This window comes from Lathyrus oleraceus, chromosome 4 (genome assembly GCF_024323335.1).
Source record: "Lathyrus oleraceus cultivar Zhongwan6 chromosome 4, CAAS_Psat_ZW6_1.0, whole genome shotgun sequence".
Classification (NCBI taxonomy): Eukaryota; Viridiplantae; Streptophyta; class Magnoliopsida; order Fabales; family Fabaceae; genus Lathyrus; species Lathyrus oleraceus.
In genome coordinates, this window is record NC_066582.1 from 151,410,533 (window position 1) to 151,482,621 (window position 72,089).

Consider the following 72,089-nt stretch of genomic DNA (forward strand, 5'->3'; position numbering starts at 1 on the left):
TCCTTCTTCAAGTCTTCTTCCTCTACTTCCCACGGTTGTAGGTCGTCTAAACTATCAAGTTCCTTTAAGCATTCCTCAAGAGCTAGCTCTTCTTCAACGGTGAAAACCTCCAATGAGTCGTCAAGAGCTAACTCCATAGGAGATATCTCATGAATATGCTTTGAAACTTCCAAAATAGCGTCTTCGGTCACATCGATGCGAAAGCTATCATTTCTATCTTTTGAGTGCTTCATTGCTTCGAATAGATCGAATGTTACTTCCTCATTTTGGACTCTGACCTTCATTAAACCGTCATCAACATCTATCATCATTCGCGCAGTCTTCATGAATGGTCGGCCCAAGATGAGCGGAGCATCATCATCTTCCTCCATATCAATAACAATAAAATCGATCGGGAAAAAGAATTTGTCGACTTTAACCAAAACATCTTGGGCTACCCCATGAGGATGGGTTGTCGACTTATCCGCCAATTGCAACGTCATTCGGATGGACTTAATTTCGATGTTGCCAAGCCTCTTTATAATAGACAAAGGTATAAGATTAATGCTCGACCCCAAGTCAATTAGTCCCTTCCCGACATAGATATCTCCAATTTTAACTGGCAAAGTAACTCTTCCCGGATCAACCTCTTTTTTGGAAGCGTCCTTTGAATAATGGCACTACAGCTCGCATCAAGGACGATGGTCTCCGGTTTCGTATACCTCCGTTTTTTTGTAAGTATGTCTTTCATGAACTTGGCATACTTGGGCATTTGCTCCAAGGCTTCGGCAAACGGAATGTTTATTTGTAATTGTTTAAAAATATCCATGAACCGGGCGTAATGCCGTTCATTCTCTCTTTTGGACGGGGCATGAGGATAAGGTAGGTTTTGGATTGGAGTAGTGCTCACTACCTCCTTTCCCTTTGCAACTCTAGCACTCCTCCATCTAGGCTTTTCCACTTCCTCCCCCCTTACTTCATCAATCGTATTTTTCTCAATCTCCACACTTTTTTTCTTTTCAACTTCACCATTCTTTTCTTTATTTTCAACTTCTTCCTTTTCACTCCACTCCCCCACTTCACCATCAACATTTTCCTCCAATATTTCCTCCTCATTTTCTTTCTTTTTCTCTCTTTGTTCACTCTCAACTCTTTTGTTATTCTCACTCATCAACTCCTTCCCACTTCTCGTTGTGACCGCCTTACAATGCTCCTTAGGATTTGTTTGCGTATTTGCCGAAAAGGAAGGACCGGTTTGTTGTTCCGCGAGTTGCTTAGCAAGTTGCCCAACTTGAGTCTCGAGATTTTTTATGGCCGCGTCGTTGCTTTTTTGATTTGCCATTGACATTTGCATGAATTGCGTCAATGTGTCTTCCAACTTAGAAGTTACGACCGACTGTTGTTGAGGTATATAAGGATTTTGGGGAGGGTTTTGACGGCTAGAAGAACCACCTCCATAACCTTGGTTATGGTAATAGTTACTCCTAGGTTGGAACCCTTGGTTCCCTTGGTAATGTTGTTGTTGATTTTGAGGGTGCGGTTGATAAGGTTGTTGTTGTTGTTGTTGTCTCGGTTGGTAGTCCCTTTGGTTTGCCATGTAGTTTACATCTTCGAATCCCGGAGGTGGACAGAATCCGGTGTCATGCTCACCTTTACAAAGCTCACAACAAGCTATTTGTTTAGCTTTAGACGGTTCTCTCAACTCTTTAATTTGTTGCGTTAAGAGTTCCACTTGTTGTGAGATGAGCTTGTTTTGGGCAAGGATGGCATCGTTCGTCCCTAGCTCAAGCACTCCCGACTTCTTCAAAGAGTTGCCTCGACTTTGACTCTGAAGATCATTTAGAGCCATTCGATTTATAATGTTTGTAGCTTCTTCGGCACTTTTTGACAATAAAGAGCCACCCGAGGTAGCATTCAACAACGTCTTGCAATTTGGTTGAAGTCCATTTTTGAAGATATGGATTTGAGTCAATTCATCAAATCCATGCCCTTTACATTTCCTAAGCATGGACTTGAATCTTTCCCACGCTTCATTTAAGGATTCATTGATTCCTTGTGCAAACACCGAGATGGCCGTCTTTGATTCCATGAACCGGTTATGGGAGAAGAATCTTTCCATAAACTTTTCTTCTAACACGTTCCAGTATGTCATTACGGCTGGTGTTTGGTCTAAGTACCAATCTTTTGCTTTACCGAGCAAAGCATGGGGAAATAATCTTCGGAACAACGGGAGCTCCTGAGCCTGATCCACTCCGGCCGCCAATGCTATCTCATAAAATTTTGTGAGAAAAGCAAAGGGATCTTCATGGTCCATTCCGGTGAATGGACTTCCATATAATAAATTGAGAGTTCCCGTTTTCATCTCAGCTTGCCTTCCCGTGTGGTTGGCAAACTGAGCGGTGTTTCTTGGACTGTTTATGCATGGAGTAGAAATAGGTGGTGGTGGTGGCTCCATGTTAGGTATGAATGGTGGTGGATTTGTGGTAGAAGAACTTTCTCCTTGCTCTTGACGTTGTCTAGCGTGTTGCCTCCTACGTCTCGTTTTGCTATTGTTCCTCCTTGCGGTTCTTTCGATCTCGGGATCAAAAAGAAGTTCGTCCACAGGGATTTGCCCTCGCATAAAACGTAAGCTGCACACTAAACCAAACAGATTACAAGCACAAGTCAAAAATTCGAAAGCTAAAAATTAAGCAACCATTGCGATGCTCGCAATATCAATTTACAATCCCCGGCAACGGCGCCATTTTGTTAGTTGTAATTTTAAGTGTCGGGTTTTTGTTATCGTATCCACAGGGATTGTAAGATATCACCGCCGTTCGATGGTTGTATTAATTCTAACTTTAGGTAACAATAGGGTTTTGGTTGTTGTCACGTTATCTTGCATAAAAATGTAATAAAATGCGGTAAAAGTTATGGTTTGAATATTTGAGAAATATTGCCAAAGTTAGGGTTCAACGATCACTTTGCATGTATTTGTTCGGTCAACAATCTTATAAACTCCTTTAGATGATAAATTATTTCACAAAGTCCTCCCAATGTGTTTCTCTCGAACACACATTGTGAGTTTTCCCATTTTGATCGATTGTTTATCTCTAACACAACCTATCAAAATGACAACTTTTTGGTTCAACCTTATGGTGAACAAAATCATTCATTACTATCTCTAGCTAACAAACAAGATTGGATGAAAACCTAGGTTAAGAGTTGGTAAACATCTCTTGATCATAAACCAACACAAAGAGTTTTGAATAAGAACAAAGTTTTCATCATATATTCACCATTAAAGAGTTTACACATGAAGATCCTTACATTTACACACAAAGCTAGTGATCATCTACATCTAACCTTGACAAATGGAGGACTTAGCTACTCATTTTCATGGTAGCTTGGTCGGCAAGTTTCGGAACAAGGTTGATTAACATCCGAGTCGAATAATCGAGATTGGATGGGAATCCACCTTCTTTTTGTAAAACATGGTTAAGAGATGAAGAGAAATGAAATTTAGGGCACAAAAGCTTCTAAGAACAATGCTGTAAAAATATCTAGAAAAAGTGCAAAAGTATGGAAAACTAGGTATGGCTCCAAAAAGTGGCCCTTGCTACTTATAGAGTTGTACTGGGTTGTCATGCTCGCTAGGCGAGCAGAATGGCTCGCCTAGCGAGGGTCTAATTGAGGCACATGAGGCACCTGCGCCCAGAGAAACAGCCTATCTCAGACTGTCATGTTCGCCTAGCGAACAAAACCTTCGCCTAGCGAAGGACACGCTTCAACCTTCGCCCTAGCGAGGTTGAGAGGTTTTGCTACTGGAATGCTCGCTGGGAACTCGCTAGAGCCTCGCCTGGCGAGTGAGTGCTGGCTGCGCTTTTCACCAAGTCTGGAAGCGTTCGCTGCAGCGTTCGCTGGAAGCTCGCCTAGCGAGTTTGGTCATGTTTGTCACTGTAAAATCCTGGAGCATTTCGCTGGACCCTCGCTAGACGCTCGCCTAGCGAGTGCTTCGCCACAGACCTCGCCTAGCGAGCAAGCTGATGAATGCTTGTTTTATTTGGTTCCTTTGCCAACTTTCTTGTGTCTTCATTTTCAATTATCACTACGCCAAAAACTGGAATAGACAGCGCCCCTTAGAGGGCGCTTTATTACAAAAGCGCACTCTAAAGTAAAGAGAAAAAATAAGGAGCATACTATTGGAATAGACAGCGCACTTTAGAGGGCGCTTTTGTAACAAAGCGCACTCTAAAGTGAAGCGAAAAAATAATGAGGAAATGGAGGGACACCAATAGAGGACGCTTTATTGAAAGCGCCCTCTAAGGGTAACCTTAGAGGGCGCTTCTAAAAAAGCGCTCTCTATGTCCATGTACATTTCCAGTTTATAAGGCGCTTTTGGAAAGCCTTATAGAGCGCTTTTAGAAGCGCCCTCTTAGGCCCCCTTTAGAGGGCGCTTTTGTAACTAAGCGCCCTCTAAAGTGAAGCCAAAAAAAAAAATGGAGGGACAACAATAGAGGGCGCTTTTGTGAAAGCGCCCTCTAAGGTTACCCTTAGAGGGCGCTTTTGAAAAAGCGCTCTCTAAGTCCATGTACATTTCCAGTTTAGAAGGCGCTTTTGGAAAGCCTTAGAGAGCGCTTTCAGAAGCGCCCTCTTAGGCCCCCTTTAGAGGGCGCTTTTTTTAAAAAAGCGCCCTCTAAGGTCCCCTTTAGTAAACATTAAAATTATAACATATACTGCATGTCTCTTTATTTTCCCTCTCTATAAGCTATTTCGTTTACGTAACTGGGTTTTCTCTCAACTGCGATTACTCTCTACTGCGATTACTCTCGTCCTCCGTTCGTTCTCCCTCCCTCACCGTCATCGTCGCCGTTCGTTCTCCCTCCCTCACCGTTCACGTTCACTGCGTTAACCTCTTCCACCGTCACTGTTCACTTTCTTCTCCATCGTTACCGTCACCTTTAAGGTATTTCTCTTCTCCATCGTTACCGTTCACTTTCTTCATGTGTTTGATTAGGGCATTTTCTAAACTTAGTTTTTCATTTTGTGCATTATGTTGATTAATGTTGTTTAAGGCAAACTGAGTTTTTTATTTCTGATTGAAAACTGATATATTTGAAGTGTGTTTGAGCTTGTGCTTGGAAGTTTGATGATTATGGATGCAAGTTTGTTCATGTTCCAAACACCATAAGTTTGCATTGGTCTTTTGCATGCAGTAGGTGTGTGTGAGTAAATGTGTATGCAGTAAGTTTGTGCATGCAGTAAATGTGTTCACGTATTGAATCATTGTCTTACTTGGGTCTTATTGAATCATTTCTATATTACAGATAAAATGGCTAACCAAGACGATACCCATGCCGCGAATGAATCACGTAATAATGTTGAAAAAGAAATCAAACGAGGATTGACTGTTATGAAGTCAATCATTCGTGCAAGAGACAAGGGTGTAAAATTTGAAGTACATTGGAGTGCTGAAGACCAACTAATTGAGCCTAACGGTTCAATGTTGGCAAGTTACATTGGTTTCCTTGTTCGCCAACATATTCCGATTACATGTGATAATTGGAGAAGTCCGGACTTGAAGGTTGGCAAGGAAAAAATATGGTCGGAGATACAGGTACTTACCATATATTGTTATATGTTTTTTTTGTTGACTATTTGTTAACCATATATTGTTATAATATTACTTTATAATAACACACTCCATTTGTATGTTTTTTAGAGATCCTTTCACATCGATGAAAGCCGGCAAAAATATTGTATTCAATTGGCCGGAAAAAGACTCCGAGGATTTCGATCCTTTTTGTGCAACAAATTTCTCAAGGATGAGGAAGGAAAATTTGTTGAAGGAGAACGGCCAATGAAGTATGCCGAGATTATTTCAGCCGATGAATGGGATAACTTTGTCGCCAAACGAAGAAACGAAAAATTCCATGTAATGTCTATTAATTATGGTATTATACAATTGTTAAGTTACTTGGTTCTAATATGCCTTAAACTTTTTTATCCAGGAAGTAAGCGACATAAATAGGAAAAGGGCATCAAAACCCGCGTATCCGTACAAAAAAGGGCGTACGGGTTATGCACGGTTACAACAAAGAATTGTGAGTATATTCAAATGCTATGAGCTTATACATTGTCACAATATGTTATAATTGATGATCTTATAATCTAATTCAATGTGTAGCTAGCCGAGGAGAAAAGTGACGCAACATCTCTTCCGGACCACGTATTATGGAAGGCTGCTCGGGTTGGGAAGGATGGGGCTGTCGTTGAAGCGGTCCAAAATGTTTATGACGAATGTGTAAGTATATGTAACATTATTTCTTTAATTATATCGAAAATTTTGTTAGACATATAATTCATTTTTAATCTCCTCTAATAATATTTCAGGAGACTTTATCCCAAACCGTACCTTCAACCGAGGTCCAGGATTGCAGGAGCGTACTTAGTCGAGTACTAAATGTTCCTGAGTATTCCGGTCGTGTGAGGGGTAAGAGTTTTGGTGTGACTCCGTCGTCATTTTATAAAAAAACAAAAACAAAAAATCCTACCAACAAAGAGGTGATGGAGACCTTGGCGGAGTTAAGGGCACAAGTACTCCAACTGCAAAACGAGAATGCAAGGTATAGAGAGGAAAGGTGCGCTTCCGAGGCAAAAGATACTAGTGACCGAGCTAGTATCAATCATCAACCGAAATTTCCCGAGGTAATTATATATGTTATTATGAAATTAAAATAGCACTTTTTTACTTGACACATATACAAGTTAACAATAACATTTATTATTGGTTTAGGGCATTTCACCTTGTCAGCTGTATCTATCGTCACCAACTTATCGCATGGTTGGCAAGGGAAAAGTGCACAATACTTCGGGTGAATTACTTCACCATAATCCCCTCCCGGTGGGATTTATGAAAGTTTCGGTTGACCTCGTATTAGATACGGACGCCCGTCTACCATTACCCGACGTTGTTTCAGAGACAACGTTGATGCGAGATGCAGTCGGATCCTTTGTTGGTTGGCCGTCAGATCTAATTTTCCCTGATGCCGAGGTATATATGTTCTAAATGATTATGAATATTTAGAATTCACATTTCAATTCAGCTACAATTATGATATTTAATCAATCCTTATTACATGGTAATGTTAGACTCCTACAAGACCCACCCCTAAAGCTGGTAAAGGGGTTTCAAGACGCATCGAGTCGGTTGCATCTCAAAAAGAGGTACAAATATATATACCCATTGAATTATATACACAACGATTCTTTTGCATCACAAAAAGTAATGATTTATTTTATATGAATTTTTAGGTTCCCGGTCGAAAGTTGAAAAGCGATGGTAAGGATATTCCAACGAAGGATATTCCAACGAAGGATATTCCAACGAAGGATATTCCAACGACGGCCGGGACAAAATCTCAAATTATGATGCGTCTTGAGAAAATGGTGGAAGAGTCCGATATTATGGACGGGTCCATTCGTAGTATAGATTTTGATGAAGGTGTTTTCGGAAAAGCTCATTTCGAAATAATTGGAAAGGAGGACATGCAACAACTTTTTGAGCACGACGAATTGGGCATCGCTATCATTCATACATACATATGGTACTCCGATCAATCTATAATTTACTTAGTTGAACAATTTATTTACACATTTCAAAGAGTAGTCTAATATTTATTATGTTTCTATTTAAGGTATATGTATGACAAATTGATGCGGGGAACTGAATTGTGTAACCGTTTCAATTTTATTGCTGCTTCCCGTGTCAACGCAACGTTAATATCGAAAAATCCAACATCCGTAAAGAATGATCTAGTCGATAGATTCATGGCGGCCGGCGATAATACTACACGCAGTTTGTATTTTTTACCGTTTAATTCTGGCAACGGGTTAGATTTTCTTTCTAATAATTTCATTCTAATCTATGTATATCTTTTACGTAGAAAATTTTCATTCATCTAAATTTTTGTTTTATTTTACAGTGGCCACTGGGTGTTGGTTGCTATGGATCTTTCGAGACTAATAGTGTATTATCTCGATTCGTTATCGGGTGATTGGAGTAAATATCCGGGTTTGAAGAAGACGGTTGACACGTAAGTGAAATTCCCCTAAATATTCGTGTGTATTTCTATATTTAATTATGTCTGTCAAATTGATCTCAATATACGTTTTTATTTTGTTAGGGCAATAATAAAATTTAGATCGAAAAAGAATTACCGCATTAGGAAGGACATTACCTGGGTCAGAGTTCAGGTATATATTAAGTATCTTATTTTTGCTTATAATAGTGTTTGTTTTTTTGCTTATAATAGTGTTTGTAAGAAATTAACTATATATATATTGTTTGTTTTTCTGTGTAGTGTCCTCAGCAAAATAATTCGGTCGATTGCGGATTTTTTGTATTGAGATTTATGAGAGATATCATTGCATTGAATCGTATAGACATCCCAAAAATGGTATGGAATAATAACTTAGGGTTTATTTTAATATTATCGGATAACTAATCTAATTTGTTACTAAATCATGAATATGTTTTATTCTCTTAATTGTAGTACTTTGAGGAATACAAATCTTACTCAAGAGCTCATTTGGATGAAATGAAGGATGAATTGTGTCAATTCATTGTTGATCAAAGAATCATATAGCTAGGTTGTATATTGTTGTACATATATGTATGAAATGTTGTTGTTGTATGCTGTTGTTGTATATATGTTGTATATTGTTGTTGTACTTTTACTAAATCATGAATATGTTGTTGTATATTGTTGATCAAAGAATCATATATTAATGTTGTATATATGGAGGATTAATGTTGTATATAAATGGATTCATGTTGTATATATCAATGGATTAATGGTGTATAACATTGGATTAAAGGATGAAATCAATATGAATTTTACACTTTTGCAGCATGCGAACAGGTTACCAATTAAATATCCACTGTTTTTCAAACAAATTTTTTTAAAATAACTAACACTTTAGAGGGCGCTTTCTGTAGGAAGCGCCCTCTAAACACTTTACATTGAGAACTTTAGAGGGCGCTTTGTCCAGAAAGCGCCCTCTAAACACTTTACATTGACAACTTTAGAGGGCGCTTTCTGCAGAAAGCGCCCTCTAAAGTGTTAGTTATTTTAAAAAAATAAGCGCCCTCTAAACACTTTACATTGACAACTTTAGAGGGCGCTTTTTCCAGAAAGCGCCCTCTAAACACTTTACATTGACAACTTTAGAGGGCGCTTTTTCCAGAAAGCGCCCTCTAAGGTGTCCCTTTATGGACCACTCCAGAGGGCGCTTTTTTCATAAAGCGCACTATAATGTGGGCCTTTAGACAGCGCTTTCTCCAGGAAAACAAAGCGCTGTCTTTACCTATGCCAGCGCCAGATTAGAGGGCGCTTAAAAGCGCTGTTATAGGCCAAAATAAGCGCCCTCTTTTCCCTTATTTGGCGTAGTGTATTTCATGCCTTCTTCCTGCACAATAACACACAAATCAAAGGTACCAAGATCGTTTATCAATGTATTGCATTTCATCTAAAACAAAGGTGGTTTTGACAATTTAGCAAGGAAATGGAGTGAAAGATACCCATATTTGATAGCTCAAATAAGCACTTTTGGGTATCTAACAGCGGGAGGAACAAGAGATGAAAGTTCTGCCGACAGAGAAAATGCAACTGTGCATCCGTGCAAAGAAGCTAGTACAGCTCTACAGGGAGTTGAGGTAGGCCTTGCCTGTGATATGAAAGCTTTCATGAAGCAGGTAACAGAAAATAATTACCTATCATTTTGTAATAATGGACATCGTATTGTGCATCCGTGCAAAGAAACTGGTGCAGAATTGCAGGATATTGATGTAGCCCTTAGAGTTGTTGGAGCTGCAGCGGTTAAATCACTAGACGACATCGCATTTGACAGCAAAATTAACAACGACAGCAAGGTATTCTTTCTCAATTCTCAATGCTTCAACGGTTGTCCACAAGAGATCGCCGACAGTGCAAGCTTTGAAGACTTTCTACTGTGAGAGCTAAAGGTTCTTCAAGGCTAAATTCAAACGACCCATCACTTAAAACAAAAGGTAATCCTTCTCTTCTTGTAACAAAACCCGAGTGCCAACTTCTTTGTATATACGGTATGCTTGGGATGAACTTATGATTTGCTCACTTAATAGTGCTTGCGTATGGTATTGTTATTTTATTAATCCTGTGTTGATGCAACTTAGTTTCTTTTGTTTCATGACATATTCTTGTTTGGAATTCCTTATTGCTTGGTTTGATGTTTGTTCTTGCACTGCATTTTTAGCTTTGTTTAAACAGCATGTGCGTATGGAAAGCTTGACATATTCTGACCTCATTCATGCTTTGTTAGGCTTCTTGGTCATGAGCACATGAAAGATGATGTTGGAACAAAAGGCTTGCAACGTGACATTGAAAGCGGAAGCAACTTGTCTTGTGGAATTGGATTGAAATTGGGATTAGATGTGAATTATGGTTATATCTTGGTTGTGATTTTTTTTTGATGAAATTTGGAAATTGGTTGTAATGTAGAAGTTAGTTGTAGGATATGGATGTGATGCATTGTTATGCCTGAATATTAAATGAAAATGTATGTATGAAAATGAGTTTGGAAATGTTTGAAAGTTAAATATTATTGAATGTTATGAAATGAGTGTATGTACTATTTTGATTTGAAATGAACTATGGATGGAAAATGGATCATGTTTGGTTATAAAATGGATATGGATTTTTAGGAATAATCCAAAACTAATCTAAATGTCAATTAAGAATAAAAAAAAAACCAATTAAAATCAAATTAATCTATAATTTGTTAAAACTACTTTGATGTCAAATTCTAACATTTTATTTGGAAGTTAAAAATCAATTAGAGTTTGAATCATTAGTAAAAACACAATTAAGATTAAATTGAAATTTGGAATTAGACTTAATTTGAAATTAAAATCAAATTTGAAAATTAAAAAGTCAAATAGTTAGAATCCATTTTATAATCAAAAAACACCATGATCAAAACTAGATAATGACTAATGTTTATCAAAAAATATGGATTTGGGAATGGATGGTTGCCTTTGGTCATGAATGTATGCAAATGAACTTTAGGCCAAGTGCCAAATAAAAATAAAAAAATGGAAAAAATTCAGGACCAAAATCGGGGTATGACACCCATGGACATGAAAAGTTAAAACATCCACAATCTGTGTTTCATGTTTAATACCATGTTCCCAGATAAATCACGTGATGTATGACCCCAAAACAAGCAATGGGCCCTTTCACACAAGCCCCAAGACAAGTGACCCAAGTTATGGATCAACAATTAGAGCAGACCATATGAGTGAATGCCATGATGCAATCGATCCCCAAGGTCTCAAGCACCAAGATTTAGGGTTTTGATGTCATGATATGAACTCCATGAATCCAGACCCTAGAGGACATGGAATCAGGATTTCCCCTCATATGATGAGCCACACTCCAATACTCACACCAAACTCTAGTTTGAATTAAGTCACCAACTTTGAATTTGTGATGCTTGTATTAACATGAATGCATGGTGCATATGAATGAAACATGAATGTGCGCAGATGAATCTCAAGTTCAAGGTTGAGTGAAGAATAAAATGGAGAAGACAAATTTTGGGTACGACAAACACGAGAGAGAGCATTTTTTATTTTGGGGTTTTATTTATAAGAGCAACACACCTTTATAAGAGACACATTACAACTCACAAAAAAAATCTTAAGGTTTTAAGTAAGTATGTGATGTGTCTCTTACAAAAATGTGTTGTTCTTATAAGAAAAAACCGAAAATATAAAATACTTCTAGGTGTTGATTCTCCGAATTAACCCCTAACAATTTATTTTTTAGTACTTGGTTTCTTATGATTTACGCAAATGTGAAAAGGAGATTGATTTATCCATAATTTTGTTTTATCTCATTATTTTTGAATTTTGATGACGCGTGTTAAATGTCAAATATTTCTTAAACTTTATATGATATCAGACTTTGTGTTTGTTGATGAAAAATAGTAAAAAGAATTAATAGATGTGCAATGTTGAAAGTTTTTTCACACTGACCCAAAAAAATAGAATGCCAATCGTGGCAAATACTTTCTTCAAGTATCGACAAAATAAATGGCAATCTTGAGCTATATATATACACCCCACATTTCAATATTGATATCATACATTGAAACACAAGTAAGTTTAAGAAAACGAGATGAAGAAGTTGAGTATGATTCTTATATTGCTAGTTCCATTGCTCCTGACTATGGAGCAAGTGCATGGTTTTGATTGTGAAAAAGCAAAGACATCTGTATCTTCTTGTGAGTCATTTGTCACCGGTGGGGATCAGGAGCCATCAAGTACTTGTTGCAATGGCATTAGCTCTGTAGGATCATCAGCAACCACTGTTGATGAACGACGTGCTGCATGTCAATGCTTAAAAGAATGGGCTAATAAGATTCCTAACATTAGAGAGGATTTAGCTATCTCACTTCCCAAACGTTGCGGTCTTGACAAGGCTTTACCTATACCCGAAAACTTGGATTGCAATAAGTAAGTTCTCAATATTTCTTCCTTTATAAAGATTACATTTTAACAAATATTTATTTATGCATTTTATAAAGAGAAAAACATACATATTTAATATATATGTAAAATTATTTATAAGTTGGACGATATCTCTTGTAAAAATTGTATTAAAAATAGTTACTTCTATATTAATCAACAATTATTATTTTTAAAGATTTTTTAATATATTTTCGTCAACAAAATTAATAATGCACAGAAAATTTATTTATTATTTTGTAAAATAGCTGTTGAAATTGTAATTAATCTTGCTTTACTTATATATTTTTTTTACGAATTTATTTACTATTGTATTATAATTGAATTGATATTGATATTTTTTTTTTGTGTTTTGTGTGGCAGCATTCAGTGAACTAAATGGAGAAAATAATAAACTAAACAGGGTGGACACTTGATTGTTCTTATAAAAATAATACAACCCTGTATAAATATGTTCTATGGTGTTGTAAAATTTAAAATGTGATATTAATAAATACATGATACATATGTTTACTCATCTTTGCGCATTCTTTTTAATTATAGAGATTAACTCAGGCATAAGATGTGAGACATCTGTTTTTAATTTTTAATTATTAATTTTGGTAATAATTTTCTAATCAATATTTATTTTTAAAAAATATTCTATTTACAAGAAAAAAGAAAGAATTAATCTAACTTTTTTTTATAATCAAATATGAAAATAAAGAATAAAGGGGTATTCAAACTCAAAACAAATTACAAGTTTATGACATTCCATCACAGACAAACGCCCTAAACATGATAATTAAACTTTATTCTAGAATTGCTACCATAAACTAGCCAAAATCAAGATAAGAATTTGATCTTAAAGACAACATCGTCAATAGAAGTGATAAAATTGTTGAACATTAAAACGTTCCTCATTAACCACATACTCCACACCGTTGCCATCCAAATCAAACTCGTCTTAGACCTATTCAACTTCCTTCTCTCAATTACCTGAAAATCAATGAAATTTTGAATACAATTAGTAGAGTTTACCTCCTCCAAACCTAATCAAATAAACACTCTCTCCCAAACCTTCTTACTAACTCTACGTTCAAAAAAACAAGTGAAAGATGGATTCGTTTTCGACAAAACAAGATGCATAAACCATATCATGACTAATATGAAAGATACCTCTCCTTGCAAATTATTCTCTAGTTGGAATCCAATCCAATCCAACAAAGCTCTCCAAGTAAAAATCTTAATTTTAGAAGGGACACAAGAATACCAAACCTATTTCAACACTTCGACTTCAAAATTCTCCTCCTCAACCACAACATTCAATTTTGAATAACAACAGCGAGAAAATACCATCAATGTTATTTCTCCGGCTAAAGACATCATGAGTGCCAAGGGAGCGAGATAAACCATTCAAAATCTCCAATAACTCACCACTTTGATTATCGGTCTCGGCGTGATCCACAAGATTCACTGAAAAAGCAAAGCTCCTTGGTCAACAATCGATGCATCTTTATGCAAGCACGCCCGAAACAGCAGCGGAAAGGTCTCCCTTAACGGAACACTCCCAAACCAACGATAATGTCAAAACATAACCGACAAACCATCTCCAATTCTTAACGAAATATTATTCGCAAACCAATTATTACTCGACTAAAAATTCCTATCCAATAAATTAATGTATTGAGGATTTTTTAGAACCACTCAAAGCCTCCCCTCCAAAGCATGATGTTGCAAATTGAACAGCAAGGCCTCGTTAAACATCTTAAAGTTTCTGACTCTCAATCCTTCTTCATCATCTTTTATGATATAGTAGATAAAAGAACATATTTCTATTAACAAGGACAAGAATAATAAAGATTTTTAAAATTATTTTATAAGTTATACGCATGCAGAAAAATATAAATAAATGTACTAAAGAAAAAAATCATAAATTTGATTTGAATTCAACCATTAGAACACATGTAATGACTTTTAATACTTTAAATAAAATTACACTATTAAGAACATAAAGTCTCTTATATTTTAGATATGTTTCAAGATATTTATCATTGTAAGGAATTAACCTAAATTTTTAAAATACTATGAAAAATATCATCATGTTATATCGGTTAAATTAATAACTAAAGATTCACTGCCCAATAATTTGCTAACTTAGAACTTTGGCCTATAATTTAGTGAAAATGACTCCCTTGCACTATTATTATTAAACATAAAAAAATTGATTGTTAAACTATAAATATCAACCACAAATCAGATTAGCAATTAGAGACTTACAAAATATAGTTGGTAAACAACTAGTTTGGAGTTAAAGCAACCAATCTAAGAACCGAAGTTGTAATAAAATTAGAACTTTTTTTATAAGTAATTATCATTATAATAAATAAGATAGTAATTGTCATTATAATAAATAAGATATTTTATGACAAAATTTTTATCTTAAATATTTAAAAATCGAGGGGATATATTCTGAGAGCAACATGTTCTATTTAAAAAATAATATACTATATATTTTCTCGATTTTTTTAAAAATAGAGAGACTATAACCATAAGAAAGCTTGCTTTGAATCTCAGTTGACACCTTTCTAGTTTTCCTTTTTTTTTTGTTAATTTTTTTCCTTCATTTTTTATTAGTATTAACCTCGGCTACACGATCCAATTAAGAGATAATATATTTTGCATTAATATTTTCAAATCAATTTTTTCAAAAGCCCTTTTTAATTTTTAATTTTTTATATATTTAAATCTCTCGGTTTTTCTAAAAACCCGACGTAACAGATATTTTAAACCATATCTCAATTATAATTAACATCATATGCAACAACATCTCATCCAACAACACATCAATAACAACCAATACAAATGCAACACTTATGCAATGTACTCAACACCGACTCGACATGCATGTGATACCAAATATGAACACTCAGATTCATCTCACTCCATGATCCCCATCATAGGATCGATTCTCTCTAGGAAACAAAGCACCCCAAAATCGCTACCATCATCATAGGTAACGCTTCACTAATCCCCCATAATAGGAATTAGTTACTCGCACTCGATCCATCACCATAGAATCGAGGCTCACCAAAATTGGACCGAAGCCCGTACACCAAGATGCATGACTCTCACATAACATGCATTAACACAAAAAGGTTCACCTAAAGGATCCCCACACACATCTCATCATTTATGCATCACATCATTCATCATGCAACAACCAATTCATGTTACCGCATGAATAATATCAACAATCAGTAGCAACTCGTCAACATCTTAACATCATCGACATAACAACATAATTATCACACCACGATATTACAACAATGCAACGATTCATCAACCGAACGTATAAACCAATACATTTATTAACATAGTAGGCAAGTTAATATTATTAAAACATAACAATAATCACTACCATGTTATAGGTATGAACATTAGCTTTCTAACGCTTCAAACGATATCAAAATCGAAATTATGAAATCAAAGTTATGATCAAAATCGTCGGGATATATCAACAATTCATTAATCGAACATATGAACAAAACTTACCTAACACAGTAGGCATAGAAATAATACTTAAACAATTCACTTATCATCATCATGTCATATCTATAAGAGTCAGCTTTCTAATACTTCAAACCCCAACCTAAAATGATTCACGAGTTGAAAGTTATGATCAAAACCGTGCACAAAAGCGTTACTAAAAAGTTGTTGTTTTCTAAAATTTCCAACACAATTTTCATCTTTTTCAACCCCAAAAAAGTCCATGAAATAATCATCAAAATTATTTTATCCCTGAAACAAAATTATAGCTCTCCATTTCATTTATCCAACGTTTCAAATGAAACTCGATTTGGACTTACGAATCAAAAGTTATGGCCAAAATGATTTCGATCGAAAAACACAAAAATAGGCTCCCGCGCTGAGCGCGATCGTGATGGATAGTATGCAGAAATTTCTGCGCTTTTCATCGTTGAAGGCCTTCCGGACCTCCGTTTTCGATTTCGTAAAAAGGCAAATGCTCAGAAAATTACAACTCATGCAATACTCTAATTATCTAAAGTAAATTTATAGTTTTAACACTATTAAATCATTTAATCATAGTTTTAAGATTATGCTTAAAACCTTCGAAATTGCAACAATAGTAGATATATGTTCAATCATAAAAGTAGAAAAATACACGCACATAAGGGACACAAAATTCATCATATAATCATTATATAACGATTATCATAGCATCCAAATTCAAAATTATGAATCAAAATACCCAATCCTAAGGAGGTTAAAGGTTCCTCCATTCTACCATTCTACCATACCCATTACTATTGGAACAGGATCTCACCCTTACCTGAATTCCTTGCAAAATTTCTAAATTGAGATCTTCACTCTTTTTTCTTGATCACCTTGCCTCTTGTCTCTTTACTCTTTTTTCTCAAATATCACGTACTGTGAAAATCTCCCTAAACCTAGATTCCTCTTAATTTTTATGGTAAACTTTTCCAAATCACCAACTTTGCCCAAACTTAATCATCTCATATTCACTCCTCCCACTAACTTTCTCAATTTCTCATATTTGACCCAAATATTTTATCTTCACTAATTAATATAATAAAAATGAATAAAATATTATTTTTAATTATCAAAACAATTCTAAATTATTCTACTTACTTCTATCATCCCTCTATACCCCTAACTCAAGGACACATACCCCGTCAATACCCAACCATAAAATAAATCATCAAAATACATAATTCAAACAATTAAAATATAATAAAATACCTAATAAAAAATAGGGTGTTACATTATGTTGATTCAAATCATAGAGTTGTGTGAATCGAATAACATTACTTGAATCGTAAAGAGCTTTATTCGAACCATGAGACAAATTTTATGAGTTTATAAGTCTTGATTCAAGTCATTCACTCTCTTGACTTCACTGTGCCAATTTCCCGTTACTCAAATCAAATAGGTATTTTCTCTCATCTTTGTGCCTTATCTCCAACACATATATAAATCATTTTTCCAAATATTTCTTACAACATTCTATGATTTATAACATATAATACACATTTTATCTCAAAATTTAAAAAGCATTTTGAGTTTTGTTCTGAGTTTGCAATTGAAATCTCTTCTCATCTTCAACCACTTGCATTTTCCATTGTTGTTTGGATTAGATTCTCAATCTAGGGTGTGAGATCTGAGTGAGGAGCTTAGTTTTTGAATAATGCTTTGTGAGGATATTTGGATGATTTCAAGGTTGGTATCTTTGTGTGGTTGTGGCTGGGATCGACGATGCATCGAAAAAGTAAGGAGTTTTTTCTCTCCTAGCTTGCTTCAGTATAGCTGTATGGAAGCTGCTACAGACAGATCTAGAGTTTTTCTCATCTTCACACGGTTCAAGTCTCAGGGAACCGATAATGGTGAGTTAGAGGTCGCTGCAAAACAAAATCCTAGACATTGATTCTTCAAACTATAATATTTAAGTCGATATAGAGTAAAGATTTTATGGGAACCAGTGTCAGACACTATATACACTTAAAGAGGATTCAGATTAAAGATCATTTATTTTCAGCATTATCTTGATTCCTGATTGTATTAAGACTATGTGTAAAATATTTCAAAATCATATTAGAAGAACATTAAACATTCAATGGAAAACCATGGAAGAGTGGAATTGGCATAAGCAAGGATAAGGTGTCGTACCACTATAAATCTGGTGTACTTTATCCCCAACTTTCTCTCTCTCTCTCTCTCTCTCTCTCTCTCTTATATATTTTGTTTTGAATATCATGTTTAGGTTTATCGTTTTTTTAGAATCTCGTGATATTAGGCTTTACTGTATTATTTATGATTTTATGTATAAAGTTTAGATCACTATTAGATTGAGATTCTAAACATTATTACATTTGTTTAAAGTATAAATTTTGTAATATATTATCTCTTGTTCAACTGAAAAAGTTCCGATTTACACATCTCATGTAAACTGAATTTTATTGAATGAGAGAATAACTACAGAGAAATGTATACCTTCGGCCTTAAGATGACCTACTCTAGTCCATAAAAATTATTCTTGTGAGTATCCACTAAACTTGAGAGCCTTAAAATGATGTGCCAAAAACCTCTTTTACAATGAAATTTTTAGGTTGACTTCTAACCAAACACTGAACAAGGCTTAGATAAGTTCGCCTCTAATCCAAACAAAGAGTTTACACGAGCATATCTCGAACCAAGATGGAGTTTAAATTTGGCTATACTCTAAACTGAACAGTGGTTTTACACTGGCTAACGACGAAAAAAAACTGAGATTTTTACCGGACTGACCTCAAACCTATAGAAATTTTACACCAGGCAGAACTCAGAATGATTTACAGATCAAATAAAAAATGACAAAATTCTTATAAAAAAATGAACAAAATGCAAAGAATGATATAAAAGTATATAAGATTTGTAGAAACAAACCAATAGGGTTGGTTAAAGTATGACTTTCTTCAATAAGATGTTAGTGTACAACATGATTCAAATAGAAAATAAAATGAAATAGGACTCCAAATCCATTTAAAACACGAAGAATACAAGATTTGAAATTTCCGACGTATCTTATGAAAAGGTTTTATGGATAACAATTTTGTAAAAATATCAGATAATTGATTTTTCGTATCTACATATTAAAAATTAACATCATCATTTTCAATATGATCCCTAAGGAAATGGTGTCAGACTTCTATATGTGTAGTACATTACAAGATTCGTAGTGAGGCTTATTATGCTAGTATTATCGCATTTAATAGGAATGCAACTGAGTTTTCAATTGTAGTTGAATGATTGCTACTTTAGCCATAGGACTTGTGCACAACAATTACCAACGTCTATGTATTCATCCTTAGCGGTAGGAAGAGCAACACTATGCTGCTTGTTACTATGCCAAGAAACCAAATAAATTCCAAAAATATGACAGGTATCACTAATATTTTTCTTATCCGATTTACAACCACCAAAATCAGAATCGGAAAAAACCTAATAATCTATATTCTCTACCTTTGGGAAATCAAAGATTGTGATGTAAGGTTCCATTATGATACATCAAAATTCTGTTTACGATCTTAAAGTGGGATTCCCTGTGTGACATCTAAAATCTAACGCATAGACACACACTAAACATAATATATGTCCCCTCATGCTTAAATAGAGTAAAGATCCTATTATAACTTTATATTTGGTAATGTCGATCTCTACCCCATTCTCATCTTTATCTATTAACACATTTGCTCCATGGGAGTTGAGATGATTTTTGAATTGCATATCAAACTTCTTTAGAAGCTCCAAGCAATACTTTGTTTGGATTATGAATGTTCCATATTCAACTTGATTTATTTCCATTCCTTCGAAGTAGGTAAGCTCTTCCATCAGAGACATTTAGGACTCATGTAAGATACTAGGAAACTCCTTCCAAAGAGATTAATCAGTGACTCCAAATATAATACCAACAACATATACTTGAACTAATAAGGTATGCTACTTGTTATGCTTCAAAATTTTAATTCTAAAAACCATTTAATGCGAGGGAAGTTTGATGAAAAATATTTAATGCAACAAAAAAAAACATTATTTTGATGCAGAGGAAAAATATTTTTGATGCTGATGAAAATAACTGAATGACCACGATGCAAACAAAAAAATTAAGATAAATTAAGATAAATTAATATAAATAAAATGCAACTTCATGAAGATAAAGGAGAATGAAAGGATCATATCAATTACAATGAATTAGGACTTAATTTGTTGCGCAAGTAAAGTTAGAAAACAACAAAACTAATAGAAAAAATGCATAATACAATAAAAATATGATTGAATACATCTTTCTTCACTTGTCTTAAGAATCCATTAAGATTACCAGACACTCCTACATAAAGTATCATTAAATAGAAATAGTAACCTAATTTTTATTGGGTCCTTGCAGATTAGTTAAAGAATACTTAGGTATTCAAGCCATAGTACCATTAGGAACTTTTACATTCCTAATGTAGCAAAGATTCCTAATTTGACCTTTGTCACCGCAATAATGAAATGGTACTTTAGATGAAATACTCTTTATATTTCTTCTAGAAAAGCGAGGTTTTTTCTCAAAATTGATCCCTATTTAAATTAGAGAAGTAGAACAAGTAGTAGATAGAGAAATAACTTATGCTAATTGTCCTTTGAGTTTTTATTTTATTTTCAGCTAAACTATTTGAAACATTAAAACATTCATCAACGAGAGAAGCACACTCTTCCTTTAAGGAATCTAAATTACTATTTATATTATTAATATCCTTTTCAAGTTTTGAACTTAGTTTTATTTGAAAATAAATTTTATTAAATCACTTAGTGCGCCTGCATGCATTTCACTAAATACTTTTGACAATTGTTTATACGAAGGTTCAACTCTGGGATCAAAACAAGATACCTCTGAATCTTCACTTTTCTTGTGTGCCATCAAACACAGATTGACACATTCATCATCTAAACTTGACCTGGAAGATAAAGAGGAGTTCCCATCTTATTCTTCCCAAGCAATATAGCCTCTATAATGTTTATTAAGAATTAGACACGTCGTTTAATAATGACCTGGCTTTCCATATGCAACGAATGTGACATCTTCTTCCTTTTTCTGATGTTTCTTCTTCTGCGAATGATATTTCTTGAGATTAATCAGATTTTGGTCAGAATGTTTGAGCTTACATTTCTTCATATATTGATTGTAGCGCTTGACAAATAACCTCACATATTCCTATTTATAAGATTATTCTTCATAAATATCACTTCCTTCCTTGGATTTCTTTGTCTTTGAGGACTAAGCTTTCAAGTAAATATTCCCATTTTATTCTTTGACCTTCTCTTTCTCTTTTCCGCTTATTTCGCTTGCAGCGATCTGTTTCAATACTTTCTCATATTTTTCCTGCTTTCCAAACAAATTTGTAATATCCAAATTATTAAGATCATTCGATTATTTAATGGTCGTAACCTTTAGTTTCCATTCGCTACACACAGACCTTAAAATTTGGTTAGCACAATCTTTCTTAGAAAATGGTTTTCCCATCTTGTCTAACTTTTTGATTAAATGGAGAAAACGAGTCTACATGGATTCCATTGATTCACTGGGTTCCATTTGGAAAAGTTCACACTCCTCTGTCAACATATTGATTTTATAATCCTTAACGTCTTTAGTTCCCCTGTAAATGGCTTAAAGAACATATTATTTGTGTACTCTTGTGATGTGAGATAGAGTAATATACTTTAGTACTTAATACAAAGATAAGTATATTTTTTCCTTCAAATCATATGATGCCCTTTTGGTTTCATCATCGGTCTAATATTTTAGGAGTTTAACAGAATTATCGACTTTATTTTTTTGAACAAAAGGTATGTCGGTAATTTCTACCTATAGATACTTGTCAACTGACATTAAGTGCACGCACATTTATTCCTTCCAATAAGCATAATTCTCGCCTTTAAAAAGTGGTTCTCTATTACATACTCCGTTCGGACCGTCATCACTCATATTCTCAAAATTTTGAGTCACTTAGACCTGATCAAAAGATAAACTCTTCGTCCAGTTGTTGGACGAGAATATGGAGTACTCAATTGTCTAAAGGGGGTGAATTGACCTCCTAATTAAAACTTCCATTAAAAATAGTTTTTAAAACTTTGATCAGAGTTATAAAACGAAGATGATTTTTCATAGGCGAAATAGTTTTTAGCGAATATAGTGATTATGCTTATAGATTGAAATTGGCATGCAATGACTTATACAGTTCATAGTACAAGAAACATTACCAACAAGTTCAACCATTATACAAGCTGACAAGTTATATTGAATGATTGAAAAATTACATGAGAAGTATGATTTTACAACACCAACACTATGTGGATTTTGTAACCATGATTTTTCAGTCCAATCTACAATAAGACAAAATCAAAGTTCCAATTCTAACAAAACCTATACTTTTACAATTAAACCTCTAGCGAATGAAATCCTAATGACATGCAATTCTAGAAAGCAATAAATAATAGATTAATCATGCAATTTCAATGAAATTAAAAAGAAGAGAGAGAGAGAGAGAGAGAGAGAGAGAGAGAGAGAGGGAGCTACATAATAGCTCACATTATTGATGCCCCTCCAAAAGTTCCAAATACTGATTTTGAGTGTTGGGAACATAAGCTAGGCACGAAAGAGGAAAGGCTCATGCTCAGAGAAGATTTTAAGGAGGTCCAAATAGGTCATCACGCCTACCAGTGGCATAGAGAAAGCGGAAAGTTGTGTTGGGTAAGAATATAGAGTAAAGAAATTGTCTAGAGGGGGGTGACCACATTTTTAAAAAGTAATATCAGAGTTCTTCAAATGTGCAGAAGTCTTAAAGAAAAAACATAGAGATTATGCTTGTATTAGAAATCAATCACGATAACAGATACATAACTCACAATTACCACAAATTGTTCAAAGAGAATGCATAAAAAGTTGGTAGCTATATCAAATGGATATATTGTAAATTACATGTGATGTGTGTTTTACATAAATTCAATTATTATATGATTCTAACATCACTAGTTCGCATATTTTAATCACCAATAAAACTAAATTAGGCTCCGATTCTAACAAAACATACACTTACATAATAAACTGCTACCAACAGGAATTAAAAATAAATTACGCTAAGAAACAAAAACCTAAACATGGAAAAACATACGAAAATTAAATGTAAGAGAGAGAGAGAGAGAGAGAGAGAGAGAGAGAGAGAGAGAGAGAGAGAGAGAGAGGTGTACAACGATATTTATATTAGTTCAAATATCGTCCTCCCTATGCTTGATCCACTTTCGATTGGATCCCCATTGAAAAATCTTGGTGTTCCAATAATATTTGTGATAAAATTACACGAGTTTAATAAAATTAAAATATCCAAATTAACATCGAATATATAAAAATCTTCTTTTTAGATCTTTAACTTCTACAAAGTCTAAAAATTGGACTCTTTGAGAAATTTTCATGCGAAATCGCCTTTAATCTTCAAGTCCTAATAACATGTTCCTAAGTCTCTATTCTACAATGATCTTTACTCAATCCTACTTGTATCTTGTGCAGTTTCCTATTTGAAGATTGAGAAGAACTCCCATACTTTTAATAACCTTTCACACAGTACTAGCAAGATGAACCTAGAGAGAAGAACCTCCTTCTTTTCCACTAGAATTGTCAAAACCATCCACAATACCACACACTTTGCGAAACCTCTGAAATCGTAACAAATCATCAAAGAAACATTAAATTCAAAAGGAAATTCCTAAAAAAACAAATATCTAAAGATGAGATTTAGATCCATGTAAGAATGGAGAAATAATGAGGTAGAAGATGAAATAATTTTTTTGCAAGTGTTTAAGGTTCAAAACTCCTTAGAAAATATGAGAGAACAAGTCAATTGTGAGTTTTCAAATCAATATTTAAAGTGTATGTATTCTAACATTGTGAAGGTTTTTGAGAGAAAATGATTTTCATAGGCGTTGGAGGTCTAGCACAAAAATGTGTGAAAATGATGTTTGGTTCGAGTCATAAGCAACAAGTACATTTAAGTCAAAAGCCAAAGTGATTTTAATTAAGCCATGAAACATATGAGAAACCCATGTGTGATTCGAGTCATTAAAATATGTGATTAGATTCAAATGAGATAGTGGCAACCATAGAAATTATCTATTTAATGATTCAAGTCAAGTGTAAGTTACGATTTGAATAAAAAGGTGAAATGATTTAAATCAAGTACAAGCTTTAACTCGAATCACGAAAGCTTCAAAAATTTCCTGAAAGTTTTTGTTTCATTTTATTAGAGTCATGGAATGTGTAATTCAAATCGCACACCTAAAATCTCAATTTTTTTCAATTTTAAAGAGGTTTTGAGATTCTCTCAGTGTCATGACTTAAATCAATCTCAAATTGGTTCTTGATCCAAAAACTTGATCAAATCACTTAAAGTATATTACTCACACGCTAATCAAACATTTTAATTCATGCATGCTAAAAATAAGGATATAAAACTGAATCTAAAAATGCACAATTGATTAGAAGACTCAATGATATTAAACTAAAACAAAAAGCTTAAAAGCTAAGCAATAAAACCATAACCAGGTAGCAGAGATATGAACCTTCACTCTACCCCTTTTTGATGCTTGACAAGCTTGCAATTGGAATTGACTTAACTATAAGTAGAAGAAAAGTGTGACCAATGTTGTTCTCCATTCACTTATGCCCCCCTGAAACATTGCACAAATCTAGACTTACATTAAAAATCCCCCCTGTGACAAGATCTAAAAGAGATAGATGCTAATGTGCCTAAACGCAAAAAAAAAACAATAACACGAACCATATTCCAAATAAAAAATAAATTATAAATAGCTAAGAAGGTTATACAACATCAAAGGATATAATACCGAATAAGAAGATAGACACGCTAGATGTAACAAAATACGCAAATAGATTCAACTACACATCAACAAAACCACGTGACAAAAACTTCTAAGAATGGAAACTAAAATAATGCATGAACCAATACAATAATGCTAATTAGGTTAAATTAGGTACCCAGTTTTTGTTTGGTCCTTGCAGGTTAGTTAAAGAATACTTAGGTATCCAAGCCATGATACCATTAGGAACTTTGACATTCCTAATGTGGAAAAGATGCCTAATGTGACATTTTTAACCAATATAAGTGTATGTCGATTTAGATGAAATAATCTTTCTATTTCTTCTAGCAAAGCGAGAGTTTTCCTCAAAATCGGCCCCTTTTTCAATTGAAGAAGTAGAACTAGTATTAGATAGAGAAATAGTTTATGATAATTGTCCTTTGAGTTTTTTATTTTCATGTTTTAAAATTGGACAAGTAACACAATCCTTTTAGCTAAGTACTAGAAACTCTAAAACACTCATCAACGAGAGACGCACACTCTTCCTTTAAGGAATCTAAAGCACTACTTAGATCATTAATATCCTTTTCAAGTTTTGAAATAAATTTTCTTTGAAGATAAATTTTCTTAAAAGCATTTATCATCTGCATGCATTTCACAAAATGCTTTTGACAATTGTTTATATAGAGGTTTAACTTCAGGATCAAAACAATATACATCTGAGTCTTTACTTTTCTTGTATACCATCAAGCACATATTGATACATTCATCATATAAACTTGAACTAGAAGATGAAGAGAAGCTCGTGTCTTCTTCTTTCCAAGAAATATTATCTAACGACCTTTGGCATGATTTCCCTTCATCTTGTAGAACTCCTTATCATTTTTCTTATGATGTTTATAGAGACTCAGACACGTCATTCAATAATGAACTAACATTCCATATTCAAAGAATGTGACATCTTCTTCCTTTTTCTTACGTTCCTTCTCGTGCGGATGACACTGTAGCGGTAAATTCATGACCATTAAGCTATGGATAAACTTAACGTCAATAAAAGCAGAGTCACCACCGCGCTTTTATTATTTTCAAAGGAAAAGGAAAAATTACAAACAAAACCCAAAGATAAAAAATTTCAAATCAAAACTAATAAAATGCCAGAGATTTCAGGTAAGGGGGTTGGTTACACAGAGGGAAGGTGTTAGCATCCAAAGTGTCCTAGGTACTCCTAGGGAGCCCTTTTTTATGTGTGTATATGTTTTTGGTATAAAAGATGTTTGCAACAAATAGAGTGTGGGGATGAGAAAAGAATTCATTGATTATATTTTGTGTTTGACAAAACCTTCGGACTTGTGCCTACGTACCAACATAAAAATAAGAGATCAAAACCTCGTAGTTCGAGGTATCAATTTCAAAATGAGTGGATTGCTTTTAATAAAAAGTTAAGTTAAAAAGAGATATAAAAGGCCCAAAAGTTTAAATGAGTGTTAGTTCTTTTTGTCTTTTGAAATTTTAAGTCAATATGGTTAAGTTCATTTACAAGTTTGATTTAAGAAAAGAGTTTGAAAAAAAGCAATGGCATAAGGCAAAAATTTCTAGTTCACAATAAAGTCTAAGTTTTAAAATCACAAGCAAAGAAAGTTTTTGAAAGGGGGGGGGGGATATTTGAAATTTAAGAAGTGGGAGGAGATGAAGAGACTAATCCTAAGCATAAAATTAAAAGTTAAGAGCTGAAAAGATTTGACCAATGGGATGCAATCCAACAGACAAGAATGTCATATAGAAAACGCACTTCCCCTTTGGACTTTGAATCAAGCAATAATCAGAAAATAAATAGAAATATGAAGAGCAAGGCATCAAATAAAGATAACCACATCCAAGCAAGCAAATCTCACAGTTAGAAGTCTTCTTTGTCTTCTCATGTATCAGAAAAAAATACTCTTGATTTTTTGCTCAGAATAAGGTATAGTATGAGATCAAAATAACAGTTACATCAAGACCATGTAGCAGATGAACTCATGTGGATCCCAATACTTGCATCAGATGAAAGCTCAAATCACAATAACTTGGTCTCAGAAATGTTGGCATTGACCAAGTCCTTTTGCATATGGAATGTTGCCTAATTCTAAGTCCAAAAGTTCAGATCACACCCAACAGTCCACACAAACATTTTTTAGGGTTTTTGGATGAAACAAATGTTGACTGAATACAATGTCACACAAGATGTCATGACATTGTACTGTGACAACCTGAGTGCTATAAATATTTCTAAGAATCCTATTCAGCACAGCAGGACAAAGCACATTGATATTCGTCATCACTTTATTAGAGAACTAGTGGAAGAGAAAATCATAGCACTGGAACATGTTACTACTGAATTGTAATTAGCAGACATCTTTATAAAGGCTTTGGATGCTAATCAATTTGAATGTTTAAGAGGGAAATTAGGGATTTGTATTCATGAGAATTTATAGCAATTAAAGTGGAGTGGAAAAGGTAATAAAAATATTGTCTCCCCACTTAAAAGAAAGTGCCCCATTTATGGTAAATCATTACCTAGTATTGGAACTACCATCTATACAACTTTCACACTCAACCTCAGCACAACCACTTCCATCTTCATCAAACTGTATCGACCATCTCTCCTAGGGCAACGAAAATTATTTCACAAGTTCAACAAAATGTCTCAACATCCTTCATCTTCTGGTTCAAAACCCACTCACAAAGCAAGAACTCCCTCTATGGATTTTCTGGATGAAGGCGTTTTGGAAGTTATTCCTCTTTCAGTAATCCCAGGCGACGCCCCTGGTCCATCTTCCATTGCACGAAATAATCAAGGTAACAGTTCTGATAACCCTCCCTCTAAGGATGACATGCATTATACTGATCGTGTCATTAGGAATCTGGTCACAAGGATCCTAAATGAAGGACACTCAGTCAAGGGAGTTTCGACTCCTCTGTCTAGAAGGGACCCCTCACCTGAGGTGGAACCTCAAACTGAGAAAGATGATGATTCATCTAGGTCAAAGAAAGATATTGCTGTCGAGGGACTGTGTTCTCTAGGAAAAACCTTGCCTAGTAAGAAACCTGTAGATGCTTCTCAATCTAAGAAGCATAACTCTGCTGAAAAGGTGATTGATTTGGAGGAAGAGATCTCAGATGATGAAGATGACACCTCGCTTCATCACTTGGAGCCAAGGGTTGCAAAGAGAATGAAGACCAGGAAAGGGAGGTCTGTGGCTAATATGATGACAGCCAGAACTAGTAAGAAGGCTGCTGCTGTAGGTCCTTCAAAGTCATGGAGTAAAGTGGAAGTCAAGAAGAAAAAGGTCAGAGAAAGCTCTGATTCAGAGGATGATGTTGAAGACGATGTCCCAGACATCTCTCCTGCCAAAAAGAAAACTGTTAGAATATCTCCTTCCAAGGTTGCTGCTGTGCATTTGGATAACATTTCCTTCCATCTGGAAGATGGTGCAGCCAAGTGGAAATTTGTGATACAGAGGAGAGTTGTTGTGGAGAGGGAACTAGGGAAGGATGTTGTGGAAGTGAAGGAGGTAATGGGGTTGATCAAGTCTGATGGTTTAGTGAAAACAGTTAGTGCATTACCCCAATGTTTTGAAGGTCGTGTGAAGGAGTTTGTTGTGAACATCCCGGAGGATATTGCTGACAAGAACAACAAAGAGTTTTGCAAAGTGTTTGTTAGAGGAAGAGGAACATAAGGAGCTGTTGAATTAGAGGCCATAGACAATGAAGTCTGTAGGACAATCACTGATGGACAAGTCAAGGAATGGCCAAGCAAAAAGCATCTCTCGATTGGAAAATTAACTGTAAAATATGCTATCTTGCATAAGACAAGTTCAGCCAACTGGGTGCCAACAAATCACATCTCAACAATATCTAATGCTCTTGGAAGGATAATATATGCTATTGGAACCAGGCTCAACTTTGATTATGGAAGGTTCATGTTTGAACAAATCGTTAGACATGCTTCCACTAATGCAGTGAACCTTCCAATTTCCTTTCCCTCAATCATTTGTGGGATAATTCTAAGCCGGCAACCTGGTATTTTGAGCACCAGTGATATCCCTAGTAGAAGGAAGTTTCCATTGTCAATTCATTACAAGTTATTTGAAGGCAGTCATGTCAATGACATTGTCATGACATTTGCAATGAAGAAGCCAACCTCTCAAGGTGACCTGATTGCTGAATTGAAAGAAACCTGTAAGGAGTTGGAAACAGGGATTAGGGTGGCTAAGGCTAGGAAAGAGGCTTTAGAGGTTCTAATTAGTAGCTTGGAGCAAGGAAAGATGGATAATGTTGGTGAAGCCAAGGAAACAGATGCCCACACCTCAAGTGAGAGGTCTGATTCTCAAGACAAATCTAGTGGTAGTTCTGGATTTGAAGGTGAAGAAGATGCTAGCTCTTCAGACTGAGTTGTGGTGATGATGGTCCCCCTGTTATAATGATGTGTGTTCTGGATGCTTGGATGTTTTCTGGTTAATGTTTGTAGTTTTTTTTTGGCAGTCTTTTTTGATGCCATGATGTAATTTTTGGGCTCTTTATGAGTTCCTTGGATTTCTGATTATCTCAGCTGATGTAGTTGTGTATAATTATGGTAATGTACCACCTGACACTGTGTTGTAACATTTTATATGTTATAACATCCTTTGTGACATCCTCTGCTGGACTGATTGACATTTATTTTGTCTAATTGATCACTTTGGTCTATTTTGACTAAAAAAGGGGAGAAGTCAATATGTGGAGAGCTGTAGTTAATGTATGGAGATGTGGAGAGCTGCAGTTAATATGTGCTGAAGTAGCTAGCTAGGCTAAATAGATGACAACTGATGTTGAACATAATAATGTTCTGTGTTGTACAAGTGATGTTGAAGGAGATGTCAGTGTCTGATTTTGAATGTTACGGGTGCTGTTGTTATTGAAGGAGATGTCTGTGTTGAACAAACTTAGGGGGAGAGTAAGCACCTATGTGTTTATTGTGTATTTTTTACTAGTTGCTATTATAGCTAGTAATTGTGTGGTTATTGCTTCTGTTGCTTAACTGCTGATATGTGTGTACTCTTGTAAACAAATGGATTGCTATATGTTTTAGCCAAAATTTGCCAAAGGGGGAGTTTGTTGGTTCTAAGTGTTGGCAGCAATTTTGGTAAAACCTAGAGTATTCACAAGTTTTCACATGTGATGTCTTAACATAAGATATCATGTACCTGTTGGATGTTTAAAATGTGATTATGCAGGATTTTACTGAGATGTCAGACCCGATGTCATGACATCTGTATACAGAACATTCAGTCTGAATGTTATGTATTATGTGATTGCGTTTTTAATGCTAATTTGTGTATGATTGATGAGATGATTGAACATGCTATCAATCAGTAATTACAACGAGATTAACTTATTTTTCAAAGAGATCTAATCAACTGTCATGAGAAGATATGAATGGAAAATAGTTTTAGGGTTTTATGATGTCCAAGCCCAGCCAAATGCTTCTATAAAAAGGACATGGAAAACCTGATTTGATACACAAGAAATAACGAACGAAATATTGAGAGAGAATAAGGGTTTTAGTCTTGTGTGGTCGTGTGAATTGTAAGCCATTCAATTCATTCGTAGATGATTGAATTGGTCTGATTTTTAAGTTGTAATTTGTCACTCTAAGCTTTGAAGCATGAGTGTGTGTCTACTTGATTGAAGCTGTTAAGTAAGATTAAGTGTGTGTCTTTGAAGAGTGTCTTCTTTTCATTGTAATTCTTGTTTTATATCATGGGTGTGATTGAGGGGGAGTGAGTGGGATCTCATATCTAAGAGTTCTTAGGTAGAAGTCACACGGGTAGAGATTAGGTGAAAACGACTGTAACTTGAAGTTGTTTACTGAGAGTCTTTGAACTGATTCTATTTAGTGGATTTCCTTCCTGGCTTGGTAGCCCCCAGACGTAGGTGAGTTTGCACTAAACTGGGTTAACAATTGCTTGTGTCTCTTGTATTACTGTTCTTTATCTTTTATCCTGTTTGTATTGTTCAGATATTAGTGTCGTGACATTACCTTCGACATCTCATATCTGATACTAGAATTTCACAATTAATTCATGAAAAGTATCAAAATTAATCCAAAAAATGATTTTAATTCAGAATGAAATTAATATGAATTAATCAAAATAACATAATTAAATGAAAAATCAGAAAATACAAAAAAACAAGGGCCATCAGATCTCCCTCATTAATTGGGGTGGCATATCTGATGGCCACACGCGCGTGTTCCACTGTGCACCCAGTCAAAAGCGTTGTACGTGTGGTAATCAGAACCAATTGCTGAGATTAAAACATTTTGAATGGATCTTATGATTGAGAGGTGTGACAACACACCGCCGAAGCTAGGGTTCCAGTCTTCTTCTCCAGTGGACCTCATCGGACTGGTCCACCATCAACCATCACCAAAATGAAAAACAAAGACATGGAGTTAAATAAAAAATGCTCAAGAGCTCGAATCTGGCCTCAATTTTCTCCAATTCCAAGTATATAAAAAGATACAGGGATTTGAATTTTGAGGATCATGAATTGAGTTGCTTCGATTTGACCTCAAAGCAACTCAATCTTCTTGCCTATATTGATAGGACTTCATCCAACCAAAAGTCACAAAGAATGGTAGAGAATTGGGAGAGAATCGAAGACATGAAGTTTCTGAAAAATTACCTTTGAGTTGGTTCAATTTCACTTGATCTTGATTTGGATTTGCTTGCTTTCTCTTCCTCTTGCTTGCAGAAACCAATTGAAATGAAAAGGGAAGTGAATTTCTGGAGTTTGAACTTCCAAACAGAAGATGAAGTTCAAGCTCGATTTCAAGAGAAACCTTCAGAAACTCTATGGAAATGAGGGTTTTGATCATTCTAGCAAAGCTTGGGCAGGGCATGGATGAAGTTTTGATCTCATTGCTCTTGTATTTATAGCCAATGCCATTGCTTTCTACACACTTTCATTTCAATGTTCAAAAATAGAAACCTTTATCATGAGCTTGCATGGGCGTGTATAAAGCCCAAATAATGATTGCCAAAGGTCCAAAAGTCTGCACATGTCATGTCGAAGGTGTTGCATTAAGCGGTTCATTGTTGAATTGAATTGGGTCATGAATTTCTTCCAAATGGTACCTCACATTGCACCCATGTGCAAGTCCTTCAATTTTGATCCAAATGAGATGATCTTGGACTTTTTGGAAAGGTGAGATCAAGGGGAGAAACTTTCATGTTGAACACTTTTTCATTTGAAGCTTGTATGAGTATGAATTGTGAGGTGGAATTTTGGGAAATCAAACATATTTGAAAATTTTCTAATTCCCTAGTCAAATGTTCACTTCTTCCACCTTGAATAACTTTTTCTATGGACTTCAAATCGAAACAGTTCCTACATCAAAGTTATATCTCTTTCAAACCTATTCAATTTGGTCACAAATTTGAAATTATTTGGATTTTTCATGAAGGAGTTATGCATTTTAGAAGTTGAGGTAAATCACTTGTTCAATGGTATTGGTCCAAAGTGACCTATAATGTCTCCTATTGGAAAATGCATTTGCAAGTTGAATTAGAACTTCCCCCAAACATGAAAGTTGAAGTAAACATCTTGAAGTTGATTATGGAATTTTAGTGGATTTAATATCATAATAATTGAGCAAGTTATGGTCTTGGGAAGTTGACCTCCAAACTAGGGTCCAGACAAAATGACCTATAATCTTTCACCATACAAAATGACTTTCCAAGTAAAACTAGATCTAGACTTCAATATTAAAGTTGTTTAGAATGTAATTTTGAGTAACTTTTCTCTTGTAATCATTTTCATATGACAAAACTTGTAGGAGATAGGGTCTAGGGAACCCCAGTTTTGACTAGTTGACTTTCTCTGGTCAACCATCATGAACCATCTTGCTAGCTTGAAATTCTCTTGACTTTTGGGACTCATGGAGGATTATATATGTGTAATATGATTTAATATGAAGTATCTCTTTAGATATTTGATCAAATGTTGAAGAAACATGCTGAGGAAGTCACACAAGAAACCCAGATGAATTAGGGCTTCCAAGGCAAACAAGTTTCAAACTCTTGGTGATTTCTTGATCAAAATGACATGTGAAGATCATGGGGATCCATATTTGATGCTTAGAGCCAAAGTGGACCATTTCTTGATTGAACTCCTTGCATTGAGGGTCTCAACCCCTAGATATGAGCTTGATGGAGCATGGGTGAGCATACACACTACCTAGAAAAGAGTTAAACTACACATTGATATATTTTTTGGTATTTTGGTTAGTAAATAAAAAAAGTATGATACAATCAAATATGCTTGGTGACCTCTCCCAATGAAAACCCAATGAATAAGGGGTGAGGAGGATGCCAATGTGTGATCCCACAACCAATGCATATGATGAGTGTAGCATGAGAGATCTTAGGGTCAAAATTGGGGTCTTACAGCTACCCCTATTTAAGGACATTCTAACTGAGGAGATGAAGGTTAAAATCTTCGTATCGACTCAGTAGAATGGACTTAAATAACAACATATAGAAATAAGTTTTGGTCCCCAAGAGACCTCGTGATGCATATGAATGTTAAAAATAATCTCTGTGGGGAAATATTGCCACAAAGGAAAAGAATCCGGAGAGACTGAAAGTCCACAGGAGCATAATATGTTCCATAAGGAAAACTCACTAGGGAGACAGAGACTCTGGGGATAAAAGGTTATGCGTAGGCCAGGCTACGACTTAAAACTGCTGGAGACACAATGAGAATTCCATGAAAATAAGTCAATGGAAGGACTCGGCCGGGGGGGAGACGTCTGTAGGGGGAACGGGTAGGTCAGAACAAAACTGAAAAACCTGAACCAAACAGGGGATTGGAGTCTTCATTGAGGAAATACACACTCAAACTCAACTAGGGAAGAATTAACTTCAACACAGGAATACCAGAAGTATATTATCCATTACCGGTTACTGGGCAGGAAGATAACATACCCTGACAGAGAGGCATTCATTACCGGTTAGGGTAAACATATAAAGGATGAATCGTTGAGGAAAAAGAGGTGTGTTCGTTACCGGTTACTGGGTAAGAACAACCTGCTAAGAAAAATATCAAATAGGATTTACAACTACCGCCTACTGGGAAGAAGACCAAAGAGAGAATATTCGTCACTGGTTAAAGTGAACATATCAAGGATAGACTCAAGGGGAAGAATATCCGTCATCGGTTAAGATGAACATATCAAGGATATACTCAAGGGGAAGAATATCCATCATCGGTTAAGATGAACATATCAAGGATAGACTGCCGGAGAAAAGTAGGAATTATATTTATCAGTTACTGGATAGAATTCCAAAAAGAGAATATCCGTCATCGATTAAGGTGAACATATCAAGGATAGACTCAAAGGGGAAAGTAGGAGATACAACTACCGATTACTGGGTAGAAGACCGCAAAAGTGAGAAAATCTGTCATCGATCAAGATGAATATATCAAGTATTAACTCTCTAGGGAATGAAAATAAGGATTATAACTACCTTTTTACTGGGTAGAAAACCACAGGGGAGAATATCCGTCATCGGTTAAGATGAAGATATCAAGGATAGACTCAAAGGAAAGAATATCCTTCATTAGTTAGGATGAACATATCAAGGATATACTACCTAAAACAAATCCACTAGGGAAAATTAAGAGGAAGTAGATTACTTTTACAGGGTATTGGGTAAGAGTAAGGTACTCACAAACCGGAAAAAAGAATATTACCAGTTATTGGGTAATAGACTTTCGGGGGGCCAAAAGCATCTATCTGGGTAAGATCTAGAAAGAAACGGCCAAACAAAGACTCGACCCGATGAGAACATGACTCAAGGGGAGTAGTTCCATCCAGACAATCAACTAGGGAGGAAGCTGAAATAATAATCGTGCACGAGGAAATAACTCAGTGGGGAATGAGAAAGGTTAAATTCTTTCTGCTTAAGGGGCTGACACTCTACAATTGAGGGAGGACAGACGCACCTAATCTGTATGGAGAAATAATATCACCATAGTAGAGGATCATAAAATAAGGAATCAAATGCAATAACAATGCATAATGAAATATCTGATGTATGAATGTATATGTATGTATAATTGATGATTATGTTGACAAATCAATCACAAAGGATACAAATGTCACTGATCTGAATCATTGATACAACACTCGGCTAATCTTGACAGGATGGAGGCATCGACTGGAGAAAAAACTGGGGATGAACATAAATCATCCATCTCTGAATATCTCAAACCCTGTTGAGGAAGGATAAAAGATCTGCTGAGGACCTGAATTATCAATTATGCGGAGAATTTTAGGTCAACACGATACCAAATGGGAGATAACCTTGCAAAGGATAAAGCAAATACTGCTTAAACAATAGAGTTGGCGGGGATCAAGAGTGAACTCTGCTAGGGACTTAAGGGAAATAAAACTTTGTGTTGGATCTATGCAAACCGTTGAGAATATGCGCCTACCACTCAAATAGGGAGGCGATTAACCAATTTAGCTGGGGAAACTAATTTGGAGAGGAAAAAAGTGACCAAACCAACTGCTTGGGGAAAACCAACAATGCTCTGCACTTTGGGACTCTCCTGTTTTCATGTTGTTGTTGATATTCCTTACTGAAATCGATTGCTTTTAAAAGTAATTGGTTTTATTATTTTAAGAAAAATTATTTTTATTATTTCAAAGTTTTAAAATTATCATCATAAAAATTTAATTCTATTTAGCTGAAAAATAAACAAGAGTAGAAACAATTGGATACAAGCTCAACTTTATTTAATAGAATGGTAGTCTGTAAATGACAAGACTCCCTAGATCTTTACAAAAGTTGAAAAATGGTAATTTACATGGAAAAGGGATACATCGAACACAATGATCACTAATCCCTCTACCAACTTCAATATCCACTGCGCTCTTGGCTTCGGTTGAGGATGAATCAGAGTTGACTGATTTGCTTAATACTGTTCTCAAGATCGGAGACCAATCGAATACAGTTACTTGCCACAATCCCTATTTTTTGCATAGATTTCCCCAAGGTGGGGTATTCAATCTATCAGGATAAATTTTCTGTTTTACTTTTCTAGGCGAAGTATTTCTTGACTGCATCGGCATTTACAGGACGCGTGAACTCTTCACCATCCATTGTTGTAAGAATCAAAGCACCACCTGAAAAGGATCTCTTGACAATGTATGTGCCTTCATAGTTAGGAGTCCATTTTCCCCTAGCAACGGGTTTGAAGGATATAATTTTCTTGAGCACAAGGTCACCTTTTCTAAACACACGAGGTCTGACCTTCTTATCAAATGTCTTCTTCATTTTTTGCTGATATAACTAACAATGGCACATGGAAGTCAACCTCTTCTCTTCAATCAAATTCCGCTGATCATACCTGGTCTGACACCATTCAGCTTCTGTCAACTTGGCTTCCATCAAGACACGCAGTGATGGGATTTCAACCTCCACGGGAAGCACAACTTCCATGCCATAAACAAGCGAGAAAGGTGTTTCCCTTGTTGAAGTGCGGAAGGATGTACGGTACCCATGTAAAGCAAATTGGAGCATCTCATGACAATCCTTATACGTCACAACCATTTTCTAAATGATCTTCTTGATGTTCTTATTCGCGACTTCAACAACCCCATTCATCTTAGGTCTGTAGGGAGAAGAATTATGATGTGCGATTTTAAAGTCTTTGCAAAGAGCTTCCACCATATTATTGTTCAAGTTAGATCCATTATCAGTAATGATTTTACTTGGCACACCATACGGCATATAATTTGATTCTTGATAAACCTCACAACAACTTGCTTGGTTACATTTGCATATGATGCCGCTTCAACCCACTTTGTGAAGTAATCAATAGCCACCAGAATAAAACGATGTCCATTTGAAGCTTTAGGCTCAATCATGCTAATCATATCAATTTCTCACATGGAGAAGGGCCATGGAGAGGAAATGACATTCAACAGCGTCGGAGGAACATGAATCTTATCTGCATAAACTTGACACTTGTGGCATTTCTTCACAAACTTGCAACAGTCAGATTCCATTGTCAGCCAATAGTAACTTGCTCTCAACATCTTCTCAGGCATAACATGTCCATTGGAATGAGTACCAAAGGAACCTTCATGGACTTCAGTCATCAACAAGTCTGCTTCGTGTCTATCCACGCATCTGAGCAGAACCATATCGAAGTTTCTCTTGTAAAGAACCTCACCATTCAGGTAGAAGTTGCCAACTAATCTTCTCAAAGTCTTCTTATCTTTCAAAGATTCCCCAGGCGGGTAAATCTGACTTTGGAGAAAACACTTGTTATCAAAATACCACGGCTTTTCATCTTTGACCTATTCAACAGCAAACACATGAGTTGGCCTATCAAGACGCATCACAGTCAGATTAGGAACTTCATTCCATAATTTCACCATGATCATTGAAGCCAATGTTGCATGAGCATCTGCCATTCGGTTTTTATCTCGAGGGATATGATGAAACTCAACCTTTGTAAATAAAGTTGAAATCCTCCTTTCATAATGTCTATATGGTATTAAACCGGGTTGATTCGTCTCCCATTCACCTTTGATCTGATTTACAACCAAAGCTGAATCTCCATAGACGTCAAGATATTTGGTTTTGAGATCAATGGCCTCTTCAATCCTCATAATGCAAGCTTCATACTCAACCATATTGTTTGTACACTTAAAAGTTAATCTAGCTGTAAACGAAAAATGAGTGTCTTGAGGAGTGATAATTACTGCCCCAATGCCATTGCCATACTGATTAACAGCTCTATCAAATACCATGCCCCAACGGGAACCAGGTTTTGGCCCTTATTCAAGCATTGGTTCATCGCAGTCTTTCATTTTCAAGTACAAGATCTCTTCGTTAGGAAAATCATATTGCACTAGCTGGTAATCTTTAATCGGTTTGTGAGCCAAATGGTCAGCCAAGACACTACCTCTAATAACTTTTTGAGATCGGTATTCAATATCATACTCGGATAATAACATCTGCCAACGGGGAATCCTCCCAGTTAAAGCAGGCTTCTCAAAAATATACTTGATTGGATCCATTTTGGATATCAACCAAGTAGTATGATTCAACATATACTGACGCAGACTCTTAGCAGCCCAAGCCAATGCGCAACAAGTTTTTTCAAGCATAGAATACCGAGTCTCACAGTCGGTGAATTTCTTACTGAGGTAGTAAATAGCATATTCTTTCTTTCCAGTTTCATCTTGCTGACCAAGAACACGACCCATACTTTCTTCAAGCACAATTATATACATGATCAATGGTCTCCCTTCAACAGGCGGAGATAGAATCGGAGTCTCAAGAAAATACTCTTTGATACTATCAAAATCTTTCAAGTAATCTTCGGTCCAATCACAAGACTGATCTTTCCAAAGAAGCTTGAATATAGGCACACATGTGGCAGTAACATGCGATATAAATCTTGAGATATAATTCAAGCGACCAAGAAAACCTCTGACTTGCTTCTCAGTTTTGGGCGCATGCATCTCTTATATTGCTTTGACCTTGGCAGGATCAACTTCAATACCATTCTCACTGACGATAAATCCTAACAACTTACAAGAGCAAACACCAAAAGTACACTTATTGGAATTCAAGCGGAGTTTATACTTCCTCAAATGCTGGAACAACTTCAACAAATGTTCAACATGCTCTTCTTCATTACTCAATTTGGCAATCATATCATCAACATAGACTTCGATCTCTTTATGCATCATATCATGAAAAAGAGTGGTCATAGCTCTCTGGTATGTTGCACCAGCATTCTTTAAACCAAAAGGCATCACTCTATAACAGAATATTCCCTAGGGCGTAATGAATGTGGTATTCTCCATATATTCGGGTGCCATCTTGATTTGATTATAACCGGAAAATCTGTCCATAAACGAAAAGACTTTGAGTTTAGTTGTATTATCTACCAACATATCAATGTGTGGCAGAGAAAAAATCATCTTTCGAACTAGCTTTGTTCAAATATCTATAATCAACACACATACGGACTTTTCCATCCTTCTTAGGAGAAGGCACAATATTGGCTACCCACTGCTGATACTCGGCGGTAACAAGAAAACCAGCATCAATCTATTTTTGCACTTCCTCTTTGATCTTTACTTCCATATCAGGATGGGTTCTCCTAAACTTCTGCTTGACTGGAGGGCATTCTGGTTTCAATGGCAATCTATGCTCCACAATCTCAGAATCTAACACATGCATGTCTTGATAGGACCAAGCAAACACATTTGAATATTCTCGAAGAAGATCAATCAACCCCTTCTTAGCTTCTGGACACAATTGAGACCCAATCTTAACTTCCTTCACATCATCTTCGGAACCCAAGTTGACTAACTCAATCTTCTCTTCGAACGGATGAATGGCTTTTTCCTCATGCTCAAGTAGACGTGATAATTCATCAGATACCTCTTCATCATCAGTCTCTTCCTCAGCCTCAAACACGGGGAAATCAAAGTTTGGAGAGGGATTAAGATCATTGAATTCAATGGGTTTGGGAACCAACCTGCATAATGATTTGATATTTTGATTTTAGAGAAGTGAATTGTGACCAAATATTATGTAGATGGACAATTATTATTTATTTATTTATGTTTTTTTGTGATTACCATTTTCAGAAAGGTAAAAAAAGTAAAAATAAAACATCATAGATGTGGATGAATAGAATTGCATTTTATTGATGATAATTGAAAATGCCTAACAATGTTCACTTCTCCCTTAGGCATAGGAGAAGGATTTTCCTTAAAACATGAAAATAACTTACTTGGAGCGGTGAATGATAACAGGAATATCAACAACAACCCAATTGTTGCAAGTCTCACCATGCGTCATAAAGTTAGCGCAGTCTTCGTCTTCGTCATCTTCAATTACAGCGGCTAAGTGTTGTTCATTACCATGAATGAACCCTCCATTGCGGAAATTCTGTTTCACTTCTCCAACTTTGTCGTTGAACGGCCCTTGTTGAAATCCCAATCTAGCCTTATTCTTGTTCTCATCAATCTCTACCATGCGGCCCCACTAATCTATATTGCCTGCCTCAATAACTTTTTGAGCATCTTTGAAAGACGACATGGGTGCCTCAGTTTTCTTCACTTTAGCAATATAAGGCTTGGAACGGAGTTCCAACCTCCTCATCTTCAACATATGTAAAAGATGACAGATGGCTCATCAACAATGCCTTCTCTCCACCAATAATGTCAAGCTTTTCGTTCTTCACAAATTCAAGCTTTTGGTGCAGACTAGATCTCACAACTCCAGCCTCATGAATCCATGGCCTTCCCAACAAACAGCTATAGGCCGGGTGGATGTTCATTACTTGAAAAGTAATTTGAAAATCACTCAAACCTATCTTCACTGGAAGGTCCACTTCTCCAATGACGGTTTTGCGAGAACCATCAAATGCTTTGACAATTACGCCACTATACCTCATCAGGGCGCCTTGGTAAGAAAGTCTAGACAAAGTTGATTTTGGAAACACATTCAGGGAAGAACCGATATCAACCAACACATTAGACAACACATCCTCCTTGCAATTCATTGAAATGTGTAGTGCCAGATTGTGATTTCTTCCTTCCTTGGGAAGTACTTCATCATAAAAACTCAGATTTTTGCAAGAAGTAATGTTACCCACAATGTGGTCAAACTGATCCCCAGTCATGTCGTTCTCCACATAGGCTTGCTCGAGTACTTTTTGCAATGCTTCTTTGTGCGCTTCAGAATTCATTAGCAGAGACAACACTGAAATCTTTGACGGAGTTTGGAGCAGTTTCTCCACCATATTAAACTCACTCCTCTTAGTCAACCTTAATACCTCATCATCATCATTAGGCTTTAGCTTGATGGATTTACAAAACTGACACACTGGAGCACTAATTGGATTCACTATAAGCACATCCACCTTCTTACTAACTGCACCCTCTTCTACCTCTTTCGGAAAGATTGGACCGAAGACACGACCACTACGGGTCACCTTTGCGATGTCGGCTATATTTACTACAGATTTTCCACAGGTAACGGAATCTCTTGACCATTATCCACCATGGTGGCATTATACTGATAAGGCATAGCTTTATCGGATGCATACGGGACGAGGCCCGCTAACCGTATAACCAATGACGATACTGATCTATTTATGTTGTTGTTGTTGCTACTATCAAATTTAATTACTACCCGCTCAGGGGTTTTGAACATAGGAACAATCACATTCACATCATCTACCTCCCTTGACTAACAGACTTGGATAAGCCTTTCATCCATCAACCTCTGAATATCCTCTTGGCGATGACACATCCTCGAGGGTTCACACTGCATATCACACAACCATCATGGTCATGCTCATAATCACTGACCAAACAGATACCTCTATGAATTGCAACCAAATAATGTATGATATGGTGAACATCGTAAACCTTATACTCTCCAGGACAACCATCTACCATGTTGACTAAAGCATTACCATGAGCGAGTAACGAATTATCTTTTACATTCGGCTCACGGTACTCAAAGGACACCATCCCACTCTTCACAAGCTTTTGCACCACATACTTCAGCGGGTAGCAGTTCTCAATATCATGGCCAGGAACTCCCTGGTGAAAGGCGCAATGGAGTTCAGGCTTGTACCACCACGGAAGTAGCTCGGGAATTTGAGGTGGATTTCTTGGTTGGAGTAGGTTCTTGAGAACCAAAGATGGATATAGTTCGGCATATGACATAGGAATAGGGTCAAAAGAGACCTTCTTCCTCTCGAAGTTCTGTTGTTGATTATTGTTGTTGTTATTGTTATAGTTGGTTCTTTGTTGCAGTTGTTATTGACGCTGTTGTTGCTGAATTGGAATAGATTGATTGCTGGAATTGTTCGAAAACACTGGAATTACTGATGAAACTTGATGTTGAAGCGGTTGAGGGCTTCTTCTGACATGAGGCCTCCTCTGCCTCCCCATAGATATTGATTTGGTTTCCCCTTCCTTCCTTTTGGAAAACCCACTGACATACTTTTTACTGGATGACACGTCTTCCTTAGACAAACGTCCTTCACAGACTCCTTCCTCTAATCTCATCCCCATATTTACCATCTCGGTAAAGTCACTGGGGGCACTGGAAATCATTCGTTCATACTAAAACAAACTCAAGGTCTTCAGAAAAATCTTCGTCATCTCCTTCTCTTCCAATGGAGGATTAATCTGAGCAGCAAGTTCTCTCCATTTTTGAGCATATTCTTTAAACGTCTCTTTATCCTTATGAGACATAGACCTCAGTTGGTCTCTATCAGGCGTCATATCCATATTATACTTATACTACTTCACAAAAGCTTCACCCAAATCGTTGAACGTACTAACACTTGCACTGTCTAGCCCCATATACCATCTCAGAGCAACATCAGTCAAACTGTCTTGAAAGTAGTGAATTAGTAACTGATCATTATCAGTTTAAATTGACATCTTTCTAGCGTACATCACAAGGTGACTCAACAGATAGGTGTTTCCCTTATACTTTTCAAAGTCATGGACTTTGAACTTCATCTAGATCTTCACATTTGGTACCAGGCAAAGTTTAGTAGCACTTTTACCAAACAGGTCTTTTCCTCTCAATGTTTTCAACTCCTTATGCATCTCAAGGAACTGATCCTTCATTTCATCCATCTTCTCATAAACATCTGGGTCCTCAGACGACTCAGAATGGTAGATGGTGTCCTTAACACGAGGCAAGGTATGAACAACTGGAGGTGGCATAGACATGACCAGGCTAGATGCCGGCATAGAAGTAAAAGTAGGTGCAAACCCTTCAGGCATTAAATTTGGTGGCATCCCTCACGGGAATCCAGTAGGCATAGTTGGACCAGATTGAGTAGCAACGACAAGAATAGTTGAGGTAGCAACCTCGAAAATGAAAGTCCTTTGGGGAGGAGTTACAGGAGTTGGTGAAGACTGATTCTGTGCAGCAAGAACAAACTCCATCATGGCAGTTAGCCGGGAAATCTCATCCTTCAGCTCTTCGTTCTCTTGTTCCATATGCTCCATAATTCTGGGTTGATTGGCACGAGTGTTGTATCGGCGAGTCAGCTTGGCTGAAGCACAGAAGAATAACCGATAAGACATCTTGCAGAAGAAAACCTGTTATGCAAATGATGCATGAAATGCAATGTTTTTGTTTGTTTTTAATTTCAAGGAACACATGAAGTTCTATTTGCAAATAATAGTAGTAACAATTTGATTGACCATAAAAAAATTTCTCTTTTTATTCATAAAATATTTGGAAGGATTACATTGAGTACATTTTTAGAAACCAAAGTACAAATACAAGAGAAAGGGAAACTAATCATCCTGAGGATCCCCTAACAACAGTGTCAGATGATCTGGTTGTTGGCGCGTACTTCCTTCGGATGCGTCAGATCTCGGTCTCAAAAGATGTCTTCATCTGAGCCTTCTCAAGGACAAGCTGATCAACAATTTTCTTCCAAGCACCGGAAGGCCGAGGCATACTAGAGGAAGATAGACCCTCTGGCTCTCTCTGTCTCTTCACTGCTCGGTCTTCAAGAAGTTCAATAAGCGCTTCTTTGTCCCTTGACTCAAGCTGCAACTCCTCATGCTTTCTGCTCAAAGCATGGAACCGCTCTTCCCACATATCTTTTTCTTGCTTCATCTTGGTGAACGCATCTTCCAACTCCTCTACATATTGGTTAGGGAGAGTTAATAGCTCAACCACAACCATAAACATAGGTCTTTTACAGGCATATGACGTCTTCAATTCCAAAGCTTTCTTCTTCACCTAAGTAATGTAAGCTTCCAAAGCTACACAGTTGCACGGACCAAGCTCGGATCTTCCTTTCCTATGCACATTATGCCAAGCATGCATCATCTTCTACTTTAAATGTTGGGGATCTTTACCCTCTTGATAGAAAAGACCTTCTAACTGAGTGTTATTAGGTTTGTCTCTCAAGGGGAACCCAAGTTGATGACGAGCCAAAGCAGGGTTGTAGTTAATTCCTCCTTGTGTACCAATGAGAGGCACATTAGAGAGTTCTCCAGAACTGTCAATAATATCCAAGCTAATCAATGCAGAACCATACCAAACAATATCATCATTAGTGAGGGACATAAGTCTCTGAGACCACCATAGACATTGTTTGTTCTCCACAAAAGCAGGCGTCCGAGGCAAGTGCAAAATAAACCACTTGTACAGGAGGGGAACACAACACACAACAGTCCCACCACCTTTAGAATTCCTCAAATGAAAAGAGAAATACATATCACCCAACAAAGTAGGCACAATATTCCCAATCAAGAAGATTCTAATGGCATTAACATCAACAAAATCGTCAATGTTAGGGAATAAAGCTAAACCATAGATGAGCAACATAAAGATGGCTTCAAAGGCGTCCACACTACCGGCTTGAGAAAATACAGTAGCTTTCCCTATGAGAAACTCAGAAGTCAATCAAACATTCCTCCTTTCTTCACCCAATGAGCCTCAATCCCAGACTTCTTCAGATGAAGAGCTTCAACTATGATATGAGACATGGGAATCTCCTTCAATCGACTAAAAGGCACCTTGCCAGAAACAGGTATTACCAAGAGATGGGCATACTCCTCTAACGTAGGTATAAGTTAATAATCGGGAAAAGTGAAGCAATGGTAGAGAGGGTCATAAAACTGAACCAAAACACTCAAGAGTCCTTCAACCACATTAGTAGATAACACAAACAGAAGCTTCCATTAACTTTGCTTGAAGTCCAAGGGATCTAATACAAAAGATGATAACTTCCTTAGCTCTTTCAAATTAGGACATCTGAAACTGTACTTCTTAGTGTTCCTACGTCCACAATCCATGGTTTGAATTTTTTTGCAAATAAGACCTTAGTTCCTTAAAGTTATTTTGTGTGATCAATGTCATGATGCACATGAATGCATGAATGCAACAATCATAAACAAGGGATCACACACAAGGCAAACAAACAAAGGTCAAGGGATGAATCACGTCATTGTCAAGATCAATCATCCTTTTTGGTGGATTATGGTTTTCACCTTATCAACACCCAAGTTCCATTGATATTGACAAGACTTGATTGGATAAACTAAGAATCAAAGGGTTTGTTGCGAGTCACGAGCATGGAGTCAGGTTAAGAACCATCGCAAAGGAGTGTGCTAAGGATAAAAACATGTAGATCATGTTCTAAAAAAGTTCCCAAAGTCTTAAATCCATCTTTCGGATATTATAGGTTAGGATGACTGATTCATCAACCCATAATATTCTCAAGAGAAACTCGTCTGAGTGTAGTATCGCGTAACAACCATTATCAGATCTACACCTGAACAGTTTCCGCACTACGTCCTAAATAGGCCAAGTTAGGTTAAATGTTCTACGGCCCTCAGCTTCTCAGACCCCAAATCAGAGAGAGTAATGCAAAACCACAAATAAATTGTGTGACATTAGTAACTCCAAAAGGGTCTCCATTGAGTGGATGGGTCTCAAGCCAACTTGTTAAGGACTACTCCACACAAGTTGAACATGACTATACCATCCCCCTATCTTAATTTCACTCAAGTTCGGGTTAGAACATATCTCACCACTCAGAGATCACCAAGCACAACAAGCAGATTATATCACACAAAACAAGTATACAAACAATCAAATATACAATTATATACACATAAAAAAGTAGGCTAAACCCACTGAGGACTAGTCCCAGCAGAGTCTCCATTTAATTTTTGTAGCGGTAAATTCATGACCATTAAGTTATGGATAAACTTAACGTCAATAAAACCAGAGTCGCCACCATGCTTTTATTGTTTCCAAAGGAAAAGGGAAAAGTACGAACAAAATCCAAAGATAAGAAGTTTTCAAATCAAAACTAATAAAATGCCATAGATTTCAGGTAAGAAGGTTGGTTACACAGAGGGAAGGTGTTAGCACCCAAAGTGTCCTAGGTACTCCTAGGGAGCCCTTTTTTATGTGCATATCTATTTTTGGTATAAAAGATGTTTGCAACAAATAGAGTGTGGGGATGAGAAAAGAATTCATTGATTATATTTTGTGTTTGACAAGACCTTCGAACTTGTGCCTACGTACCAACATAAAAATGAGGGATCAAAACCTCGTAGTTTCTGGTATAAATTTCAAAATAAGTGGATTGCTTTTAATCAAAAGTTAAGTTTAAACGAGGCATAAAAGGCCTAAAAGTTTGAATAAGTGTTAGTTCTTTTTGTCTTTTGAAATTTTAAGTCAATAAGGTTAAGTTCATTTACAAGTTTGATTTAAGAAAAGAGTTTGAAAAGAAGCAATGGCATAAGGCCAAAGTTTCTAGTTTGCAATAAAGTCTATGTTTTAAAATCACAAGCAAAGAAAGTTTTTGAAAAAGGGGAGAGATTTGAAATTTAAGAAGTGGGAGGAGATGAAGAGACTAATCCTAAGCATAAAATTAAAAGTTAAGAGTTGAAAACATCTGACCAATGGGATGCAATCCAATAGACAAGAATGTCATATAGAAAACCCACTTCCCCTTTGGACTTTGAATCAAGCAATAATCAGAAAAAAAAAATAGCAATATGAAGAGCAAGGGATCAAATAAAGATAGCCACATTCAAGCAAGCAAATCCCATATCTAGAAGTCTTCTTTGTCTTCTCATGTATCAAATAAAATACTCTTGATTTTTTGCTCAAAATAAGGTGTAACATGACATCAAATAACAGTTGCATCAAGACCATGTAGCAGATGAACTCAAGTGGATCCCAATACTTGCATCAGATGAAATCTTAAATCACAATAACTTGGTCGCAGAAATGTTGGCATTGGCCAAGTCCTTTTGCATATGGAATGTTGCCTAATTCTAAGTCCAAAAGTTCAGATCAAACCCAACAGTCCACACAAACATTTTTAGGGTTTTTGTTATTTATTAAGTATTTTAAGGTCCTAGACCACAAACACAAGCAACATACACAACCAAATATATACAATCACAATATATGGCTCAAATGAGAAAAGTGAAAATGACATAAACATAAACAAGTTAAATGATATGTAAATAACAAATGAATGGTAAATGACTTGAAATTAAAATGCATAAAGTAAATGACTTGAAAGTAAAGCAAAGTTAATAATAGTTAGTGTTAGTTAAAGTTAATTAGATGTTAGTTGGGTTTTTCTTTTCAATTGATTAAGTCATTCTTTGGAGAACACTCAACCATCTATTCACAAGCATGGATCCTTGAACCAAGACATCTTCCAAAGGAAGGAAAAAGGAAAAAAGGTCAAGTTTCCACACAATACCATGAAAGATGGGAGACTTACAATCTCACTTACTAGAATGCTATGCCTTTAGGGTTAAATTTATCTCTATGTTAAGCAATCATAATAAGACTTATGAAGAAGTCACAACCATCTAAGGTCGAGAAATAAAAATTTAGGTGCTAATGCATCTTAGAGATTTGGTAAGATGAACCAAACTCCTAAAACATACCACACACTAAAAGAAAATGCTCAAAGGATGGACCAATTAGCCTTAGGATTTTGAGATTTCATTGGTCAATGAAAGGGATGGGATAAAAACGGGATTGAAGATGAAGAGGGAGGGGAGATAAGAGAAACACAAATTGGTCATGGGAGGAATTTTATCAAATTAAAATCATTCATTCATTTTGGGAGATGAAATGTACATTTCATCAATCCCCTAAATCCAATGATTTTAACTTAACAAAAAGTCAAATCAACCTTGACCAAAGCCCAAACACATAGTCAAACATCATAAGTCAATAAAAACATCTCAACTTAATTTCTATATAATTAATCAATTAAAAATCATATTAAAAATGCATTTAAATTAAATTTAGTTTGGTTAAAACCTAAAACCTCTTCAAAACACCAAATAAATGGCCAAAAGATTTATCCTAGGTCAAACAAGGTCAAAGGACCTTAGAATTTTTTTTCATGATTTTTGAAAATTCAGACGTATTTTTAAACAATTTAAAATTTGCATAAAAACAATTAATTCATGAAAAATATCAAAATTAATCCAAAAAAACAATTTTAATTCAGAAAATGAAAGATAAAAATATTTAATTTTTTTTGGTGAAAGTCCCATATTTTTTGGATTAAAAATGAAATTAATATGAATTAATCAAAATAACACAATTAAAAGAAAAACCAAAAAATACAAAAAAACAAGGACCATCAGTTCTCCATCATTAATTGAGGTGACAGATCTAATGGCCACACGCGCGCGTTTCACCATGCACCAAGTCAAAAGCGTTGTATGCATGGTAATCAAAACCAAGGGCTGAGATTAACACATTTTGAATGGATCCTATGGTTGAGAGGTGTGATAACAAACCACCGGAGCTAGGGCTACGGTCTTCTTCTCCAGTGGACCTCACTGGACTGGTCCACCATAAACCATCACAAAAATGAAAAACAAAGACATGGATTTAAAGAAAAAATGATTAGGAGCTCGAATTTGGCCGCAATTTTCTCCAATTCCTAGTATATAAAAAGATACAAGGATTTGAATTTTGAGGATCATGAACTGAGTTGCTTCGATTTAACCTCAAACAACTCAATTTTGTTGCCTACATTGGTAGGACTTCAGTCAACCAAAAATCACAAAGAATGGTGAAGAATTGAGAGAGAATCGAAGAGATGGAGTTTCTAAAAAATCACCTTTGAGTTGGTTCAATTTCACTTGATTTTTATCTGGATTTTCTTGCTTTCTCTTCCTCTTGATTGTAGAAACCAATTGAGATGAAAAGGGAAGTGAATTTCTGGAGTTTGAACTTCCAAACAGAAGATGAAGTTCAAGCTCGATTTCAAGAGAAACCTTCAGAAATTCTATGGAAATGAGGGTTTGGATCAGTCTAGCAAAGCTTGGGTAGGGTGTGGATGAAGCTCAGATCTCATTGCTCTTGTATTTATAGCCAATGTGTTAGATACCCAAAAGTTCTTATTTGAGCTATCAAATATGGGCATCTTTCACTCCATTTCCTTGCTAAAGTGTTCGAAACCACCTTTGTTTTAGATGAATTGCAATACAATGATAAACGATCTTGGTACCTTTGATTTGTGTGTTATTGTGCAAGAATTAGGCATGAAATAATAGAAAATGAAGGCACAAGAAAGTTGGCAAAGGGACCAAATAAAGGATGCATTCATCAGCTTGCTCGCTAGGCGAGGGCTGTGGCGAAGAGCTCGCTAGGCGAGGCTCCAGCGAGCATCCAGCGAACAACTCCAGTATTTTACAGTAGCAAACATCAACAAACTCGCTAGGCGAGCAGCAAGCGAAGGTGGTAGCGAACACGTCCAGACTTGGTCAAAAGCGCATCAAGCACTCACTCGCTAAGCGAGCCATTAGCGAGATCCCAGCGAGCGATTCCAGTAGCAAAACCTCCTAAGCTCGCTGGAGCGAGGGTTGAGGCGTGGGCTTCGCCTAGCGAAGGTTTTGTTCGCCTAGCGAACATGCAAATCTGGCAAAGGATATTTCTTTGGGCGCAGGTGCCTCAGGTGCCTCATTTTAGGGCTCGCTAGGCGAGCCATTCTGCTCGCCTAGCGAGCATGACAGCTCAGTAGCAGCACTATAAGTAGCAAGGGCTACTTTTTGGAGCCATACCTTACACTTTTATATTTTTGTACTTTCTAGATATTTTTCCAGCATTGCTCTAGAGATACTTTGTGACCCAGAAATCATTTCTCTTCATCTCTTAACAATATTTCACAAAAAGAAGGTGGATTCCCATCCAATCTCGATTATTCGACTCGGATGTTGATCAACCTTCTTCCGAAACTTGTTGACCAAGCTACCATGAAAATGAGTAGCTAAGTTCTTCATTTTGTCAAGGTTAGATGTAGATGGTCATAAGCTTTGTGTGTATATGAGATGATCTTCATTTGTAAACTCTTTAATGATGAATATATGGTGAAAACTTTGTTTTATTGAAAACTCTTTGTGTTGGTTTATGATCGAGAGATGTTTACCAACTCTTTACCTAGGTTTTCATCCAATCTTGTTTGTTAGCTAGAGATAGTAATGAATGATTTTGTTCACCATAAGGTTGAACCAAAAAGTTGTCATTTTGATAGATTGTGTTAGAGATAAACAATGGATCAAAATGGGAAAACTCACAATGTGTGTTAGAGATAAACACATTGGGAGGACTTTGTGAAATAGTTTATCATCTAAAGGAGTTTATAAGTTTTGTTGATCGAACATATACATGCAAAGTGATCGTCGAACCCTAACTTTGGCAATACTTCTCAAATAGAAAAACCAAAACTTTTACCGCATTTTATTACACTTTTATGCAAGATACCGTGACTAAAACCAAAACCCCATTGTTACCTTAAGCTAAGAATTAAAACAACTGTCGAAAGGCGGTGATATCTCACAATCCCAGTGGAGACGATAACAAAAACCCGACACTTAAAAATACCAATCAACAAAATGGCGCCGTTGCCGGGGATTGTGAATTGATATTGCGAGCATCGCAATAGTTGCTTGATTTTTAGCTTTCAAATTTTTGACTTGTGCTTGTAATTTGTTTGGTTTAGTGTGCAGCTTTCGTTTTATGCGAGGGCAGATTCCTGTGGACGAACTTCTTTTTGATCCCGAGATCGAAAGAACCGCAAGGAGGCTGAATAGCAGAACGAGACGAAGGAGGCAACAAGCTAGACAACGACAAGAACAAGGAGAAAGTTCTTCTACCACGCATCCATCACCGTTCATACCTATCATGGAACCACAACCACCGCCCATTTCCACTCCATGTGTAAACAGTCCAAGGAATACTGCTCAGTTTGCCAACCACACGGGAAGGCAAGCCGAGATGAAAACGGGAACTCTTAATTTACTATATGGAAGTTCATTCACTGGAATGGACCATGAAGATCCCTTTGCTTTTCTCACCAAATTTTACGAGATAGCATTGGCGGCCAGAGTTGATCAAGCTCAAGAGCTACCGTTGTTCAAAAGATTATTTCCCCACGCCTTGCTCGGCAAAGCAAAAGATTGGTACTTAGATCAAACACCCGCCGTCATGACAGATTGGAGCGTGTTGGAAGAGAAGTTCATCGAAAGATTTTTCTCCCACAACCGGTTCATGGAATCCAAGACGGCCATCTCAGTGTTTTCACAAGGAACCAACGAATCATTAAATGAGGCGTGGGAAAGATTCAAATCCATGCTTCGGAAATGTAAAGGGCATGGTTTTGATGAATTGACTCAAATCCATATTTTCAAAAATGGACTTCAACCAAACTGCAAGACTTTGTTGGATGCTACCTCGGGTGGTTCTTTATTGTCTAAAAACGCCGAAGAAGCTACAGATATCATAAATCGAATGGCTCTAAATGATCTCCAAAGTCAAAGTAGAGGCAACTCTTTGAAGAAGCCGGGAGTGCTTGAACTTGGGACGAACGATGCCATTCTTGCCCAAAACAAACTCATTTCACAACAAGTGGAACTCTTAACGCAGCAAATAAAAGAGTTAAGAGAACCTTCAAAAGCTAAACAAATAGCTTGTTGTGAGCTTTGCAAAGGTGAGCATGATACCGGATTTTGTCCACCTCCCGGGTTCGAAGAAGTAAACTACATGGCGAACCAACGAGACTACCACCCAAGACAACAACAACAACAACAACCTTATCAACCACATCCTCAAAATCAACAACAACACTTCCAAGGGAATCAAGGGTTCCAACCTAGGAGTAACTATTACCATAACCAAGGTTATGGGGGTGGTTCTTCTAGCCGTCAAAACCCTCCCCAAAATCCTTATCAACCTCAACAACCGCCGGTCGTAACTTCAAAGTTAGAAGAGACATTGATACAATTTATGCAAATGTCAATGGCTAATCAAAAGAGCAACGATGCGACAATCAAAAATCTCGAGAATCAAGTTGGACAACTTGCTAAGTAACTAGCGGAACAACAACCCGGTCCATCTTTTTCGGCGAACACGCAAACAAATCCTAAGGAGCATTGTAAAGCGATCACGACGAGAAGTGGGAGGGAGTTGATTAGTGAGAATAAAAAAAGAGATGAGAGTGAACAAAGAGAGGAAAAGAAGAAAAATGAGGAGGAAATATTGGAGGATAATATTGATGGTGAAGTGGGGGAGTGGAGTGAGGAAGAAGTTGAAAAGAACAAAAAGAATGGTGAAGTTGAAAAGAAAGAAAGTGTGAAAATTGAGAAAAATAAGAGTGATGAAGTAATGGGGAGGAAGTGAAAAAGCCAAGAGCGAGAAGTTCTAGAGTTGCTAAAGGAAAGGAGGTAGTAAGCGCTACTCCAATCCAAAACCTTCCTTATCCACATGCTCCATCTAAAAGGGAGAATGAACGACATTACGCCCGGTTCATGGATATTTTCAAACAACTACAAATCAACATTCCGTTTGCCGAAGCATTGGAGCAAATGCCCAAGTATGCCAAATTCATGAAAGACATACTTACAAAAAATCGGAGGTATACGGAACCGGAGACCATTGTCCTAGATGCGAGCTGTAGTGCAATCATTCAAAGGACGCTTTCGAAAAAAGAGGTTGATCCGGGACGAGTTACTTTGCCGGTTAAAATTGGTGATATCTATGTCGGAAAAGGACTAATTGATTTGGGGTCAAGCATTAATCTTATAACATTGTCTATTGTAAAGAGGCTTGGCAACATTGAAATTAAGTCCATCCGGATTGCTCTGCAATTGGCCGATAAGTCGACTACCCATCCTCATGGAGTAGCCCAAGATGTTTTGGTTAAAGTCGACAAATTCTCTTTCCCGGTCGATTTTATTGTTATTGATATGGAAGAGGATGATGATGCTCCGCTCATTCTGGGCCGACCGTTCATGAAAACCGCGCGCATGATGATAGACGTTGATGACGGTTTGATGAAGGTGAGAGTCCAAAATGAAGAAGTTACTTTCGATCTATTCGAAGCAATGAAGCATTCAAAAGATAGAAGTGATAGCTTTCGCATCGATGTGATCGAAAAGGCAATTTTGGAAGTTTCTAAGCATATTCATGAGATATCTCCTATGGAGTTAGCTCTTGATGACTCATTTGAAGTTTTCACAGTTGAAGAAGAGCAAGCTCTTGATGAATGCTTAAGGGAACTTGATGGTTTAAACGAACTACAACCGTGGGAAGTTGAGGAGGAAGACTTGAAGAAGGAGGTTAATGACGAAAAAGCGCCTATTGAATTGAAAATGTTACCTTCTACTTTGAAGTATGTATTCCTAGATGAGACCGAAGCAAAGCCGGTCATCATAAGCAACCTTTTGTCAAATGATGAAGAAGCCCGTTTGATCAATGTGCTAAAAAAATCAAGAAGCCATGGGTTGGACTCTTTCCGATCTCAAAGGAATTAGTCCTTCCTATTGCATGCACAAGATCTTAATGGAAGAGGATTTTAAGCCGGTAGCTCAACCACAACGCCGCTTAAATCTTACTATGAAGGAGGTTGTTAGAAAGGAAGTTGTCAAGTTGTTGGATGCAGGAATGATTTACCCGATTTCGGATAGTCCATGGGTTAGTCCTGTGCATGTGGTTCCGAAGAAAGGTGGAATTACCGTGATCCGAAATGACAAGGATGAGTTGATCCCTACTAAAGTTGCAACGGGGTGGCGAATGTGTATTGATTATAGGCGGTTGAATACCGCAACTCGAAAAGATCATTTTCCACTCCCGTTCATGGATCAAATGCTTGAAAGACTCTCGGGGCAACAATACTATTGTTTCTTGGATGGCTATTCCGGGTATAACCAAATTGCGGTTGACCCGGCCGATCATGAAAAGACGGCTTTCACATGTCCGTTTGGAATCTTCGCATACCGAAAAATGCCCTTTGGGCTGTGCAATGCACCGGCGACTTTCCAAAGATGTGTGCAAGCCATTTTTGCCGACCTTATTGAGAAAACAATGGAAGTCTTCATGGATGACTTCTCGGTATTTGGTGGTTCCTTTAGTTTATGCTTGGCAAACTTAAAAACGGTGCTTGAAAGATGTGTGAAGACCAATCTTGTGCTTAATTGGGAGAAGTGCCACTTCATGGTGACCGAGGGGATAGTGCTTGGCCATAAAGTCTCTTCAAGAGGGCTTGAAGTTGATCGTGCTAAGGTTGAAGTGATTGAAAAGTTACCTCCTCCAGTGAATGTGAAGGGAATCCGAAGCTTTTTGGGGCACGCCGGGTTCTATCGGCGCTTTATCAAAGACTTCTCAAAGGTAGCTAAGCCTTTGAGTAATTTGCTAGCTAAGGACCAGGTATTTCTCTTAACCGATGAATGTTTGCAAGCTTTTGAGACTTTGAAAGAAAAATTGGTTACCGCTCCAATTATAGTCGCTCCAAATTGGAATTGGAATTTTGAGCTAATGTGTGATGCGAGCGACTATGCAATCGGAGCGGTATTAGGCCAAAGAAAAGATAAAAAATTTCATGCAATACATTACGCAAGTAAAGTTCTTAATGAGGCTCAAATTAACTATGCCACCACTGAAAAAGAATTACTTGCGATAGTGTATGCGCTTGAAAAGTTTAGGTCTTATCTTATAGGGTCTAAAGTCGTAGTGTATACCGACCACTCGGCGATTAAATATTTGCTCACCAAACCGGATTCGAAGGAAAGGCTCATCCGTTGGATCCTCTTGTTGCAAGAATTTGATGTTGAAATCAAAGACAAGAAAGGATCGGAAAATTTGGTGGCGGATCATTTATCTCGCTTAGTTAATGTGGAGGTTACCGCTTCAGAGAAGGAAATCCGGGAAGAGTTTCCTGATGAAAAACTTTTCAAAATTCAAGTTAGGCCGTGGTTTGCAGACTTTGCGAACCACAAGGCTAGTGGTTTTGTGCCTCCCGACCTAACTTCGAACCAAAAAAGGAAGTTTCTTTCGGATGCCAAGTATTACGTATGGGATGACCCGTACTTGTTTAAGTTGGGTAGTGATAACCTTTTAAGGAGATATGTTACTGGCGATGAAGCGCAAAGCATCCTTTGACATTGTCACAACTCGCCTTATGACGGACACTATAATGGGGTGAGAACGGCCACTAAAATCCTTCAGTCAGGATTTTATTGGCCCACTATTTTCAAAGACGCACATACCCGTGCGCAAAGTTGTGATAGTTGCCAGAGAAGCGGTGGGATTGGTAAGAGAGACGAGATGCCTCTCCAAAACATCCAAGAGGTCGAAGTATTTGATTGTTGGGGCATCGATTTTGTAGGACCATTCCCACCCTCTTATGGTAACGAGTATATGCTTGTCGCAGTTGATTACGTTTCTAAGTGGGTTGAGGCGATTGCCTCACCTCGGGCGGATGCGAAAACGGTAATAAATTTTTTGAAGAAAAACATATTTTCCCGTTTCGGAACCCCCTGAGTGTTGATAAGTGACGGAGGGTCACACTTTTGTAATGCACCGTTGGAAAGCATTTTAAAACATTACGGTGTATCAGACAGAGTGGCAACTCCGTATCACCCACAGGCTAATGGGCAAGCCGAGGTCTCTAATCGTGAGATTAAGAGAATTCTTGAAAAAACTGTGTCAAATTCGAAAAAAGAGTGGTCACAAAAATTGGATGAAGCGTTATGGGCATACCGTACCGCCTTTAAAGCTCAAATTGGGCTCACTCCTTTTCAATTGGTGTTTGGTAAAACTTGCCATTTGCCGGTCGAATTGGAGCACAAAGCCTTGTGGGCTCTGAAATTTTTAAATTTTGAAAAGGATTTGGCCGGTGAGAAAAGGAAGGTGCAACTGCTCGAGTTAGAAGAGATGCGCAATGCCGCATATCACTCAAGTTGGTTGTACAAAGAGAAGGTAAAAAAATATCATGACAAAAAGCTTCGAAAGAAAGAATTTGTGCCCGGACAGTTGGTCCTATTGTTCAATTCCAGGTTGAAGTTATTCCCCGGAAAGTTGAAATCAAAATGGTCCGGGCCATTTCGGGTCAAAGAAGTTAAGGAGTACGGAGCTATTGTCATTGAGGACATGGAAAAGAAGGAGAGTTGGACCGTTAATGGCCAACGTTTGAAGGTTTATCTCGGCGGTCATGTGGATCGCGAGAGCTGTGCTATTTCTTTGGATGCTCCTCTGTGAGCATCAAACCGTCGAGCTTATCCGACGTTAAACAAGCGCTTGTTGGGAGGCACCTCAACATTGTAAGTATTTACAGTTTTTCTGTGGTGTCGTATTGGGATTCCAATTGTTAAACCTTGCTGAATGTCCCAGGAATGCTATTTTTGAAAAAGAAAATGTTGTCATGCTCGCTAGATGCTCGCTAGGCGAAGCAGTAGCGAGCGGATTCACTAGCTGCTCACTAGGCGAAGCAGCAGCGAGCGCTGCGTGGCAGAACTCATTTAATTCTCAGCAGGCCACTCTTTTGGGCCCAACTACCATTTTTCTTTTTATAACTCTGAACTGCAGAACTCACACACACTCTCACTTTGCATCTCACTCACAACCCCACCTGTTACATTGCAACCATCATTGTCCATTCTAACTTCTACAGATCTCAAACCAGGTTTGCTCCTTCTCATTACTTTATGCTTGCACATTGTAAATTTCTGAAGTATATGTCATTTAGGGTGAATTTGGGGGAATGAGTGCATTAGGTTTTGCATGTGGGTGTAGAGTTGCATGTACCTTAGAACGATACCTTTCTTGATAAATCATATTGTTCTAAAATAGATACCATGAGACCTTGGGTTTTGCTGAAATTTCAGTGTAAACATTGCAGAACCCAAAAACCCGTAAGATTCGCTAGCAACTCGCTAGGCGAATCAGTGGCGAGCATTCGCTGCCACTTCGCTAGGCGAACCTGTAGCGAAGCTTCGCTAGGTTCTCGCTAGGCGAAGCAGCAGCGACCATGACAGTAGTTGGAATTCTGGTTTTGCTTTCTAATCTGTTTTGTGTTTGTGTTGTTTCCTCTCTATGTCTTTGCAGATGGAATCCAGGTCCGGAGCTTCGAAAAAGAGAAAGGGCGGGAACACTTCCCGTCCCGTACCAATACAATTCGACACCGACAAATTTGTCGGGCCAAAGCAAGCAGCAAGATATGTTGCTTGGAAAAGCGAAAGATTTTGCCGGAAAAGAGATTTATAATCAACCCTGAAGGCACGAACCGTACATTCGTCGGGTTGATTAACAGCAAAAAGTGGGACCGGTTAATATCCCCCCTGGAGCATTACGACATCGCAACAGTGCGTGAGTTCTACGCGAACGCACTGCCGAACGACGACGAGCCATTCACATGGACGTCTAGAGTGTCCGACCATCCTGTTGCGTTCGATCGGGATGCAATTAACCGTGTCCTAGGTGAACCGCTCCATCTGGGAGCCAATGAGAGAGACACCTACCACCAAGATTTAAGGCTTCACCGGGATACCGATTCGATTTCTGTTGCCCTGCTTTTGGAAGGGAAATCAGTTGAGCTGAACCCATCTGGGGTTCCGATGAGATACCATAGGGAGGACATGATTCCCTTGGCTCAACTGATCCTTTTGTTGGTTCTTACAAACATCAAACCCAAGTCTCATACTTCTACCGTGTCGATCCCAGTGGCACACTTGGTACACAGCATCCTCACGAATATCCAGATTGATGTGGCGAGGATTACTGCTTTGGAGTTGAAGTCCGTGATTGAAAGCGGGCTAAAGTCGGGGGCACGAGTGAATTGTCCCCTGGCTTTCCCTTGTCTAATCATGGCTTTGTGCCAACAAGCGAGGGTGAGGCTACCCTCCAAGGGTCATGTAAGGATCCCGCCGGCCATTGATGACCGATACATGGCCAAGTACTGCAAACTGAAGAATGTAAGAAGTAGTTTAGCTGCTGAGGTTACCGAGGCTTCTGATGGTCCTGGTACTTTTACTCTAGGATCCGATCCTTTCCAGCAGGCTGTCTGCAACTACAACTGGGATTGGATGGCGGCAACTCAGCGCGCCATGCTCGATATACACGATTCTATGCAACTGTTACAGTTGCAGATGCGCGACCCCTCCAATGAGCATTCTATGATGTCACGTGAGCAGTTTCTGCAGCACGCTAGCTGGCCTGTGGACAGGCCTGTGTTTGGAGAGGGGGCAGGTGCTGGTGCAGCTGGTGCTGGTGCTTCTTCTAGTGCTGCTGCTGCTGATGATGATGATGATGAGGCTACCGGTTCTGAAGCCGGTAGTGATGAGGGTTATGAGTCCTTGGAGGGCTAAGTTTATTTTATTTTTCATATTATGTTGTATTTCTATTGTATTTTCAGATTTGTGTATTTTGATTTTGGTTATGTACTTTTGGGGTGTTTTGTCCCCCATGCACAATTTTAAATTTTGAAGTAATGTTATTATTTATGTTTTAAATTTCTTTTGTTTTAATAATTTTTGGTTGATTGAGTGTCAAACCTTCTAGATTGGTTGCTCCTCAAAGAAGTATCCAATGAAGGTGCATCCGAGCTTGGATGGCAATGATAAAAATAAACAAGTGAATAATGCTAAGGTACATGGTTACCTCCGGCTAGAATTTTAGAATGCATTAAGAACTTTACTCTTTTTTGTAATTTAATATTGTCTTTTTGCAACATAATTGAATGAATGTTTCATCTAGGATTTAAAACCACAAATTGTGAGGAAACCTCCATTGTACACTTAAATGCTGGATTCTAATAAGCTTTGTTGATTCATTTGATTCATGCTTTGTCTTTTATTATTGTGAATATGTGGAAGCAATTAGAAATGATCAAGGCACTTGTTTTCTATCGAGCACAACCAGTTCCAAATACAACTTACCTGTGAGCAGAGAGAGTATTCGTTAACCCCTTTGAGCTTAAACAGTTGAATCTCAGCTTGAAATAAAGCGAGATTTCAAAAATCTTTTTTTCTTGAAACCCGGAAAATTTTGATAATTGTTCTTTTGCCGTAAAAAGTCAAGAGCATTCACTTAGGGTGAGTAAGAAATAAGTTGGGGAGAACGAAAATGAGAATCGGTAAGTGCCACAACTCTTGAAAAACAGAGAAAGCATAAAAAATATATATATAAAATATAGAAAAGAGAAACATCTGTTTTGTAAATATGATGTGAAAGAAAAGAAAAAATAGAGAAAATGAAAATGAATGCTTGCTTGGAAGAAAAATAGTGAAAAACAAAAATTGAGTTGTGAAATAAGAGTTGTGAAGGTTTCAAATGAGAAATAAATGGAACGATGTTGAGATGCGTGAATAATGTACAGTGAATGTCTCTTTTGCATCGGCAATTTCGTTTTCAATGGCCTTAGAAATGACCCTTGTTTGTTAACCTAACCAAGCTTCAACCGAAAAGTCCTTAGTGATCTTCGTGCTTCCACATTACCATTTATAATTGTTAGACATTGTATGAATTGAATTGATTTCTTCATTGTTTGTAGGAGAGTGAGATTATTCCCGCGGTTGCAAACGCGTAATTTCTTCAATCCTTATTCTAAGAGGAGAGATAGGGTGATTCATTCAAGATAATATTGTTGTGGATAGATACATATTTTGCATTGCTATTAAGTTTTAGTTCTTGTGTATTATGCTATTCTAACCGTTGGAAATTTGTATCTGCTGATTCGCTTGTGTTTGAGCCGTTTTATCCGACTTCAGAGAAACCTTTTTCTTAAAGCAAATCCTCTTGTCCTTCAAGAGGCATACTTTGCTTGAGGACAAGCAAGAATCTAGTTGGGGAGAGTTGTTAGATACCCAAAAGTGCTTATTTGAGCTATCAAATATGGGCATCTTTCACTCCATTTCCTTGCTAAAGTGTTCGAAACCACCTTTGTTTTAGATGAATTGCAATACAATGATAAACGATCTTGGTACCTTTGATTTGTGTGTTATTGTGCAGGAATTAGGCATGAAATAATAGAAAATGAAGGCACAAGAAAGTTGGCAAAGGGACCAAATAAAGGATGCATTCATCAGCTTGCTCGCTAGGTGAGGGCTATGACGAAGAGCTCGCTAGGCGAGGCTCCAGCGAGCATCCATCGAACAACTCCAGTATTTTACAGTAGCAAACATCAACAAACTCGCTAGGCGAGCAACCAGCGAAGGTGGTAGCGAACACGTCCAGACTTGGTCAAAAGCGCAGCCAGCACTCACTCGCTAGGCGAGCCATTAGCGAGATCCCAGCGAGCAATTCCAGTAGCAAAACCTCCGAAGCTCGCTGGAGCGAGGGTTGAAGCGTGGGCTTCGCCTAGCAAACATGCAAATCTGGCAAAGGATATTTCTCTGGGCGCAGGTTGTAACACCCTTCTACCCAAACGACATATTTAAATAGATTATCAGAGTACAACATGTAGAAGAGTTTACATTTCTTACAACATAATACTTATCGCATCACAACATAAAACATATTATTTATTTTATTAAAACTTCGCAGCGGACAACAGCACAATATTATCATTCATCACATAACAATTCATAAAAATGTTTCATCATTATCTCAACAAAGCATCTCAACATATTAGTCATCATAAACAACGTAAATAATAACCAATTATCTATCGAATCCCATAACCCCGGTGTCACATGACCAGAGCATTTGACTCGACTCTGTAGAATAACTCTACACTTATTCTTCAAACCTCAACAATAGCTACTCCTCTTTATCTGCACATTGCTCATCATAGATGAACATAAACACATGCAGAAGGGGTGAGAATTACATTATTAAATAATAATATAACGACAGAAATATAAACATAAATATATTTCACATATACCAACACAGCTCATCATAATCATCATAATCAACATACTCATGAACATCAACAAAACAACATATCAAATGCAATGCACACACCCATGCATGACTCAACACGACTCGGTATACCCATTTTGTGACCAACTACAGGATCACCACTCCCAGATTCATCACCATAGAATCCGAGTTCCCCGTAAGGAACCAAGCCTCTCAACAAGCCCGGAGTCAACAACATCATTGGAACTCAGTCCGTTCATCACTAGGCATCGGCCTTTCATGAATGCATGCACACCAAGCATGCATCATATAGTCATGTTATCATCATCATTAACACATTCTATCACAAAAGCATATCACATCATGCCACAAAATCAAACACAGTATTAGCACACTCTACTCATATCTATACCACTCAAAGCAACGGGAAATGATCCCTCGTATATCTTGCATCAACTAAGTTACCTCGCTCAGCCTAAACAATCAACAACTGCACAACAACAGTCCAGGAAAACCACAAGTCTGCCCATACGCGTATTGCCTATGCCTATACGCGTATTGCCCACGCCTGACCAAATCCATACGCGTATTGCCCATGTCCATACGCGTATGCTACGCGTATCACATTCCCATACGCGTACCAACAGAGACCAAAACACGTTCAAAACATCATCTTCCTCATCCATACGCGTATTGCCTAGTGCCATACGCGTACCAGCAATCTCATACGCGTATTGCCTAGTGCCATACGCGTATGACCAGAAACCAGATTTCCAGATCTGCAATGGCTTTCTCTGCTACGAGATCTATCCAAATTCATCCTTCCACAGTCCAAATTTCGCACAAAATCACTCATATCATCTAATACAATTAGTCTCCTATTCGATTTCACAAATCCTAACATCATTGCATATAATTTCTACGAATTCCTTCGATTAAAATCCCAATTTCGTTCATCCAATATTTCACCATTTTCAGCATATTATTGTTTAATAAGGTTCAGACCCCTTACCTCTTTGGATTGAAGGAAGTTCTGAGCAGACTTTTGCCTTTTCCTCTTCCTTCTCTTTCTCTTCAGCGTTTCTCCCCTTTCTCTGACTCTGAGGCAACAACACGTGAAAACTCTGAGTTCTCCCTTTGGCCTCTTTTATCCAATTCCACTTTTACCCTTCCACTCTTCATATTCCATTTATTTTATTTATTTAATTATTATTAAAATAAATAACATCTCTAATAATGATAATAATTCCCAATATTATTTAATAATTCACTTTATCTTCAAATAATCATATTAAAATAATATTTAAATTATTCTAACGATAATCGGGGTGTTACAACTCTCCCCCACTAAAAGAGTTTTCGTCCTCGAAAACATACCTCAAGCAAATAGAGCCGGATACGACTCCTTCATCTGATCTTCACGCTCCCAAGTCAAGCTCTCACCAGCTGGACCTCCCCAAACAACTTTCACTAGAGCAATTTTCTGACCTCTCAGGGTCTTCTCTTCTCGGTCATCTATCCGAATTGGCAACACCTCAACGGTCAAATTATCCCTCACCTGGATATCATCCAACTGAACAACATGCGAAGGATCCGCAATATATTTTCTCAACTGAGATACATGAAACACATCATGCAGATTAGAAAGCGACGGCGGTAAAGCTATCCGATACGCCACTTCCCCAACCCTCTTCAAAATCTGATACGGACCCACAAACCTCGGAGTAAGCTTTTTAGACTTTAAAGCTCTACCCACACCCGTCGTCGGAGTAACTCTCAAGAACACATGATCTCCCTCTTGGAACTCAAGTGCCTTTCTCCTGTTATCATGATAACTCTTCTGACGACTCTGAGAAATCTTCATTTTCTCCTGAATCATCTTAACCCTTTCAGTCGTCTGCTGCACAATCTCAGGTCCGAGTACAACACTCTCACCTGATTCATACCAACACAATGGAGTTCTACACCTCCTACCATACAATGCTTCATATGGAGCCATACCGATACTAGCATGAAAACTATTATTATAAGTAAACTCCACCAACGGCAAATAACTATCCCAAGAACCACTCTGCTCCAACACACAAGCTCTCAACAAATCCTCCAAGGATTGGATAGTTCTTTCGGTCTGACCATCAGTCTGAGGATGATAAGCTGAACTCAACCTCAACTTAGTTCCCAACGCTTTCTGCAAACTTTCCCAAAATCTAGAAGTAAATCTGGGATCTCTATCAGACACAATACTGGATGGAATACCATGCAGCCTCACTATCTCCTCAATATACAACTCTGCCAACTTCTCTAAAGAGTGATTAATCTTCATCGGCAAGAAATGCGCCGACTTAGTCAATCGATCCACAATCACCCAAATAGAATCATTACCTTTCACCGTCCTCGGCAATCCCGTCACAAAATCCATGGAAATGCTATCCCACTTCCATTCAGGAATCTTCAAAGGTTGCATCATACCTGCCGGTTTCTGATGTTCAATCTTTGACTTCTGACAAGTCAAACAGGCATACACAAACTTAGCAACATCTCTTTTCATACCAGCCCACCAAAACAACTTCTTCAAATCTTGATACATTTTAGTTGCACCTGGATGGATGCTCAATCCACTCCTATGGCCCTCTTCAAGAATACTCTTTTTCAATTCAGACACCTCAGGAACACAAACTCTACCTTTAAATCGCAGGATGCCATTCTCATAAATCTCAAAATTACCACCATTACCCTGGTTAACCATAGTAATATGATCAACTAGAGCGACATCAACTTGCTGACCATTCCGAATATCTTCCAGAATTCCACTAGTCAACTTCAGCATACCCAACTTTACACTATCGGCGGAAACTTCACAACCCAAACTCATATCACGGAACTGTTCAATTAACTCAAGCTCCCGAACCATCATCATAGACATATGTAGAGACTTCCTACTCAGTGCATCTGCAACTACATTAGCCTTACCGGGATGATAACTCAATTCGAAGTCAAAATCCTTCAGTAATTCTAACCACCTTCTCTGCCTCATATTTAACTCTTTCTGATCAAACAGATACTTCAGACTCTTGTGATCACTGAACACTTCGAATCTGGAACCATACAGATAATGCCTCCACAGTTTCAACACAAATACAACAGCTGCAAGTTCTAGATCATGCGTAGGATAATTCCTCTCATGAACTTTCAACTGTCTAGAAGCATAAGCTACAACTTTACCATTCTGCATCAAAACACCACCAAGACCCATCAAGGAAGCATCACAATAAACAACGAAGGACTCACCAGGATTAGGCAAGATCAACACCGGAGCACTGGTCAACCGCCTCTTCAACTCCACAAAACTCGCTTCACAAGCTGCATCCCACACATACACTTGACCCTTCTTAGTCAACTGCGTCAACGGCAATGCCAACTTAGAGAAGCCCTCAATAAATCTGCGATAATAACCAGCTAACCCCAGAAAACTGCGTATCTCAGTAGCAGACTTCGGAGTCTCCCACTGTAATACAGCAACAACTTTAGCAGGATCAACAGAAATCCCACCACTCGAAATCACATGGCCAAGGAAACTCACTTCCTTCAACCAGAACTCACATTTAGATAACTTTGCATATAATTTCTTTTCTCTTAACACCTGCAAAACAATTCTCAGATGTCCTGCATGCTCTTCTTCCGTCTTAGAATATATCAATATATCATCTATGAACACCACAACAAAATTATCAAGGTACGGATGAAATATACGATTCATATATTCCATAAACACACCTGGAGCATTAGACACACCGAACGGCATCACAGTGTATTCATAATGACCATACCTCGTACGGAAAGCAGTCTTCGCAATATCCTCTGACTTCACTCGGATCTGATGATAACCCGACCGTAAATCAATCTTACTGAAAACATGAGCTCCAACCAACTGATCCATCAAATCATCAATCCTCGGCAATGGATACCGATTCTTGATAGTCACCTTATTCAACTGCCGATAATCGACACACAACCTCATCGTACCTTCCTTCTTCTTCACTAACAATACTGGTGCACCCCAAGGAGAAACACTTGGACGCACAAACTTCTTCTCAAGCAATTCTCCAAGTTGCTTCTTCAATTCAACTAATTCAGTTGCCGACATCCTATAAGGAGACATCGACACTGGACTCGTACCTGGTACTAAGTCAATGGCAAATTCGACTTCACGTTCTGGAGGTAATTCACTTACATCCTCCGGAAACACATCCTGAAATTCACAGACAACAGGCAAATCTACATTCACCACTTTCTTATCCGCTTGCAGAGACGCAAATAAAGCGAATATCTGAGCTTCATCTTTCACAAATTCCCCCACCTGCCTAGCAGATAGAAATCTTGCCTCATCATTCTCACCAACTTCAGAAAACCGCACCGTCTTCCTATAGCAGTTGATAAACACGCCATAGAATTCTAGCCAATTCATTCCCAGAATAATATCAATTTGGTGCAAGGGCAAGCACACCAAATCAACCACGAACTCTCTCTCAAAGATCGTCAAATGACAACCTCGACAGACAACAAAAGTTTTCACAGAACCATTAGCAGGAGTATCTATCACCATACTTCCGCCTAGGGACGACATAATCACACCAATCCTGGTCGCACACTCATACGAAATAAACGAATGAGTAGCACCAGTGTCAACAATGGCAAGCAATTCAACATTATTAATCAAGCAAGTACCTTTAATCAGATTATCTTCTTTAGGAGTTTCAGTCCCACTCAGAGCAAACACCCTACCAGTAGTATGAGCTGCAGTAGCCGCCTTTTTCGGTTTCGAGCACTGCGAACTGATATGGCCTTTCTCGCCACAATTAAAACATGTCGGATCAGCATCCTTACATTCCGTAACTCTATGACCAGCCTGACCGCATCGGAAACATCTCAGCACTTTCTTGGTACAGCTATCAGCACGGTGGCCTGGCTCGCCACACTTGAAACATTTACCAGCTATGGGAGATCCTCCCCCACTTGGCTTCTTCTCATCTACCACTTTCTGCTTACCTTTACCATTCGGAGATGCATAAGGACTACCACGATCCTTATTCTTCTTCTCACTAAGACTCTTGTAATGAGCAGTTCTAGCCTTGCTATCTTCATCAAATATCCTGCACTTATTAACCAGTGTAGGAAATCTACGAATCTCCTGGTAACCAATGCCTTGTTTGATCTCGGGACGCAACCCGTTCTCAAACTTGACACACTTGGATTCCTCAGCATCAGCACCATTATAATGAGGACAATACTGCACCAGCTCCTCAAACTTCGAAGCGTAATCAGCAACAGACATGTCACCCTGCTTCAGTTCTAGAAATTCCATCTCCTTCTTACATCGCACATCAGCAGGAAAATATTTCTCCAGAAAGACCGTCTTGAACATTTCCCAAGTCATCTCAGCACCTGGTACTTCAATTCTCTGGCGAGTGTTATCCCACCAGTTTTCAGCCTCTTTAGATAACATATGCGTACCAAACTGCACCTTCTGTGCTTCAGTACACGTCATCACCCGGAAAATCTTCTCAATTTCCTTCAGCCAAATCTGAGCACCATCTGGATCATAGCGCCCTTTGAATGTAGGAGGGTTATTCTTCAGAAACCTTCCCAAATTCCTAAACTCGTCGACCGGCGGATTCTGCTGCGCCTGCATAGCCTGCGCCATAGCAGCCAAAGCCTCAGCAATCGCACGGTCATTTTCTCCAGCCATACTCTGCACAACCCAACCACAACCGTTAAATATCGACAGTGTCATTTACACTAATCGACCAACAGGGAAAACATCACATTATGACTCGACTGGACTGACTATGCTCTGATACCACTAATGTAACACCCTTCTACCCAAACGACATATTTAAATAGATTATCAGAGTACAACATGTAGAAGAGTTTACATTTCTTACAACATAATACTTATCGCATCACAACATAAAACATATTATTTATTTTATTAAAACTTCGCAGCGGACAACAACACAATATTATCATTCATCACATAACAATTCATAAAAATGTTTCATCATTATCTCAACAAAGCATCTCAACATATTAGTCATCATAAACAACGTAAATAATAACCAATTATCTATCGAATCCCATAACCCCGGTGTCACATGACCAGAGCATTTGACTCGACTCTGTAGAATAACTCTACACTTATTCTTCAAACCTCAACAATAGCTACTCCTCTTTATCTGCACATTGCTCATCATAGATGAACATAAACACATGCAGAAGGGGTGAGAATTACATTATTAAATAATAATATAACGACAGAAATATAAACATAAATATATTTCACATATACCAACACAGCTCATCATAATCATCATAATCAACATACTCATGAACATCAACAAAACAACATATCAAATGCAATGCACACACCCATGCATGACTCAACACGACTCGGTATACCCATTTTGTGACCAACTACAGGATCACCACTCCCAGATTCATCACCATAGAATCCGAGTTCCCCGTAAGGAACCAAGCCTCTCAACAAGCCCGGAGTCAACAACATCATTGGAACTCAGTCCGTTCATCACTAGGCATCGGCCTTTCATGAATGCATGCACACCAAGCATGCATCATATAGTCATGTTATCATCATCATTAACACATTCTATCACAAAAGCATATCACATCATGCCACAAAATCAAACACAGTATTAGCACACTCTACTCATATCTATACCACTCAAAGCAACGGGAAATGATCCCTCGTATATCTTGCATCAACTAAGTTACCTCGCTCAGCCTAAACAATCAACAACTGCACAACAACAGTCCAGGAAAACCACAAGTCTGCCCATACGCGTATTGCCTATGCCTATACGCGTATTGCCCACGCCTGACCAAATCCATACGCGTATTGCCCATGTCCATACGCGTATGCTACGCGTATCACATTCCCATACGCGTACCAACAGAGACCAAAACACGTTCAAAACATCATCTTCCTCATCCATACGCGTATTGCCTAGTGCCATACGCGTACCAGCAATCTCATACGCGTATTGCCTAGTGCCATACGCGTATGACCAGAAACCAGATTTCCAGATCTGCAATGGCTTTCTCTGCTACGAGATCTATCCAAATTCATCCTTCCACAGTCCAAATTTCGCACAAAATCACTCATATCATCTAATACAATTAGTCTCCTATTCGATTTCACAAATCCTAACATCATTGCATATAATTTCTACGAATTCCTTCGATTAAAATCCCAATTTCGTTCATCCAATATTTCACCATTTTCAGCATATTATTGTTTAATAAGGTTCAGACCCCTTACCTCTTTGGATTGAAGGAAGTTCTGAGCAGACTTTTGCCTTTTCCTCTTCCTTCTCTTTCTCTTCAGCGTTTCTCCCCTTTCTCTGACTCTGAGGCAACAACACGTGAAAACTCTGAGTTCTCCCTTTGGCCTCTTTTATCCAATTCCACTTTTACCCTTCCACTCTTCATATTCCATTTATTTTATTTATTTAATTATTATTAAAATAAATAACATCTCTAATAATGATAATAATTCCCAATATTATTTAATAATTCACTTTATCTTCAAATAATCATATTAAAATAATATTTAAATTATTCTAACGATAATCGGGGTGTTACACAGGTGCCTCAGGTGCCTCATTTTGGGGCTCGCTAGGCGAGCCATTCTGCTCGCCTAGCGAGCATGACAGCTCAGTAGCAGCACTATAAGTAGCAAGGGCTACATTTTGGAGCCATACCTTACACTTCCATATTTTTGTACTTTCTAGATATTTTTCCAGCATTGCTCTAGAGATACTTTGTGACCTAGAAATCATTTATCTTCATCTTTTAACAATCTTTCACAAAAAGAAGGTGGATTCCCATCCAATCTCGATTATTCGACTCAGATGTTGATCAACCTTCTTCCGAAACTTGTTGACCAAGCTACCATGAAAATGAGTAGCTAAGTTCTTCATTTTGTCAAGGTTAGATGTAGATGGTCATAAGCTTTGTGTTGTATATGAGATGATCTTCATTTGTAAACTCTTTAATGATGAATATATGGTGAAAACTTTGTTTTATTGAAAACTCTTTGTGTTGGTTTATGATCGAGAGATGTTTACCAACTCTTTACCTAGGTTTTCATTCAATCTTGTTTGTTAGCTAGAGATAGTAATGAATGATTTTTTTCACCATAAGGTTGAACCAAAAAGTTGTCATTTTGATAGATTGTGTTAGAGATAAGCAATGGATTAAAATGGGAAAACTCACAATGTGTGTTAGAGATAAACACATTGGGAGGACTTTGTGAAATAGTTTATCATCTAAAGGAGTTTATAAGTTTTGTTGATCGAACATATACATGCAAAGTGATCGTCGAACCCTAATTTTGGCAATATTTCTCAAATAGAAAAACCAAAACTTTTACCGCATTTTATTACACTTTTATGCAAGATACCGTGACTAAAACCAAAACCCCATTGTTACCTTAAGCTAAGAATTAAAACAACTGTCGAAAGGCGGTGATATCTCACAATCCCTGTGGAGACGATAACAAAAACCCGACACTTAAAAATACCAATCAACACAATGCCATTGCTTTCTACACACTTTCATTTCAATATTCAAAAATAGCAACCTTCATCGTGAGCTTGCATGGGCATGTAAAAATCCCAAAGAATGATTAACAAAGTTCCAAAAGTCTGCACATGTCATGCTGAAGGTGTTGCATTAAGCCATGCATTGTTGAATTGAATTGGATCATGAAATTATTCCAAATGGCACCTCACATTGCACCCATGTGGAAGTCCTTCAATTTTGGTCCAAATGAGATGATCTTGGACATTTTGGAAAGGTGAGATCAAGGGTAACAACTTTCATGTTGAACACTTTTTCATTTGAAGTTTGGATCATGATAAGTTTTGAGGTGGAGGTTTGGGAAATCAAACATATTTGAAAATTTTCTAAGTCCCAAGTCAAATGTTCACTTCTTCCACCTTGAATAACGTTTTCTATGGACTTCAAATGGAAACCGTTCCTTCATCAAAGTTGTAACTCTTTCAAACCTATTAAATTTTGTCACAAATTTGACCTCATTTGGATTTGGCATGAATTAGTTATGCATTTTAGAAGTTGAGGAAAATCACTTGTTCAATGGTATTGGTCCAAAGTGACCTATAATGTTTCCTCTTGGGAAATGAATTTTCAAGTTGAATTTGAACTTCCCCAAAACATAAAAGTTGAAGAAGACATCTTGAATTTGATTATGGAATTTTAATGGCTTTCATATCATAATAATTCAGCAAGTTATGGTCTTGGGGAGTTGACCTCCAAACTAGGGTTCAGACAAAATGGCCTATAATCTTTCACCATAAAACATGACTTTCAAAGCCAAACTAGATCTATACTTCAACATGAAAGTTGTTTGGAATGGAATTTTGAGTAAATTTGCTCTTTTAATCATTTTATATGACAAAAATTGTAGGAGATAGGGTATAGGGAACCCCAGTTTTGACCAGTTGACTTTCTCTGGTTAACCATCATGAACCATCTTGCTAGCTTGAAATTATATTGACTTTTGGGACTCATGGAGGATAGTATATATGTAAGATGATGTAATATGAAGTATCCCTTGAGATAATTGACCAAATGTTGAAGAATCTTGTTGAGGAAGTCACACAAGATACCTAGATGAGTTAGGGCTTCCAAGGCAAACAAGCTTCAAACTCTTGGTGATTTCTTGATCAAAATGACATGTGAAGATCATGGGGATCCATATATGATTCTTATAGCCAAAGTGAACCATTTCTTGATTTAACTCCTTTCATTGAAGGTCTCAAACCCTAGATATGAGCTTGATGGAGGTTGGGTGAGCATACACACTACCTACAAAAGAGTTAAACTACACATTGACATATTTTTTGGTATTTTGGTTAGTAAAAAAAAAAACAAAGTATGATACAATCAAATGTGCATGGTGACCTCTCCCAATGCAAACCCAATGAATGAGAGGTAAGGAGGATGCCAAGGTGTGATCCCACATCCAATGCATATGATGAGTGTAGCATGAGGGATCTTAGGGTCAAAGTTGGGGTCTTACAGACACTTATTGAAATTAATCAGATTATGGTCAGAATGTTTGAGCTTATGTTTCCTCATATATTGATTGTAGTGCTTGACGAATAACCATGTCTCTTCTTATTTAGAAGATTATTCGTCATAACTATCACTTCCTTTCTGAGCTTTCTTTGTCTTTGAGGACTAGGCTTTCAAGGAAAGACCGCATTTTCCCTATATGACAATCTCTTTCTTTTTTGAGCATATTTCACTTGAAGTGAGTCGTTTCAGTTTATTCTCGTGTTCGTCCTGCTTTCCAAAAAAATTATAATATTTAAATTATTAAGATCATTTAATTCTTTGATGGTCGTAACCTTTGGTTTCCATTCCCTACACATAGACCTTAAAATTTCATTAGCACAATCTTTGTTAGAAAATGACGTTCCTAAGATGTCTAACTATTTATTAAATGGAGAAACAAGTCAGCATGGATTCCACATATTCATTGGGTTCAATTTGGAAATTTCTTACTCCTTTATCAACATATTGAGTTTAGAATCATTAACGTCTTTAGTTCCCATGTAAAGGTCTTAAAGAGAATTCCATATTGTTTGTGCACTCTTATGATGTGAGATAGAGTAATATACTTTAGAACTTAACACAGAGATAAGTATATTTCTCACCTTCAAGTCATATGATGCCTTTTTAGTTTAATCATTGGTCCAATCTTTTGGGAGTTTAACATAAATATCAACTTTATTTTTATGAATAAAAGGTATGTCGGTAATTTCAACCCATGCATACTTTCAGTTGACACTAAGTGCACATATATGTTTTCCTTCAAATAAGCATAATTCTCTCCATTAAAATGGTGCTCTATTACATGCTCCCTTCGAATCGTCGTCACCCATATTCTCAAACTTTTGAGTCGCTTAAACATGATCAGAAGAATAGCTCCGAGCCAATTGTTGGGAGAGAATATGAGGTATTCAATGGTCTAGAGAGGGTGAATAAACCTCCCATTTAAAACTTCCACTAAAAAAAATTTGTAAAACTTTTATCAAAGTTATAAAACGAAATTGATTTTGCATAGCAGAAATCGTTTTTAGCGAATAGAGTGATTATGCATATAGATTGAAATTGGTACGTAATGAATTATACAACTCACAATACAAGAAACACTATCAAAAAAATTCAACCAATATACACAATGATGAGTTGTATTGAATGATTGACAAATTACCCAAAAACTATGACTTTACAATGCCAATACTCTATGGTTTCGACAACATAGTTTTTCAGTTTTATTTATGACAAGACAA

At 37.3% G+C, this 72,089-nt stretch overlaps 1 protein-coding gene across 1 annotated transcript; it reads left to right on the forward strand.

The window, feature by feature from the left end:
• Positions 1-12,138: 12,138 nt before the first annotated feature.
• On the forward strand, positions 12,139-13,046 carry LOC127074230 (non-specific lipid-transfer protein A). Its single transcript, XM_051015532.1, has 2 exons — positions 12,139-12,517; positions 12,893-13,046. The coding sequence occupies exons 1-2, from the start codon at positions 12,180-12,182 to the stop codon at positions 12,900-12,902; spliced, it is 348 nt and encodes a 115-aa protein (XP_050871489.1). The 5' UTR covers positions 12,139-12,179; the 3' UTR covers positions 12,903-13,046.
• The last annotated feature ends 59,043 nt before the right edge of the window (positions 13,047-72,089 follow it).

Bases quoted from the DNA above. Each gene is read 5' to 3' on its own strand.
- LOC127074230 (XM_051015532.1), top strand. From the start codon at position 12,180: ATGAAGAAGTTGAGTATGATTCTTATATTGCTAGTTCCATTGCTCCTG.